The sequence below is a fragment of the Corythoichthys intestinalis genome, chromosome 8, assembly GCF_030265065.1.
Source record: "Corythoichthys intestinalis isolate RoL2023-P3 chromosome 8, ASM3026506v1, whole genome shotgun sequence".
Classification (NCBI taxonomy): domain Eukaryota; kingdom Metazoa; phylum Chordata; class Actinopteri; order Syngnathiformes; family Syngnathidae; genus Corythoichthys; species Corythoichthys intestinalis.
This window is the reverse complement of record NC_080402.1, coordinates 42,903,564-42,975,652: the sequence shown is the minus strand read 5'-3', so window position 1 is coordinate 42,975,652 and position 72,089 is coordinate 42,903,564. Positions and strand designations below refer to the sequence as shown.

Genomic DNA, 72,089 nt, shown 5'->3' with positions numbered 1-72,089 from the left:
ATGTTTCCATGTGCCACAAAACTGTTGCTTTCTACTGTATGCTTCAACTACCAGTAGCAGTCAGATGGCTGCTGTGAACACTGGCAACTGAATGAGGCTGAAGGAGGGAGGGCTAAACACTGGCAGAAATATGCTGGCCAGCACTCTGGATGTCATTCTAACAAAAGCTGATTTCGCCATTGGCCATGCAGTACGTGGGGCGAGATCAAACGGCTATGTCCCAAAAACGAGTATCTCTCAGTAAAGGAACAGGCCTGGTGATTGTCCTCACCCTAAACTGCCAAATGAATGAGTTCATTTTTATACATATAGTGCTGGCCAAAAGTATTGGAACCCCTGCAATTCTGTCAGATAGTGCTCAATTTCTCCCTGAAAATGATTGCAATTACAAATGCCTTGGTAGTAATATCTTCATTTATTTTGCTTACAATAAAAAAACACAAAAGAGAATGAAAAATAAATCAAATCATTATCATTTTACACAAAACTCCATAAATGGGCCGGACAAATGTATTGGCACCCACAGCCTAATACTTGGTAGCACAACCTTTAGACAAAATAACTGTGAATTACCGCTTCCGGTATCCATCAATGAGATTCTTACAATGCTCTGCTGGAATTTTAGACCATTCTTGTTTGTCCAACTGCTCCAGGTCTCTGAGATTTGAATGGTGTCTTCTCCAAACTGCTATTTGCAGATCTCTCCACAGGTGTTTTATGGGATTCAGGTCTGGACTTATTGCTGACCACTTTAGATGTCGCCAGTGCTTTCTCTCAAACCATTTTCTAGTGCTTTTTGAAGTGTGTTTTGGGTCATTGTCCTGCTGGAAGACCCATGACCTCTGAGGGAGGCCCTAGCTTTTTCACGCTGCAATATATGTTGGTTGTCTTCAAGCGTCATAATCCCATGCACACGATCAAGCAGTCCAGTGCCAGAGGAAGCAAAGCAACCCCAAAACATCAAGGTACCTCCACCATTTTTGACTGTGGGGATTAGTGGTGTGAGAAATTTCCAATTCTTAGATTATTTGCGATTCGGCCGTGGAATTTTCGAGAAAGTTTCACAAACATCCAAGTTCCGATAATTGAAATATTTCAAGTAAGGCGGAACTAAAACACAGTAAGCACGGTCTTCGGGACGCAATGAGGAACGGACCGAAATTAAACGTCATGCTTGTCTTTTCCGCGGGTAATGACAATGCTCAAATCACGCCTCTGGCTCAACTCATGCCACTTAAAAAAAAACAAAAAAAACCCAATAATACCTAATTGCTGCCGACAGCCACTACAAACTACATCCACATAATGCTACGGTAGATCTCACATGTTTAAAGAACTAGATGCGTAATTACAGACTCGGCGGCGTTAGCAGCTCATGTATAGAAAACTAGATGCAAAATGGCAGACTTGCCGGCGTGAGTAAACAGCCGCCATCTTAAAGCAGTAGACTCCCTGGAAGGCTGTTGTAGCGAACCTTCCAAGCGAACCTAATTTACTTTTTATCTAAAATACTCCTAAATCGGCAAAATCTTGACTTGAATCTATCTTTAGAAACAGTTTTAAACTTTCACATGTTGAAAGCAGACAGAAGGGAAATTATCGAAAAACAGGAGCAATTTTAACAACTTTAACGGTTGATTCACGACATTAACTTAATTGAATATAGTTTGAAGCTGCTGATACAGAATAGGGACTTAAGTATTTATTTACGGTTTTGAACTGTTAACTTGATACTGAAATAGTCGTTTATTAAGACTGCAAATATTTTTGAACAATTTTTGTAACTAATGTACGAAACAATAAAAGCAGATAATAGCTGGGGAGTAGGAGGGGGGTTGTACATCATTAACCGATTTATAATCGAATCGTAGCCTCTGGATCGTAATTGTAATCAAATCGAATCGTTAGGTGATCAAAGATTCCCATCTCTAGTGGGGACCGTGTTCTTTTCTTTGAAAGCCTAGTTTTTTTCCCTGTAAACTTTATGTGGATGCCTTTTCCCCTAAAGCTCTACTTTTGTCTCATCTGACCAGAGAACATTCTTCCAAAACGTGTTTAGCTTCCTCAAGTAAGTGTTGGCAAACTCCAGCCTGTCTTTTTTTATGTCTCTGGGTCAGAAGTGGGGTCTACCTGTGTGTCCTGCCATAGAGTCCTTTTTTATTCAGATCCCGACGGATAGTACGGGTTGACACTGTTGTACCCTCGGACTGCAGGACAGCTTGAACTTATTTCGATGTTAGTCGAGGTTCTTTATCCACTATCCCCCCAATCATTCGTTGAAATCTCTCCTCGATTTTTCTTTTCCATCCACATCTAGGGAGGTTAGTCACAGTGCCATGGGCTTTACACTCATTGATGACACTGCGCACGGTAGACACAGGAACATTCAGGTCTTTGGAGATGGACTTGTAGCCTTGAGATTGCCAATGCTTCCTCAAAATTTTGCTTCTCAAGTCTTCAGACAGTTCTTTTGTCTTCTTTCTTTTCCCCATGCTCAATGTGGTACACACAAGGACACAAGACAGAGGTTGAGTCAACTTTAATCCATTTTAACTGACCTCAAGTGTGATTTAGTTATTGCCACCACCGGTTATGTGCCACAGGAAAGTAACAGGTCCTGTTAATTACATAAATTTGAGAAGCATCACATGATTTTTCAAAGGGTGCCAATACTTTTGTCCGGCCCATTTTTGGAGTTTTGTGTAAAATGATAATGATTTAATTTTTTTCCCATTCGCTTTTGTGTTTTTTCATTTCAAGTGAAATAATTGAAGTCATTATTACCAAAGCATTTGTAATTAAAATCATTTTCTGGGAGAAATTGAGCATGAATTATCTGACAGAATTGGAGGAGTGCCAATAATTTTGACCAGCACTCAAAGGCACACTTGTTTATAAGGCACATAAGTGCATAAACATCCTACATTTGGCATTTGTCTTTATTTTTTAATACAGTAATTTTTTGTTGATTAACCAATTAATTTATTGTTTTAATGTTTCAATCATGGATGGATTTGATAAATATTGAATGTGTGTCTTGAGCACTTTACTGGAGCAGTATAATACCATATAATTAGGTAGTTGCAGTTCCAACAGAATAGGGTTTGCGGTCATTAAGCACGGACAGATTTTATGCATAAGGTGCAATGGATTATCAGGTGCATTGTCAATACTGGGGAAAATAAAGTTTTCAAGTGTGTCCTTACAGTCTGCTATTATCGGGTAGCCGATATTAGTATTTTGAAATTATATTGCATAATATCGACATCGGTTTTTCATTATCGGTTTGGGGCAAGTATGCATGTTGCCTTCAAAGTGAATGTAAATGCCTTCTGCCTTTGTACAAGGGCTGGTCACAACTTAGCAAAGCAGTTATGATTATTGACCGTTTGATGTCTCCAAACTAAGATGCTTGGTTTTAGCTATGTGAGCAGACCATTTGTATTCATGTTGCAAAAATGTATTGAACAACAAATGATTGAAAAATAATGAATACCTTAAGTCCACGGCCGCATATTTTGGTATCGGTCCGATATCGGTATATAATCTTTGGAGATGGACAATATCGGGATATCAGTTATCGGTTAAAAGGTCATTATCAGACAACTCTAGTAATCATAATAAGTAGAAATGTTGATCAGGTCCGATCACGTCATTTTCAAAGTATCGGAATCGGCAAAAAAATATCGGCCATGTCTTTTTTTCATATATATATATATATATATATATATTTTTTTTTAATCAAATCGTTTTCTAATTGTATTTAACGTTACAGACATAATATGTTTCACTCTTCCAGAGTCTTTAATTTAGGCTTAAGGTAGGGTTATAAAATTTATCCTAATGACGGTGGTAATTAATTTTTTTTTAAATGTATCACGTTAAAATATTTAACGCAATTAATGCATGCGCTGCACGACCCACTCACGCATTGTCGCGCTCAATCTCTAATGGCGCCGTTTTACCTATATAGAGAGATAAAAGGCAGTGTAAAATGAGTAGAGTGAATTATGGCAGCCTTTGGAGCCTTTTTTAAATTGGCTAAAACCTTACAATCCCTCTCCCTATGATTAGAAATATCATGGGAAGCAATGTGGGGAAGCAAGGTAGCAATTGATCTTTATCTTAACCCCTTATGTTATTTGCCAACGCAGAGAAGATATATCAATTGGTAGCACTACGCACAGTCATGGTTCCACTTCCCATCATGCATTTGGGCATGACTACAGTATCATTTACTGAAAGCTCAACAAATACACTAGATGGCAATATTTAGTCACAATATACAAAGTCACAAGTCTTTATATCCGTGGATCCCTCTCACAGAAAGAATGTTAATAATGTAAATGCCATCTTGAGGATTTATTGTCATAATAAACAAATACAGTACTTATGTACTGTATGTTGAATGTATATATTCGTCCGAGTTTTATTCATTTTTTTCTTAATGCATTGCCAAAATGTATATGATCGGGAAAAATTATCGGGAATGATTGGAATTGAATCGGGAGCAAAAAAAAGCAATCGGATCGGGAAATATCAGGATCGGCAGATAAACTAAAACGATCGGGATCGGATCGGGAGCAAAAAAACATGATCGGAACAACCCTAATAATAAGGATAACCAGAATGAGTATCTTGAAAGCACTCTAAGAAAGTGAGAGAATGTCAAATCATTTATTCTATCATTGCTTTTAACAAGTTTTTCACATGCTTTGATCTAAGAGGGATGAAAGCTATAGAGGTCCTGCAGTCACACAGAAGAGGGACAGGACTGCCTAAAACACCACTTACTCTTTCTATGCAATTCTTTCAATTCCTGTCTTGTATCAAAAATGTCCTTCCTATATCTTTTATGAGGGTTTTGGTTCTATTTACGCTTTTCCTAACAAGCTTGTTAATTGTGTGCTGTTTTATTTCCCCCCAATACGACCAGTTCATCAGCTTGACATGATGTCAACTGTTCTAGCCCAAATTTGGCAACTGCAGAAATAACTCTCATCTTAACAAAATTTCACTTTAAAAGGGAAACTGTTCTGAATGTTTTACTTTGCAGTTTTTGAGCTTCTCTTCTGTAGCTTTAATCTGTCAGGTGTGACGGGATTTCGTGGAGGGCATAAGGACAGGAAAACAAGAAAGGTAGGGTTGCTGTGAACTCAAAATGTTTCTATACACAAAAACTATAAATTTACAACAACAAAAAAATCAAAAGTGCAAACAAATTCAAAGAAGTAAACCCAAATCATAAGAAAATTACTACATCAGTGGGAACATGTTGGGGCAGTAGGAGACACGGAGACAGCATGACATGAACAGATAACCGAGAAGGACAGCACATAAACCGTGAACAAATACACACAAAAAGACAAGACAACGAAGCACACCTGTGAAAGAACAAAATTGATTGGCTGACAAAAGAGAAAAGTTAAACGAAGGTAGGACGTACTGAAGTCCTGACTCAAAAGTTCACAACTTAGAAGCTTCTGTACTTGGTAATGAGAGGAACAAAAATACAGTACAGGGGAGCATTCAAGCCCTCACATCAATTTTAACAGCCACACCCATTCTCTTGTTACAATAGGAAACCCATTGGAGAAAAACTCAATGACTGATATATAATTGGGTGTCATAAAAGGCACAGTTGCACAAACCTTTCTGCAGAGCTGAGTGTGAGGTAGCTATGGCAACAGGCACCAGTAACTGATGACCAAAAAATTTGAACCCCCCCTGCAAAAAAAACAACAAAAACATTGCTACTGTTAAATATTAGAGGCAAAATTAGACAAACATAAACATAGTTTAAATCTGTAACTAAGGGGCATTCTACAACGATTACCATTTTTAAAGAATCTTCCTTCAAAAAATTTGTATGATTGTTTATTGAGAATTCCAAACCTTCAGATATGTGACTTGTTTGTTTCATGGGGCAGCAAGATATCATGAATAATGCAGCAACAGTGGTCTCGTCCTGGAAGAGGACAATGTGTGTACGCGTGCGCGTGCATGTGTGCAGTGTAACAGCAGACGGAGCACAGGGGAGAAACCCAGCATGAATCAAAGCTGGGCTGTGAAGGTTAGTGGCAGATGGAGAGGCGATGTTGACCATGATAGATTCGAATATTGACCTGTTTCAGTTAGTCATCATTCTCTCCTTCACAGGCTAGAAAACACCATTACTGCACTGTGATAAACTGTCAAAAAGATGTACTGTACTTAAATTATTCTATAGACAAATGCAGACTTTAAAAGTTTTTTTGTATATGTGTTGTAAAAATTCCCTAATCTTTATTCGTGGTTAATCAGATTACATTTACAGCTACATGCAACAAGATGTATCTGCCGATACGAAGGGTAATCAGCATACTGCATCATTTTGATAAATAAAATTAGCAAATACATTCATCACCTAACAGTTGTCACTGTACATTACTGGATAAAATTCTATATATATTCACGAGTGTTAATTTAACTGAAAAAGAGTTAAAATCAACACTTTCTTATATAATTCTCACGGATTCTGAGTTAAAGTTACACTTTGGAAAGTTAATATTTCAACTCTGTGTTGAATACCTGACACTGTCAGTGTTGTTTAACAACAAATTGAAGTGTACTTTTAACACTAAATTTTCTATTTAAAAAAAATATATATATCTGTATTTTTTCACACTGAGTGTTGTTTTTTAATATGTATTGTGTTGTTTTATGAAACAGTAAAGTGCATTTTTAATAGTAAATTGTGTTGTTTTCTTATAATAGAGATTTAATTTTAAAAATTCAGTACGATGTTGTTAAGATTCTGGATGAGCGGGGGACCCAAATTCAGAAAGTGGGGCAAACTGGCAGTTGAACCCAACTGTGGCGCTGGTGAGAGGTAACAGAGGGATTTTGCATCCCTAAAGTAGGCATGGAAGTAAGCCCTAACCCAAGTTTTGCTCGCTTTTTATTCAACCGAACACACCCCACCTATTTACAGACAAAACTATTTACAGTCATGGTAACACTTTATCCACAAGTCTTTGTGCCTGCGAACAAACCAATAACAGTGTCACGATGCTACAGTGAATGCACCAATAGATGCCAAATTGCCATACCATTGGATGATGATTGTCTGCAATTTGTCCCTGGTTCACCTATCTGTCAAATCCTGTAATCAGGATGTTGACTCACCCAAACAGACTACAGCCCTTTTCACACACATATCCAGGGATATTCCCGTGTCATAATTGCGTCATTGCTTTCACGCATGTAGAGATGTCCCGAGAAAGACGTGGGTTGGACACATTCACAGACTTGTCCCGTGTTGCCACTGGCGCTGTCTGTGCGGGGATGGTTTGCTAGCCCGATTTTATAACCCGGACATTACGTCATTTTTGGTCGGAATCGGCTGTTACAATGTCAAATCGTGTTTTCCGGAGGGAGCATTCCAGATGTCGTAACTGTAGCCAATTCAAGCTCATCAAGACTGTATTTAAGTCCAGGCGATCAAGAGAAGGGTGGAAGGAAGAATTCCGCTGGCTTGGGAAGGAAGAATCCCACCGGCTTTATTTTGTTGTCTTAATGGCTCTCTGCCTACCGCTTAGGTTTGTATTTTATTGATCCCCGTCGACCTACTGTCACGGACCCATTGTGTTTTTCCCCATTTTCCGCGATCGCGTGTATTTTTGTATTTATTAAACCACTGAACACATCCCGCTGTTTTTTTCTGCTTTGAAGTACAACCTTGTTTCCGCAGTAGCGGACCCTAACATCGGCAACAAAATTAACCACACATTTCAAAAGATGGACGATGGATTCTCTTCCTCGGTTCTACTGTCACGGACGCATTGTGTAATTCCCCCTTTTCTGTCGCGTGTATTTTTGTATTTAATAAACCATTGAACGCATCCCTTCGTTGTTTTGTGCTTTGAAGTACAACCTTGTTCCCGCAGTAGCGGACCCTAACATCGGTAACAAAATAAACCACACATTTCCAAAGATGGACGATGGACTTTCTTCCTTGGCTCTACGATCGCGTAGCAATTTAATTTAGTTATGTTTTCAGTTTAATTTAGCTATTTTCAGCTTGCTATTTTGATCATTGCAATGTTTGTTTACCGCTTTTCGTCTTACTGCGAAGAGGGAGGAAGTGACGATTGGCCCGCCATGGTATTTACGTCATCAGTCATCGTGCTGTGACCCGGGAATTTAATGCCTGCTTTCACGCACACCACTTCCCGGGAAATTCCCGGACATTATACTAAGACACGCCCCTTGACATGTTCGCGTCATCTCCTTGTCAGTTGACCTGGGAAATTGTTTTCACATACAACTGCTGCACGATTAAATCACGCGATATTCCTGGTGTTTCAGAGTGTGTGAAAGGGGCTTACGAAGAGTAGGAGAGGGGTCCGCAGAGGTCCTAACAGTTGTTTTCTGACACATGCACTTAAAATGAGTGTGGTTGATTAACTTTGCTAGGAGTATATTTAACTCTGCCAGGGATGTTTGTGTTCAACTCACTTAATTGGCAGCACGCCGAGAGCGATATTAACACTGTTAGTGTTAGAACAACACCCAAATCAACACCAATCAACTCGAAATAATTTACACCCAAAAAAAATCAACTCTAGAGATTTTGCGGTGTACAGGCAATTCGGACTGTTCAATCAGCCTACCATGCATGTGTTTTGGATGTGGGAGGAAGCCAGAGTACCCGGAGAGAACCCACATACAGTTGTGGTCAAAAGTTTACATACACTTGTGAAGAACATAATGTCATGGATCTCTTGAGTTTCCAGTTTTTTCTACAACTCTGATTTTTCTCTGATAGAGTGATTGGAACAGATACTTCTTTATCACAAAAACATTCATGAAGTTTGGTTCTTTTATGATTTTATTATGGGTGAACAGAAAAAAGTGATCAAATCTGCTGGGTCAAAAATATACATACAGCAGCGCTAATATTTGGTAACATGTCCCTTGGCCATTTTCACTTCAATTAGGCGCTTTTGGTAGCCATCCACAAGCTTCTGGCAAGCTTCTGGTTGAATCTTTGACCACTCCTCTTGACAGAATTGGTGCAGTTCAGTTAAATTTGATGGCTTTCTGACATGGACTTGTTTCTTCAGCATTGTCCACAAGTTCTCAATGGGGTTTAAATCAGGACTTTGGGAAGGCCATTCGAAAACCTTAATTGTAGCCTGATTTAGCCATTCCATTACCACTTTTGATGTGTGTTTGGGGTCATTGTCCTGTTGGAACACCAGACTGCGCCCAAGACCCAATCTTCGGGCTGATGACTTTAGGTTATCTTGAAGAATTTGAAGGTAATCCTCCTTCTTCATTATCCCATTTACTCTCTGTAAAGCACCAGTTCCATTGGCAGCAAAACAGCCCCACAGCATAATACTACCACCACCGTGCTTGACGGTAGGCATGGTGTACTGGGGGTTAAAGGCCTCACCTTTTCTCCTCCAAACATATTGCTGGGCATTGTGGCCAAACAGCTCGATTTTTGTTTCGTCTGACCATAGAACCTTCCTCCAGTTCTTATCTTTATCCATGTGATCAGCAGCAAACTTCAGTCGAGCCTTAAGGTGCCGCTTTTGGAGCAAGGGCTTCCTTCTTTCACGGCAGCCTCTCAGTCCATGGAGATGCAAAACACGCTTGACTGTGGACACTGACACCTGTGTTCCAGCAGCTTCTAATTCTTGGCAGATCTGCTTTTTGGTGATTCTCGGTTGAATCTTCACCCTCCTGACCAATTTTCTCTCAGCAGCAGGTGATAGCTTGCATTTTCTTCCTGACAGTGCCATGCGTTTTATACATACAAACAATTGTTTGCACTTTTGCTCTTGGGACCTGCAGCTGCTTTGAAATGGCTCCAAGTTACTTTCCTGACTTGTTCAAGTCAATGATTCGCTTTTTCAGATCCATGCTGAGCTCCTTTGACTTTCCCATTGTAGCGTTTGTGGGCGTTTGCATCCAATGAGCCCTATTTAAATGACCTCAGAGAAGTCACCAGCGCACCACTCATAATCACTCACAAGAAGTTAAGAGGCCATGCTATGAAGCTCATTTCACTGACACAACTTTCTAAATCACCAAAATTGCTAATTCGTGTTGCTGTATGTATATTTTTGACCCAGCAGATTTGATCACTTATTCTGTTAACCCATAATAAAGTCATAAAAGAACCAAACTTCATGAATGTTTTTTGTGACAAAGAAGTATCTGTTCCAATCACTCTATCAGAGAAAAATCAGAGTTGTAGAAACTGGAAACTCAAGAGAGCCATGACATTATGTTCTTCACAAGTGTATGTAAACTTTTGACCACAACTGTAAGTACAAGGGGAACATGCAGACTTCACACAGGGAGGGTGGAGCTGGGATCAAACTAACAATCTCAGAACTGTGAAGCGGACGTGCTAACCACTCTACTAACGGTATCGCATAACAATCATAGAGGTTACGTAATTAGAAAGTGAAATTTCTTGGGTTTTATGATGGAGACTTTTATTTGGACTGTCAATGAGGGTCCCCTTTAGAGTAAGTATAGTGGAGGGTTGTGAAAAGCATTCTTACTGGCTTCATTTGTCATCCCAGTGCTAAAAGTAAAGCCCAAGCAACCAAATTAACCACCAAAGCTTGGGGTGGTTTATTCTCTGCTGCTGCACGGAACAACTGTTATGTTCCAGTGGAGTTTCACAAGTTGCTAGAGGTAAAAGACAACACACGACAACTACATCACACCATCTGTTTCATCTGTCTGGATCCCCTCTGTGGAAACATAATGTTATTGCATTCTCAAAACACCAGTTGCAGTGTTCACTCTGAAGTGTATGTGACTGCTTGTGGGTTTTACCACACAACAATACACTTTTGAGAATTTTCTCACCATCTGTAATTTAATGCTGTTGGACTGTGACAGAAAATGAACGCATACAGAGTACAGCCTTTATCATTCATTGGCCCTAATAACATGCCAAATTAAATGATACCTTTTATTCTATTTATCTTAAAAGGAGGATTTTTAACACCAAAATAAAATGCTTGTAATACCAAACAGTTGACTACCATCTGCAATTTTATGTATTTTCTTTTATATTTATGTATTTTAATTAATTTTAGGCATTTTAGCTAGAAGTTGGTGCAAACGACGGGGTCACAAAAAATTATTTGGTTGGCCGGATCTGGACCCTGGGCCTTAAATTTGACACCATGCACAAAAGCATTATCAAGCTGCTTCAGGGAAATCCCCCAATGTCTCATTTTTTAACAATGGGAAATCGTGTATGGTGTCCAGAGCCCTACAAAATCAGGCAGTAAGAGATGCATTTCTTTAAGAGAGGGTAGTGTTTCTGCTTCATTAATTTAGGAGCGGCATATACAGTGGGGCAAATAAGTATTTGGTCAACTACTAAAAGTTCTCCCACTTGAAAATTTTAGAGAGGCCTGTAATTGTAAACCTTAAGCATGAGAGACAGAATGTGGGAAAAAAACAGAATATAACGTTGTGGCACGGTGGCTGAGTGGTAAGCACGTCTGCCTCACAGTTCTGAGATCAAGGGTTCAATCCCGGGCTTCGGCCTTCCTGTGTGGAGTTTGCATGTTCTCCCCGTGCCTGCGTGGGTTTCCTCCGGGAACTCCGGTTTCCTCCCACATCCCAAAAACATGCATGGTAGGCTGATTGAACACCCTAAATTGTCCATAGGTGTGAGTGTGTGCGTGAATGGTTGTGTGTCTCCTTGTGCCCTGCGATTGGCTGGCAACCAATTCAGGGTGTCCCCTGCCTACTGCCCGAAGTTAGCTGGGATAGGCTCCAGCACCTCCGCGACCCTCGTGAGGAATAAGCGGCATGGAAAATGAATGAATGAATGATTTTTAAATAATTTATTTGCAAATCATGGTGGAAAATAAGTCTTTGGTTTATACCAAAAGTTCATCTCAATACTTTGTTATGTACTCTTTGCTGGCAATAACGGAGGCCAAACGTTTTCTGTAACTCTTCACAAGCGTTTCACACACTGTTGCTGGTAATTTGGCCCATTCCTCCATGCAGATCTCGTCTAGAGCAGTGATGTTTTGGGGCTGGGATGCTTGAGAAGACAACATTCAAAACTACAGTGGTAACTTGACATACGATCGATTCGATACACGAGCTTTTTGTCATCTGACGTAAAATTTGACTCGCCATTTGTTTCTATATTCAACGACATGCTCGAAATACGACGACATGCACCGCAGATGGACGGACGGTGGATTTTCTTGTGAGAGAAATCGACACAGGTTTAAAAAAGGTTGGTACAGATCTGGAAACAAGGAAAAAAGTGACGCTTACCATTGAAATTAAGATGCAAATGATTGAAAAATATGAGCATGGTTTGCGCATCTGTGAACTGGCTCAACAATACGGCTGTAGAATGTCTGCAACTGCCACGGTCCTCCTCCGACCTCCGTTTGCCAGTCTTTATAAGTTAAAGTGACAATTATTATTGTGGTAACATCGCCAAAGAAATCGCCAGCTTCGTCAGGTTTTTATTATTTATTTCAGAACTTGTCTAACACAACCCGCCTACTGTCCGCCACAGTTGAGGGTGTTCTCAACAAAACATTAAAAAGTTAAGTAAACTCTCAACCGCACCGCTCCCTCTCTCTGTCACGTCAGTGACGCGGTGCTTTCGGGTACAGCACGCAAAACATGTCCGCCACATTAAAACCCGATTTGTTACATTATTACAGAAATTATTATTATTATTAGTTTATTTTTCCAGTTTTTTATTAATAATTCATTTGTTTTGCTATGTGTAAATGCCATTTGTAATTGTACCAGCAGCATTTATTTAGGATTTAGTGTAAGTTTTTGGGCTTTGGAACGCAGAAATGGAATTATAATGTATTCTTGTGGGAAAATGCTGCTTGACATACGAACATTTTGACTTACAAACACGACCCTGAAACAAAATAACTTCTTATGTAGAGGTACCACTGTATTTTAAATGTGTTGTTAGTATAGATATATTTTTTTCTTGAGGAAAGTAATGCGGTGATGAAGGCAAGGCAACTGAAAAACAACTCTGCTTATGGTGGACGCCAGGAAACAGTGGGAAAAAACAGGAGCCGGTCTGCAAGTGCAGATGAATAGGCCTTGGTGTATAGTCAACAGCAACACTTGTCTTTATCCATAACGGAGGAATTTCTAAATAACAATGTATTCTTTTTTAAATTACCAAATTACTTATCAATTGAAGGAACATTGTTGAATCACAGAGTATCTTCAAAAAGAGGCCTGTGTAGCAAATACAAAATAATAAATTCTGTCTCGTGTGAAAGAGTCTCAGTGACAGTGAAGTGCACATGGAGTGCTGGAGACCATAGTGCCACTCTTTAAGCTAAATATACTGGACTGTCTCAGAAAATTAGAATACACAATATTCTAATTTTCTGAGACAGTCCTGTATATTGTTCTATGTAAAGGACGTCAGCCAAGGTCGGCCCCCCACATTTTTACCACGCCAAATCTGGTCCCCTTTGCAAAAAGTTTGGACACCCCTGCTTTAAATGGTGGATTAATGTACAGGACTGTCTCAGAAAATTAGAATATTGTGTATTCTAATTTTCTGAGACAGTCCAGTAGACTTATCAGATTAGATCAATTCTTAAAATGAGGGTTACAAAGAGTAAACTTATAAATAATACATTGATTAGAGATTTGCTGTCAGAACACAACCCAGGGAAACTATCTTTAGCAGGCCAATGACTGTTAAATGTTAACCACTTTGTAATGAGCATTTCTTTCATTACTTGTCACCCTATGTGTCAAAAATCACTGCCTTCTAAAAGGAATAAAGTCCTAGTGAATTCTTTAAAAAATTGTCTCTAGGTTGCTTTTTTCAGGCTATTTTTTTTAGATCCTAATGGAGACATTTTAGATCAGATCAGGCTCGGTCAGTTCATGCAAAAGCTTAGTTAGGACAGCACTAACCTGGATTTTGGCCGCTGCAAAGCATTTATGTAAAGAACATCATAAACACAACACACAGTAACATACTGTAAACAAGGAAATGGGGCCGAAATTATGAAGCTGCTGCTTATTTTATTGTACCTGTGCATGGATGCGCTTGAAAAATTACATAGGTAAACATGGTTATCAACAGCTGTCTTTTTCCAGAGGAATTGCCAGAGAGTTTTGACCGCCACATAAGCTCTGCTTCAACCTGACGAAAAATTTGAGGAAGTGGAGTTATTGAATATGCCAGCTACTCTGAGATTTATTGAGTAGATTGTGCTTATGCAGGTCCTTTTATACAAAATGTTTACTCTTGTTGAGAACACTAGCAAAGGGTTTATTCTGTAATGACTGCTTTGAGGTGATTCACTGGCAAATACAGATTTTTTTTATTTGGTATTTTTTAGAGGGCACTCGCTTACTTACAGTATGCCGTCTATGTTCATGTAAAATTTGATAAGGAAATTCTAATGGGGCTGTTATACTTCTGCTTCAAGGTTATGCCGTACGTACGGCATCGATGGCGTACTCTGCTTGGACCCTATGCCGTGGCCTGACGTGCGCCTCCCAAAAATCATGACAATTTGTCCCAGCGACGCGTTGCAACACAAAATGTCATTTCCATGATTGTTATTTTCCTGTCAACATAGATACCAGCAACAATCTCGCCATTTTTCAAACTGTTATCTTAACAAAAAAGAAATGGACCAGGTGGAGAAACACTACGAGGACTGCCAAATGGCAAACAATTCCTGTGAGAAATCGCTGAAAACACTGGGCTGGAGCTCGCAGAGAGTATGAAAAAGTGGAAGAAACTTGACAAATATGTTCGTCTCCGAAAAAACACAAACCAAGGAGTGCAATGTGAAGCCCCGCGAGACCACACAAAGATAAGGATACACCTCGCTAGTGACTACAGCGGTGCGTCACTTCTACGCAGAGCTTCAAATGCTCATCAATGGCGTAGGGTCAACACTAGGGGTGCAACGGTACAGGCTGCCCACGGTACGGTCCGTGCCTCGGTTTTTGGGCCACGGTTCCAATTCGGTTTTCGGTACGTAATTTGTGCATTAGGAGGGCATTTATTTTCCCCTCAGAATTCTTTTTATTTTGCTTGTCAGCAAAAATTGCATTTTGCAACAACAGTTTTAACACTAGAGACAAGTTTCCTGAGCGAAATATGAGCGGCGCCATCTTGGACAATGTCTTCCTCGGACTTCCGCTTTAGAAAAAACCTCATGAGTTGCGGTTGAAGTTAGCAGTGTGTTGACGACATTAAAACTGTGAAATCAACTCAGAGCAACCCACGGGGTCTTCATAAATGGATTCAGCACAACTTAGATGAGACGTAGATGAGATTGGATGATTGTTCTTATCACTTGGTTGATCATTCGTGGACAAAATTATAACAACCTGTCAGCTTGTGTTGATGTGAGATATAGATTGAAACGCCGGCCACTTGCGTGACTAAAATGAGGTAAAATTACAAATTATAGTACATTTGCTGAATGCAGAAGGGCTGACACGGATTTTGTTGTTACAAGGAAACAAGGAAAGGTATGTAGATATCATGTAAACAAAAATCATCATTCTTCATGTCATTCTTTTTTATTGTAGACATTAATCACAATAAAACATTTGGACAACATGATTCCATTTTGTGTTTTATTTAAAACGATTGGTGCATGTGCAAAACAGGTCAATAAATCACAACTTATAAAATTATTAGAAAACTATTAACGAAAGTTGAGCATACGAGGAATGTGTTAACAGACAGCAGAGCTTAAAGAGCATACGACAGGAGAAAAAAAGTCTTAAATAGCATTATTATGTGAATTAGAATCATATTTTGAGACGATTTGACTATATATACAACAATTTAGCAAAGAGCAGATGACGAGAAATTAGTCTTTTAATCTGCCGGTTAGCCACACCTACCGTTATAGGGCTCGAGCGTCCCCAACAGGTGGATGACGTCAGCGGGAGACTGGGCTCATCGGTTTTACTATTCAGCCCATTGAGGGGGAATTATTCAGAACGAGGAAAACGTGACTAAGAGAGCCACAAAATGTCATTGTTTCAGTCTCTCTATTCCAATATTTTTACAGGATATTCTTTTAATCCAAGTATTTTCCCCAACAGCTAAATAAATGGCTTGAGAAGGACCAGTCAGCCCGTCGAGGGGGAACTATTCACAACGCGGAAAACAAGACGAAGAGAGCTGCAAAATGTCATTGTTTCTGTCTCTTTACTTAATAATTTTACAGGATATTCTTTTTATCTAAGTATTTTCCCCAATTGCTAAATAAATGGTTCTTGTGCTAAATGGAATATGAAATAATAAAAAGGTACTTATTCAGGACGACATGGCAATATTACTCCATAATGGTCAAAACTGTCCACTTCACCTTTTCTGTTGCACCTCCCGAACGATATTTTATGACACCTAAATCGGACATACGTCATTTCCCTTCCCCGGCTTCGGCGAATGTAAACAAACCAAGAGGCGTGACAGCTAGCCGACATGCTAACCCGAACCGTGTGATGTTTCAAAGTCTTTGAAGCGGAAAATCACACATAACTAGCACGGATTATTTGACATGACGACTGGGTTGTCGATTGTCTTCGCGGATCGGCAAACCGCCCGGGGGAGAGCAATATACAGTTCGTTCCCCGGAGGAGGGCGCCTGCAGCTGTTGTGCAGCTAACGTGCAGCTAATGTGCATGAGGAGAGCTTTTTACATGCCAATCAATGATCAAACGTAAGTAGTCCTTTATTTAAAGAAAGTTTGTAGTGTTTACTTTGTAATCGCTGTATTAATATTTGACATAATACAAAACAAGATGTTTACTCACTTCCTCGTAAGTCCAATGGTCCCACAGTAGTAGGGCTTGGCCAATACCCATGGTGAATGGGAACCTTTTGAAACTCCAAAAAGGCGCACATGCCTCTCCCTCATAATGCAAGATTTTTCTGCAGCCGTTTAGCTGCAGAACGTATTAATCCGCAAAATCAGCTGAATCCTTAGTTCTCATACGCAACAGTAGGCTGTATAGTGAAGAGTCCTTCTCCCGTACACGTCACAGCGCCCTCCTCCTCAATGCAAGACCGAAGCCAGAAGTCACTCATTTTCATGGCGCGGGATTAAAAAAACTAAATAAATATAGCGATCGCTTCCACACACATCCAAGCGGTCCATATCATTCAGGAGCATAAAATACCGCGTGTATTATGAAACAAACATGCTTTTTCGTGTCATATGCACTTTAAGGGAGCTTCTCCAAACTTTCACCCGACATCACAGAGACCCTTGGCGGCATCCAGACGGACTTCATCCCGCTGTCTTCGGTAATTCCAGCTCCAATAGCATATCTTAAAGTTGCTGCAGTGAAAAAGCTCGTTGTTGGATCTCAGGATCATGCTGACGATCCGCTTTGAGGCAAGCCACCGCCTCCAGTCCCAGCCTCTCGCCCCACCCCCGGATGTGATAGACTGCCGTAAGCTCGATATACTAGTATGTTCATCAACGTACAGTAAATGTTGCTGTGAGGCAGCTCAACTTTTATTCCCTTGCCTAACAGCGTTTTCCACCTGTAAAGAACAAACAAAAAACTTGTAACGCTTTTTTTTATGCGTGCCATCCAACACATACTGATTAGCAATAGGCTAGCAGCAGTAGTTGTTGTAAATAATATTAAAGGTCATAATTACATTCATCGTCGTAATATCAATAGAAAAGGCAACAAATATTTAATGCGCCAGATTTTTGGTTTCATATTTTTGGAGCACATACAGGTACCTTCCATGAGACAGGGGCAGCATGACTACACGAACGCCCAGGACCTGCGAGGGAGCCTGCAGTTTGGACGTCTCCCTCCGGTGATACCAGCACCCATGTTTTTTTGGTACGGAGCATTGAGGCACTGCCTTGGTTCTACATCCACCTTCATGTAGACAAAATTCCCATGTTCGTGTATGGGGAAACAGCCAACTTTGTGGCTGCGGAGGTACCGGAATGCCTCGGAGCTTCCTGCCGTAGAGTCAATCAAATACTATAATATTTTACTTGTGGTCACCCTCTGCCACTTCTTTATGTTGTCCAGCCTCTGTCATAAAATCAATAACGCCTGCACACCCGCACACAGACTTAATAAATTGGTTAGCAGTACTGCTACCAGCATATGAAGTAGCTTACACACTAGATGCTGCTCCTCATTTACGCACTAAAAGGTAGCAGCACTCTAAGCAACATTACCTCGTGTGACCCTTTATTTCCAATTTTCTAAAATGGCGACAATCAACAAAAAAAAAATTAAGTTGACTGCGACGGCCGACCGGAAATTGGACTATTTCTTCACTAAAATACGCAACAACCGTGTCTGCCTCATTTGCAGAAACAGTCGCTGTTTTTAAATAGTTCAATGTGAGGCGATATTACCAAACAAGACATGTTGGCAGGTGTCTTTTATACCGATAGTGAGTTAAAACAGGTGCCATTAATACAGGTAAAGAGTGGAGCCTCGTTAGACCTCGTTACAAGAAGTTAAACCTCTTTGACAGCCAGAAATCTTGCTTGTTTGTAGGTGACCAAATACTTATTTTTCATACTAATTTGGAAATAAATTCTTTAAAAATCATACAATGTGATTTTCTGTTTTTTTTTCCCCCACATTCTGTCTCTCATGGTTGAGGTTTACCAATGTTGACAATTACAGGCCTCTCTAATCTTTTCAAGTAGGAGAACTTGCACAAGTGGTGGTTGACTAAATACTTATTTGCCCCACTGTACATGTCCCATTACATACAATCTGCCAATACACTTGTTTTTTCACTGGTGTTACTTCGAGTTGCTTGGGTGTTCTCTGTTCAAAATGTGATACATCCTGCTGAAAATGCTTGTTAATGTTGCTGTTGTCTTCATTAACACATAGGACATATTTCAAAAAATGTTCGCAGACAGTATAATTCCTGTTGACTGTTTTCATTACCTTGTCGTTGTATTCTGGTGCTTGAAACTTTGGTCTGTCAACTCCACTGCTCGCGCTAGCCATTTTGTTTTTCCGCTTCTGTTCTGTGTAAGGAGGTGAGTAGGTGGAACCGCAACAGTCATTGGACATTGGCTCGTTAGGGAGGGCTTTTTGGCAGCAGGCTGCCTCCGCTTAAGGGGACTGGACAGGCACGCACACACACAATGGCAAATTTGTTACAGAACAAAATTTGTTGCAGAACTGAAAACCTGCGGTCTATAACGGCGAATGTCCTGCAGAGGGCAGACGAATGGTTCGGTAAAATGGCGAGAACCATTGCATCCTTAGTCAACACCGCAGCTACGCCGTTGGTCCAGACCAGAAGCATAAAACATGCATGAGACACTGATCATGTTTACTTTACATGAGAACTTTTGATGGCCAGGTGAGCGTTTCTTCAATTTGCTGAAAGCTTTCGTCCAATTGCGGATGGTGAAACAACAGCGAACGCCAGTTAACCTTGATTTGCTCAAAAAGATATGAATTTAAGCACTCATGGATCTTAGAATGAACCAATGGTGGTGTTGGAAAGCTATATGTTTTTAATCCACAAAATTGTCACCTACGTATATCAAACGTATCTACAGGAACACCCCTTTGCTCTGCTGGCAGGTCCAGTTTAGTGTTGAGCACTCGGCCAAATTTCCCCCCAAAAAGCATCAAGGTTTGCACTGACTGGAGATTTGACTCACACCAGAGGGTACCAGCTCAGCAAATCCTTGGGGTGGTGCAGACATCTGTCTCAAACTTGGTTGAGGTCATGAGAGAGGGGAGTGGTAAGAGAGAAATATTGAGAAGTGAGAGAGAAGCTTGAATAGAATTTTATGTGATTGTGAGTGTTGATTCCATAAAAAAATAATGCTGTTATATTAAATGGCAATAATGGTGACGATACAACTTTTTCATGACTTAATGGTTTTTAAAATGTAATTACAACTGATGTAGTGGCAGTGTTGTTGAATGTACTGTAGAGCTGCTGGAAGCAGGAATGCCTCCTGCACTAAAATTGACAGAAAAGAAAACAATGATGTAAAAAAAAAAAACAGGTTCAAATCGTGTCACTGTGAAATAATGCACATTTTTTATTCAACCTCTAAACAGGAGATCTATCTAGGGAAGGGTTGATTTAACAACACAAACATCTGGGTTCTATGAATAGTCCACGTTTGTGCTAAATGGGTATGCAAATTATCGATGTTATAGGTGCTCGATTTAATAGATGATAGGCAAATGAAAAGATAATTATTCAGGCTATTCATTCAGATTTGTTACCCAAACTGCACCAGACTTCTGTTTTCCCCAGTTACAAGACAAAGCATTCCCAGTGAATGGGGAAATCAATTTTTAGATGCTTTAGGCCAGAAATCTGCAGATGCACGATCAAGACCCTAGGGGCATTCATTAGGAGACGCCAAAGAAAGTTGGCTACACAAAACAAGTGCCCACCACAATGCCTTGCTCTGTAATGTCAAGAAAAGGAAACTCTTCAGGTTAACCAGGCATTCTATTAAAACACCTTGGGCAGTTTTATAGACCCTACTCACCTACGTCACAAAATGACGTGTCGCTGTATCGGGCCGCCATATTGTCCGTCATTTTTTAGCCCTATTCTCAATGGTTTCAATTAGTCGTGCAATTTATAGAGCAATTCATGGAAGCCCCGGTGTTATCTGACGCTGTAAACTTATTGGATGCGTTGCATAAAAGGCGTTATGTGGAAAAGCTTCAGTTTATCCATTCGCCAGATCCATATTTGATGCCTAAATCGATGTTTTTCGACCTGCTGTCTTGACCGTCTCTGCCTGACATCTGCTAACCTGATATTTACAGCTATCTTGTCCACACAAAATCAGCCTATTCTCACGAAAGTTTGAAAAACTTTAAGAGCTTGGAGGCTTATAAATACTTCAATGCTGGTTGGGTGAAACAGGTCCTCGTCCACGAAAATTCGGCAGGAATCTATCTTGTGCTCGGGAAGGTGAGTTATGAAATTATCAATTCATAATCTTTTGTTCTTGCTAACATCCACTGTCAAGTCTAATGTATTTCATGTCATTTGTCAATGGAGCTAGGGCTTTTAATGTTTATATGGTTTAACGATAGCACTCTCACTACATACATATATAATATGTAATAAATATGAAGTGTGATAGCACTACTCCAGATTGTCCCTAGTTGAATTTATTTTTTGGCTTTTGACCTCAGTAGTGAAATTGTAAATTAATTGTATGACAACTGTCTTATAATCCCCTTATAATTATATATTTTCAGGTAGTTCATTCACAACGTCTGAGTGTATGTTGTCGGCGATTAGCCTAGCAATGATCTTAATTGTGGTTGTCAGCCCAAAACCCTCTAAATATATATTAAATGCATCTTACCAGATATAAAATGACTACTACATAATCTGTGGTAATCGTTTGGAGCCCAGTTTTCTCGTGGAATTGCAGCAGCCCATCTCGCTCTCCTCTCCGGGTCTCTCGGAATCCGGTGGAACTTCAAGTCTCTCCGTCTATCTTCTCTTTTATTGCAAACGACGGCCACACACGCCTTCACCATTTTGATTATTAATGTTAACGAGCAGAAAAACACGCCATAATAGGAGGAATTTACGTAGCGGTAATGCATCAACAGTGACGAGTTGACGGACAATATGGCGCGGGGGCGTGGTTGTGACGTCACGTGAGTAGGGTCTATCGGCGGTGCAAGTGAGGAGATGGTCCAAACATTCTGGGTGGGGAAATACAGTGTATTAAATTTGAGATCCAGCGCATTTGACCTTACCCTGTTTGTTACTCAACTGGTCAAGCACAGTGACAATGCTACGGTCATGTACTGTAGTGTGTTTCCACACAGATGTCTCACCGCAAGATGTGGGTGCGCCAATTTAAAGGCTTTTTCACATTATACTTTGCAACACAAAGCACAGCATCGACAAACCCATGCATTGTGTAAGCAGTAAGGGGGCGGAACCCGGGCAAAAGAGTGTCGCTGGGCATTCTGGGCAGCACAACAACAGTAAATTTGCACGAAGGGGAGGGTCCCTAAATAGATATGTGTCTGAGTGTATGAGTCTGCTCTGTTTATTTGTCATCCAAGACTTGGGGTGCGTTCAGGTTCATGGCGATGAATATAGCCTACCTTTGTAAGAACGATGGAGTTGCCGTTTGATACATTCATAATGTGCAGGTCCTGCACCCATCCGCAGCAAAACTTTTCGTAGCTTTGTAGTGATTTGTAATTTCGGAATTGCTGATGAGTTTAGTAACATAAACCAAGCAATAAATATAGCAGAATGTCCATTTCGCGTAATTGTGGAAGCCCGTCGACATCTTTACTCCATTTGTCTTCGGCTTGCTCGTAAGGGTCAACATTGTTTACATCCTTAAGTTTGATCACATATCTGTTCTTCGCCTGAGTAACGAGTTTGTCTCTTTATCGAACTGGCAAGTAAAAGTTTAATGTCCCATGAGCCAGACCTGCTTCCAATATGGCTGCGTTGTTGTCAAATCTCCTGTGATCCCCCATTCTGTGACGTAAACGCTTGCGCCTTAGCGCACGTACTTCAGAGTTTATTTATATGTGAATTGTCTCTCCCTATGTTTGTATATGCGTATTTGTTGTTAATAAAGTTTGTTAAAAAAAAAAAAAAAAAACTTCAGAGGTGGTGTTTTCACACACAAACCGGAACAGCGTGTGCAGCAAACACACACACGCAAAACAGATGAAGAGGGATATGATGGCAGAGCATTCAGAGGAAAATATGTCCTTTACAAGGTGGAGATATAAACATTATTTCAAGCTGGTCGAAATTAAAGGAAAGAACGTGCATGTAAAGTGTAATTTATGTCCCGTGGCAAAGCTTTTGTCGACATCTGTGGTAAGCAATTCAAATCTGTGTATTTTTGTTGCACTTCAAGTGTAGGATAAATCTGTTGCTGGTGAGGTGCAATAAATATTACACGGTTCTATAACACAACTACCTGTCTGTTCTTCTCTATTCAACTGACTCGAATACTGCTCAGAAAATTTCAAATTCTTTGACATACAACAACTTTTTAAAGTAACGGAAATAGTTACTTTCCCTGGTAAGTAGATACTTTTACTATAGAGTAATTCAGTAACTCACTTTTTGGAAGAAGTAGTGAGTAACTATAACTAATTCCTTTTTTTAAAGTAACATGCCCAACACTGCTTGGAAGATATATGCTCGGATAGTAGCTTAACCCATGCTCATACATACCGGCATCCCAGCTGTTGGGCGTGCGTGTGTGAACGCGTGTGTTTTTCTGTCTTACCTGTGAAGAAGTAGACGCCGCATCCTTTTTGACTGAATATTCCAGCCAGAATCTGTCCTCAAGTGGTTTTGACTAAGCATAGCACATGGCTGTCTCTAAGGTGCATCACATGATGTGTTCGAAAAATAATTTTGACCCATTCTAAAAAATTTTTTTTTTGTTTAGATCATTCATTTTTGTTGTTTTATTGCTTTACAACTTTTATAGACAACATTTTACGGGCAAAGGCTTAATTTGAAATTCATATACTTATGTCAATTAAATTCCATGACATTTTCGGCCACCAGGGGGGGTAATCACCACGTATGGAGCCAATCCCAGCTAACTATGGGCAGCAGGCAGGGTACAGCTTGAATCAGTTGCCAGCCAATCACAGGGCACAAGGACACGAACAACCATTCGCGCACACACGACTTCCTAGGGACAATTTAGTCTGATCAGCCAATCATGAATGTTTTTGGGATGTGGGAGGGAACAGAAGTACCCAGAAAAAAAACCATGCAGGCACGGGGAGAACATGCAAACTCAGGAAGGCCAGAGCCCGGGATTCAACCCTTGATCTCAGAACTGTGAGGCGGATTCATGGTACTCACTGAGCTTTGTACAAGTGGTGAAGGATCAGAAAAATTTGCAAGAAAGGCATGGCTGCATTTGGATGTGCACATACCACCCATCTCGCTTAAATATGCTCATCACCTTTCCCATTTATCAGTGGATGTGTGTGACCACCTCTATTAATTGCTTGGTTAAACTTCAAAGCACAGAACGGTAAGTTTGACAAATGGCCTGTCTGTTCCTTCTGACTGGGGGCAGTCAATCTAATGCAGTGCTCTGTGGTTCCCTTCAAAATAAAAGTAATAGGACTGAAATATCACTGTGTCTTACAGCCTCAAGGGAAGGGAAATTGTAGCGCTTGATTGGATACATTTCAATCTGTGTTGCTCTTTTCTCACAGCATACAGTATAACCAAGTTTGAATTGCTGTTCCTCAGAGGCATCACCTCAGCAAATTAATCCAGAATGCAGAATTAGAGAATTGGATTCATAAAAGAACATTTTGTAAGTAACTCACAACCAATGGTGTGCACGGACAATTTGGGGGCAGTTGCTCTGAGGGAAAAAAGGGGTACTTTTTTCTGCATATATACACAAGTTTCCGAGGTACTTCCGCTTTACTTCCTTATGTCTGCTAGCAACTTCCGTTTTAGAATTTCTCCATCCAAAACAACAGTTGAGCTGGAGTAACATTACTCATCAACATCTCTTAAAAAAGACAATTTGGAAATACCGCATCCATCTGCCATCATCACGACAGGGGAGGACAAAATTTTCATGAAGGCAGATGTGGTACCAAGCTTGTGTCACCACAAAAAACGGGTGTTTTTATAGCCATGTTGCCGCAGTGTTATGGAAGGTATATTCTTCTAATCCCTGTATTTTCCATGTGTCCGGTGCGCAGAAAATACTAAAGCTAAAATCTTGCGCATGAAACGACTTGTTGCTTTTGATATTGTTATTACAATGATGATTGTAATTATGATAATCTTTAATATTATTTACTACTACTACCGTGGCTGCAACACATGCTATCTGCTGCTAGCCTGTTGCTAATCAGTACCTGTAAATTCAAGTGTTACAAGATTTTTGTTCGTTTGGTTACAGGTGAAAAACCCTGCTAGGCAAGGGAAGATAAGTTGATGTGCCTCACAGCAAAACTTACTGTACGTTGATGGACATATATCGAGGCTATGTCGTTCTACCGAGGGGCGGCTAAGAGGCTGGGGCTGGAGGCGGTGGCTTGCCTCGCGGCGGACCGTCAGCTCGATCCCGAGATTCAACTATTAGCTTTTTAACTGCAGCAACTTTAAGATAGGCTATTGGAGCTGGAATTACCGAGGACAGCGGGAGAAAGCCCGCCTGGAGGCCAAAATGTCGGGTGAAAGTTTGGCGAGGCTCCGGACCTCTGCTGTCTGATATCACATTCTCGTATGCTATTTTTCCAATAATTTTGTAAATTTTGATTTATTGACCTGTTTTATACATGCACCAATCGTTTCAAATAAAACAAGAAATGGAATTATATTGTCTAAATGTTTTATTGCAATCATTATTTGCAATAAAAAAACAATGACATACTATTTTTGTTTATGTGTACATACCTTGCAGTATTTCCTTGTGACAACAAAATCCGGGTCAGCCCTTCTGCATTCGGCAAATGTAATATAATTTGTAATTTCACCTCATTTTGGTCACTTAAGTGGCTGGCGAATCAATCTACTCCTCATGTCAACACAGTCTGACAGGTTGTTATAATTTTGTCCACGAATGATCAACGAAGTGATAAGAATTATCATACAATCTCATCTACGTCACATCTACGTCGTGCTGAATCCATTTTTGGCGATTCTGTGAGGCCCTCTGGCTTGATTTCGCAGTTTTAATGTCGTCAACACACTGCTTACTTCAACCACAATTCATGTTGTTCTTTCTTAACCGGAGATTCGGAGCAGAAATAATCTAAGATGGAGCCACCCATATTTCACTGCCAGTCACTTATAGACTACCCTGTTAAAACAATGTGAATTAATAAAAGAAAGAAAAAACATTGCAGATGTATTACATAATCAGATATTCACTGTATATATTCAAACAAATAGAAATCTATTCTAACCTAGCAAGGGTCAACAAAACATTGTAACAGTCGAAATAAAATACAAACAGTGCAAATGAGAATTATTCCGGCTTTAAAGGCGCAATCTCCTTGCCACCATGTTTTGAAGCCCCCGATCATCCTTATCTCACCATGGTTTATCTCGACAATATGACCAACAAAATGAATAAGCCTGCTTGGTGACATTACAACATGGCACACACATTACACAACTAATTTTATGTTTGCCATTTAGCAAATAAATTATACATATAGTCTGCTTTAAACGTGTTGTCATAACAGTGTATATACGTGCACATACTACAAATGAGGGAGCCTACAGTTTTCTTGAAGAATATTATTCACGTTCTACAACACACACTCAGTCTTACTTCCTCCAGGTGAGTTTCAAATTGTATACTGTAATGTCTGTAACTATGTGTGGCACCGTTAAGAGACGCATTCCTGACTCATCTCCTTCCTCACCCTCAGTCGGGGGTATATTTTTTGTGTGTGTTTATTTTTATTTTTATTAGTTTTTGTTAAGCAGCAACATTCTCCTGAAGTAGCAATACTAGTATTAAACATACAAACACATGACTAAATATTGAGCTATACTATATAGTTTTATTTATTTATTTCTATCGACATTGGTTGTGTGCTGGTCGCCATATCTATTAATTGATTCATGGCGAGCGGCTAACGTAGCTTGGTTGACAGGTGGGACTGGGCACTCGGCTAATTTCGATAGTTGCACATCACAAGAAAAGAAGTTAAACACCTGAGGTTTAGGGGGCACACACATACTCTCAAGATTTTATTCATTATGTGTTGCTTCTGCGTAGGGGCTGCAGGCGCGGGCGTGTGTCAAGTTCAAATACGAATCCTTACGCAGACATTTATAATATTACCCAAAATAAGGAGAGAAGGCACTCAATTTGTTTGAAAATCTTGCAACGAGAAAGAGGGGGAAACTATCCAGCTTCCGCTATCATTCTAACTAGCTTTTTATTTGGGATGGCCCTAGCAACAGACAGGTTTCTTGCCCTAAAAAGGAAAAAGAGGAAGCAAGCTGGGGACACCTCATGTCTTTATTTGCCTATGTGTGTGCATGTAGGTGGAATTATATACTGTACATATGTGTCAGTAGGGATGGGAATTGATAGGATTTTTACGATTCCGATTCCATTATCGATATTGCTTAACGATTCAATTCTTTATCGATTCTTTTACCGATTCTAATTTCGGGAAAAAGAAGAACAAACATTTTGATCGGCATCGAGTTTCTTTAATCAGAAGTCACAACCTTACAAACTCACAGCGAGGTCATAAGAGGCCCAAAGCCTCAATGTTAACTGTGGCAATAAGTGACAAATGCACAAGAATGTGTAACATTTTACTGAAACATGTCTCTAATAGAAATAAAAAATATTGGTAAACGTATATTGGCATATAGGTCGTTGTTCTGCCTTTGGCAATATGTGTTAAAGCAGGGGTCCCCAAACTTTTTCCTTTGAGGGCCACATAACTTTTCCCTTCTCTGATGAGAGGCCGGGGTCAGTTTGTAACAGAAAAAGTGTGACGATTGCAGGAGTGCGTAAATGTAAAAAAAATTATCGTTTTTCAGAAAAGCCACAGTCAAATAACCCTCTGTGGATTTTTCACGGAACAAAAGTAAATAAAATAATATAATATAATATAATATAATAATAATAAATAATAATAGCACTATTAATTAAATAGATAATAACCAAATAACCCTCTCTGAGTTATTCACTGAAAAAGGCCAGGAAATAAATAACACTACTGAGGGAGAAAAAAAACAAAACAAAAAATCCAAAATGCTCTCCAGAATTGTTCAGTGGGCCAGACCAAATATGGAGCCGCGGGCCGTAGTTTGGGGACCCCTGTTTTTATTTACCAGTATATTGAAATGCATGCCTTTTAGTTATGGTGCTTTCACGCTCAAGTGGAGGCGCCCTTGCGCTTCATCACGCGAAGAAGAATGCGCTCGCGTGAAGAAGAGCGCGCTTACACGCGAAGAAGAAGAAATGCCGCATCCAAGCGAGTGAGTGAGTTAGTGAGAAAGGGAAACACTGCCACCAGGCTACGTTCTTTGTTAATGTTTGTAAAATATCTACAGAGGCAACGCCTGTATGTATCATCTTCTGTGTTGTTGTTGTGTGTTTCCACTCGCGATCAGACACTTAAATCCAGTTGTGTAGTGGTTTAAACGATGTGCTAATGCTAGCGAACGCATGCTAACTGTTTGTTATTACTGTGTTAGAAGCTAATCATCGCTGATTTACGTTGATGCAAACCTGTTTGTTATTGGGGGCAAAATTGATTTGTTTCATTCTATTTTTAGTTTCAAGTGATGGTTGAATAAAGTCAGCAAATTATACCAACGTCTTCTGCATCGTCATTTGAGAGTTTAGCTAGTTGTATAGCCAGGACTGAGCCTTAGCGTCTCGGTGAGGACAGTGCAGTCTATTCCCTCCCGATGCAGTTATCTCCATCTTGCAATGACTGCAAGTCGCTTTGTTGTAATTTTTCCTCGTGAAGTGAAAACACACTTGCAAGCGTTCGAACCTACGTGCTGTCATTGTTATTTGTTATGTTTACGGCGGCAATGCTCGTGCTAAACTATCGTAACCTTTCATTTTCACCCTTTTTCCTGGTGAAGTGTAGCCAAACTTTGGAGCGAGTGGTTCTGGCGCCATGCTAGTTTGATGCGCCTGGACAACAAGACACGTCAGGACGCAATATGCGTCTTTGGGGATCGTTAAGGGGATCGTTAAGGCTTTTTCATTGTGATGTCGAGGCCAATTCCGGTTCGGAATTGGAATCGGATTTCGATTCCCATCCCTATGTGTCAGCACATTTCAGCAAAGCAAGGTGGCCTCTTCTGACCTTGACCAGGCAATACAAAACATTCTTTCTTTGTGAACAATAATAATAACCAAAGCATTTCTTCATTGCGGGCAGCAATAAGCAAAAGCATTTCATCATTGCGGGCAGCAATTGATAAAACCAAATATATAATAACAGCTTAATAACTATCTCCTCAAATACATTTCATGGAGCTATATAATTTTGTAAGTAATAAAATGCAAGAATATGATTCCTTAAATGTATTGAAGTTGACCTGTGGAACATAGGCCGGTTTAAACCGGTCAGAACGACAAGGCAGTATTATCAAGCGCTAAACATGTCAAAAATGTCTCTTGCTGCAATCGATCATGGAACATCCTATTATAGCAATCAATACTTTATTATGAGCCTTCACTGGTAAAAGAAAATATTTAATAACCATTTAATAATTATCTTATCATTTCCCTCCTTTTTATTCAATATTTGTGACAAAAACACCATCAGAAAGAATCTCCCAAACTTTATTCAAACGAATCATTTAATTTGTCGGCACATATTCTCAGGCGAGGGTGGTGGCGGCAGGAAAAACACTATTGATATTGAAGACATCACCATCATTATCATGGAATTCGTTGGAGCTATGGCAGCGGAGATAAAAATGGTGAAGTATGGCAACAATGCAGGAAGTGCAGCAACAACCACATAATCCCTGAGCCATGAGAAATATAGATACAGAGTCCACCACAGTAAACACAAGAGACCTGTACTTCCCGAAAGTCGCTTCCCACCAATCAGACATGGCAGGGGTGGACACGCCAGAATGATTTCTCATCTTACGATTCAGGGAACCGAGGGCTCCGACGGCCTGGCCAACGGTCTCCTCGAAAGAAGTGACGTCAGGCACAAAGGTGCAAGACGCCCCCTTTTTTTGGCAGCTATTGTACGTGCAGTACAATTAATGTGGCGCCTATGAAAGTTTGTTTCAGCACTCCGCATTCACGTTGACAAATGATGGAAGTTACGCATCTCCTAGGAGGGTGTGTATTTGTGTGTTTGGAGGACAGAGGGCGCTCTCACAGTGATTCTGGCTACAGCGCTTGGGAGGGCACATGCATTACAAACATAATAATAATCATGACTTACTAACCTTAATAAGGGCCCTTGCTCGGTTAAGAGGGCAAGGGCCAGTGCCTGAGTACCACCTGACATCTATTTGTGCATGCCACTCCTCACAACCATTTCAATGAGCTCTGCTGAGGAAACTGCACATCGCACACGACCAAAGGAGGGATGTTAGAGAAGATGCAGTAAGAATTAAGTGTTTACTCTAAACCAAACAGTTCAGACGGTCATCAGAAGTGCCATTTTTACACCTCAAAATACAATGAGGGTTCAAAGCTGTCCAAAGCTCAAAACCCGGCTGTCATAATGAGAGACATTTGTATGTGATGACTCATCCAAGTGAAGCGAAAAGTCAAGGCTTTCAGTCAGAATGTCAAATGCTCACAAAGGGTTATGTTGGCTGGTCAGTTACTCCTCTTCCAACTATTACTACTGCCTACAACATTAAAAGCAAAAGTAGAAATATCATTATTTGAAACAGCTCTATAAGGATAAATCCATTAGGGTATGTATACATACAGTTATATTGGAAATAATAGTGTTATACATGAATGACCATATTATTCCTGGTACTTATGAGCGGTATATTGAATTTTTTAATTTTAGGAGTTATTTTGTGCTGAACGAATTGACCATGGAGCAGAAGTGGACTTAGGATTTTAGGGATCAGGGCCCTATAACCCGGAGGGTGCGGATCCCGATTTTTATTTTTTCAGTTTTTTTTTTTTTTTTCATTTTTAGTGCCTCCCGCAAAAAAACTCAGATTTTTTTGTACTTCAACCTACCACCAATTCAAAGCCGAGAAAAGAACAGGTCACGCTTTCTATGTGGAGGGCACTTTTCTCATGCTCACGGATGGTATCCAAAGCCCTTTTTCCAATTTAAAAAAACAGAGCTACTGAGGAGTGTGTCTTTGTCATCATCTGCCCGTGCAGATGGGCAGCTAAACATCGTATGTATCTTCGCTTTACCAGTGTGGCCGGAACAAATAGCATCTTGTCCGAGATGCGCTTCATTTGGCTCAAATACGGGACGTCCCGGGTAATATGGGATGGTTGGCACTTGGCGACCTGAAAGCCAGCTAGCAAAAAAAAAATCAAAGCTTCAAAACCATAAACACCTGTTGTTGCTGGGGGTGGTGAAACTGCCCATTTCTTTAAAAATCTTCTAACATCCATTAATTTAGTATAGTACAGTACATATACTATAATATACTAGTACACTCAAAAAATGACTCCGGTAGGTTGTCAAGTTTACTAAAAGACAATGTGCATTTTCAGCAAGAACACATCATGTTTCCAAGGTGAGCATGATTAAATCATTCAGTCCATACATAAACATGAACAATGAATGAGTAGCTAGATTAGATCATGTTGATGCAACATAATGTTAACGTGCCTTTCCAACCAATTGCAATAGTCTCGTCATTTCTCGCGAGATTTAAAAGTAGGGTTGCCAACTCCCTGAAAAAATAAGTGACACCTCATTGGTAGAGCCAGCCGGCCGAATAACCGTCACCATTTAATTATTATTTTGTTTGTGAAAAGTGCTTTTTTTTAATTAGATGGGGCTTTGCAAGGCACAGGCCCAGCTAGTAAAATTCATCAACTTTATTTTTCTTTCTTTCTTTCATAATCTTATTATCCACATTTTTTCGGCGCACTGGAGACTCCAAACCGTTTGACCGACCGACACTGTTTAAATATCAAAATGACCGAAATTCCATTCATGTTTAGTGGCAAGCATTTTTCCTTCATTTTCAATGACAGGAAAACATAGGTGGCATTACAGCCCATTGACATTGAACTGGCGCCGAAGTAAGTCAATACCACTTACAGCTATGTACGTCCATGCCATTGACTATCATGAATGTCGCTACTATTGATGCCAATGTACTGGATTCCATTGAGGCATATATAAATTGATGCCATTGACGGCCATTTACGTTAAAATTAGGGCTGTCAAACGATTAAAATTTTTAATCGAGTTAATCACAGCTTCGAAATTCATTAATCGCAATTCAAACCATCTCTAAAATATGCCATATTTTTCTGTAAATTATTGTTGGAATGGAAAGATAAGACAAGATGGATATATACATTCAACATACTGTACATAAGTACTGTATTTGTTTGTTATAACAATAAATCCACAAGATGGCATTAACATTATTAACATTCTTTCTGTGAGAGGATCCACGGATAGTTTCTTAAAGGATAAATGTGAGTTTATATATTGTGACTAAATATTGCCATCTAGTGTATTTGTTGAGCTTTCAGTAAATGATACTGTAGTGACTTAACTGTTCTGCCCAAATGCATGATGGGAAGTGGGACAACCATGACTGTGTGTGGTGGCTGCAAATGCTATATCTTCTCTGCATTGTGTACAACGTAGGGTGTTAAGAAAAACATCAACTCCTGTCATTCTTCCCCACGTCGCTCGCTTCAGTACTTATAATTGTTGTGTAAAAGATGTCAAAGCTTTTGGCAATTAAAAGCACGGTCCAAATGAATGCCTGTATCCACTCTATTCAATTGTCACTGCCTCTTAGCTCTGTATATACGTAAAACGGTGCCATTGTATTCTGTGTGCGGCAATGCGTGAGTGGGTTATTCTGTGCATGCGTTAAATATTTTAACGTGATTAATTTAAAAAATTAATTACCGCCCATTAACACGATAAATTTGACAGCCCTAGTTGTGCCTTATGTTTGCTCAACATGTGTGCTTTATGTTAAAAGAACACAATTGATAAATACTGAAGGAAAGCAATTTAATCAGGTGCAAATTACGTATTTCTTTAATGTCGGTTCAACATGTTTTTTGGGGTGAACATGAGTGCCTTATGTTGGCTTAACAAGAGTGTGTTATGTTCGCTCAACATGAGGGCCTAATGTTGGCTAGACATGTGTGCTTCATGTTAAAAGGACACAATTGCTAAATGCTGAAGGAAAGCAATATTATCAGGTCTAAATTCTTTCCATAATTTTTTCATGTCAGTTCAACACCCCATGTTTTTGAGTGATATACTTTAGCATTGCTGGAAGTACTGCAAGAGCCACAATGGTGTGGCAATGTAACGCTCGTATTGGTTACTGACGGAAACCACTCCTATTGGTGCCTTTACAGCAACAGGGTGCCGTGTTCCTAGTGACATTACCATCATTATAAATACTTGTCAAATGAATGTGAATATTCTGCTATTAAAGGTCTACAAAAGTGAGTCTGATTCTTGTGCTAACTAAATCTCTTAGTTAACTCTTGCAAGTGCCACAATATAAATGCGTTTTTATCATTTGTGACAGAGGCGCTTGTAGACGCTGTCAGCGACGAGAGGCAAGCACTTCCTCTTTTGGAAAGGAAGGATTACCGGCACATGCTGCCACTCTGGGGAATTTCAGGACTGCACATTATACTCAGACCAGCTCAGAACAAAGAGTGTGGCTCGTGAGATCCGGGGCTTTTGAAAAAACATCCGGGGCTTCAGCCCAAGTTGCCAGACCCTAGATACACCAATGCCAAGGAGTAAACATTGCTTGCGTAGTAATCATTTTAATGTGTTACGTTAACACTCTGTGTAGCTATTCAGCTTGTTGTTCTTATTATAAATATCAACTTAGTCCAGAAAATATGTTCTTGGTTTTTGATTAAATTATTTACCCCCCAAAATACAATGTACAGTATAGTCTGGTGCAATTTCTCAACAATCATGTGGCTCTTTTTATCCTTTTGTTGTAAGTTTAAATCAGTTTTTCACTACCAGATGGATGCCCAATCAATTTGAGGGAGAACATTTATTTATTCATTTACTGCCACCCCTCCCAGTTAAAATCTATATATTGCATTCAATGGCAATGAATGAGTCAATATGGAGAGACAATCTCTTCATGTTCTGAACATCTTTTTTAAGGTTAATGTGTGATTAAGTAGAATTATGCTGCCAGGAGGATTTGCTATATAGATCTGCATGGATGGATGTTGCACAACATCTCATCGCTCATGTCATGCTGACATCAACGAGTTAAGACAGAATTAACATCCAAGTAGGGTACTCCATTTTGCCTCCATTGCTCGTCATCAACACAATCCATCACATTATTAATGATCAATTACCGTGTATATATCTTTGCTTTATCATTCACAGTTCAATTTGCTTTGGTGATATCATAATAGGAAAAAAATGCTCATTTGAAGATACCATAATTAGTTCTCCTAGGAATCAAAATGTTGATTGGAGATAGAGAAAAAGTTATTTTCCCTACGGGCATTAAAAAACATCCTAAAATGACCAGTTTCAAGCAAATAAATGCAATAAAGATGTTAGAATTTTCTTACAAAATTATTTGCAATACAAAAACACTGCCAAACATCGTGGTTATATAAAGTAAATTAATAAACCTCAATATTGTTATTGTCACACTTTATTCATAAAATGCAAAACAATGGGTTTGAGGCAGAAGTCTTCTTGAAGGAAAATTAAACAAAGTGCAACCGATACACTTGAACTGGATATTGTAGACATATGTACGTATGTGGGCCTACGGCAGGAAAAAAAAAAACTTGCAAAGCATTGCATTAAATGAAACAAAACTAACTACTAAGTATAAATTATACACTTGTTATAATTGTTCTAAACATTACTGCTGAATGTCTCAAAACATTTTGAACATTCAGTCAGGCAACTGAATGCATGTAATTTTTTTTCTTGTTTTGACACAACAAGAAACATGTTTTGGTTATGATTTCTTTCAGAAGCAAAGTGATTTCGATGAAAGGCTTACACCAGAAGTAAGCAAACATTTGTGTCTGACTGGACAATGTCAGCACTACAACGATCTCTAGTGGATGATTATTTTTTAGCCATAAGATGGTCAAAAAGAGAGATCTACCAAAGTGTGTCTACTGTTGAAAGTCCACTTCCATTGGTATTTGCAATTTGCCAGACACATCCCGGCCGCGAGCAGCTGAGATGAAAATTACTGGTATATTGAAATGAATATTCTGCACCTCGCCCTGTAATCTGTAGCCAGTTTTGATTTCTGTGAAAGACACTGAAATCTGCGGTAAATAGGCGGAAATAGGGGTGAACCCTGTACCATGCAAAAAAGACAAACAAACATCATTTTAAAATAAGTAAATACCTGTAAATAAAAGCACTAACATTTGTGTCCTCACCATGGCTGCAATGTATGAGAGTGCTTTTGTACCTGCCCCTAGTCACCTCATCCTCATCATCCCGCCTGCAAAATTTTTTGTTGGCTCGTAAGCATTTCTTAATGGTGTAGTATCCCTGCTTTAATATTTCTGCTGCCTTTACATTTTAAAAGATGTACTTTTCCTTATCTGCTAAATAGATTGATTAAATGGGCGCTTTGTTACCAAAACTATAGTGGTATAAAAAAGTATCTGAACGCTTTGGAATTGTTCACATTTCTGCATAAAATCACCATCAAATGTGATCTGATCTTTGTCAAAATCCCACAGATGAAAAAAACAGTGTCTGATTGAACTAAAACCACCCATTCATAGGTTTTCATAATTTAATCAGGATAGCATGCAAACAATGACAGAAGAGGGAAAAATAAGTAACTGAACCATCACATTTAGTATTTTGTGCCCCCACCCCCTTTTTGTCAACAATAACTTCAACCAGACGCTTCCTGTAGCTGCAGATCAGTCTGGCACATCGATCAGGACTAATCTTGGCCCATTCTTCTCTACAAAACTGCTGTAGTTCAGTCAGATTACTGGGATGTCTGGCATGAATCGCTGTTTTTAGGTCATGCCACAGCATCTCAATGGAGTCTGGACTTTGACTTGGCCACTCCAGAACATGTATTTGTTCTTCTGAAACCATTCTGAAGTTGATTTACTTCTGTATTTTGGATCATTGTCTTGTTGCAGCATCCTTCCTCTTTTTAGCGTCAACTGTCTGAAAGACGGCCTAAGGTTTTCCTGCAAAACAGCCTGATAAACTTTTGAATTCATTCTTCCATTAATGATTGCAAGTTGTCCAGGCCCTGAAGCAGCAAAACAGCCCAAAATCATGATGCTCCCTCCACCATGCTTCACTGTGGGCATGAGGTGTTGATGTTGGTGAGCTGTTCCATTTTTCTTCCACACATTACATTGTGTGTTACTCCCAAACAATTCAACTTTGGTTTCATCAGTCCACAAAATATTTTGCCAAAACTTCTATGGAGTGTCCAAGTGCGTTTTTCCAAACACGAGCAACCATGTTTTTTTTAGACAGCAGTGGCTTCCTTCATGGAGTCCTCCTATGAGCACCATTCTTGACCACAGTTTTAAATAGTTATATATATATATATATATATATATATATATATATATATATATATATATATATATATATATATATATATATATATATATATATATAGTTAACGTGTGCACAGAGATGTTGGACTGCGCCAGTGATTTCTGTAAGTCTTTAGCAGACACTCTAGGGTTCTTTTTTACCTCTCTGAGTATTCTGCGCTGAACTCTTGGCGTCATCTTTGGTGGACGGCCACTCCTTGGGAGAGAAGCAACAGTGGCAAACTCTCTCCATTTGTAGAACACTTCTCTGACTGTCGATTGATGAACATCCAGACTTTCAGAAATGGATTTGTATCATTTCCCAACTTTATATAAATAAACAATCCTTGATCGCAGGTTTTCAGACAGCTCTTTTGACCGAGCCATGATGCACTTCAGACAATGTTTCTCATCAAGACATTTCTTAACAGGCGTGTGTGTTTTATAGTTGGCAGGGAAGCTTTAAACCACTTTAAACATCAGTGATTGGACACAGACCTGACTTAAATTATTCATTCATTCATTCATTCATTTTCCATGCCGCTTCTTCCTCACGAGGGTCGCGGAGGTGCTGGAGCCTATCCCAGCGAACTATTATTCGGTAAAAATCGGTTTCAATTGCTCTTTAAGTCTCCTTAGGCAGTGGGTTCACTTACTTTTTTTCCTGGCTTCTGTCATTGTTTGCATGCTATCCTCATTAAAATATGAAAACCTATAAATGTTTGAGTGGTTTTAGAGCAGACACAGTTTTTTTCATCTGTGTGATTTTGACAAAGATCAGATCACATTTGATGGTGATTTTATGCTGAAATATGAGAAACCAAAAGGTTCGGATACTTTTTAATACCACTGTAGCTTTACAGACATAATTACTAGGGTTGTTTCGATCATTTTTTGCTCCCGATCCGATCCCAATCGTTTTAATTTGAGTATCTGCCGATCCCGATATTTCCCGATCCGATTGCTTTTTTTTTTGCTCCCGATTAAATTCCAATCATTTCCGATAATTTTTCCCGATCATATACATTTTGGCAATGCATTAAGGAAAAAATGAATAAAACTCAGACGAATATATACATTCAACATACAGTACATAAGTACTGTATTAGTTTATTATGACAATAAATCCTCAAGATGGCATTTACATTATTAACATTCTTTCTGTGAGAGGGATCCACGGATAGAAAGACTTGTAATTCTTAAAGGATAAATGTGACTTTGTATATTGTGACTAAATATTGCCATCCAGTGTATTTGTTGAGGTTTCAGTAAATGATACTGTAGCCATTTAACTGTTCTGCCCAAATGCATGATGGGAAGTGCAACCATGACTGTCCGTAGTGGTACCAATTGATATATCTTCTCTGCATTGGGAAATAACATAGGGTGTTACGGAAAAGATCAATTACTACCTTTCTTCCCCACATTGCTTCCCACGATATTTCAAATCGTAGGGAGAGGGATTGTAAGGCTTTCGCCAATTAAAAAAAGGCTCCAAAGGCTGCCAAAATCCACTCTACTCATTTTACGCTGCCTTTTAGCTCTATATATAGGTAAAACGGCGCCATTACAAATTGAACGCGACAATGCGTGAGTGGGTCGTGCAGCGCATGCGTTAATTGCGTTAAATATTTCAATGTGAATTTTTTTTTTTTTTTAATTAATTGCCGCCGTTAACGGGATAAATTTGATAACCCTACCTTAAGCCTAAACTAAAGACTCTGGATGAGTGTAACATATTATGTCTGTAACGTTAAATACAATTAGAAAACGATTTAGTTAAAAAATATATGTATATATACAGTATATTAAAAAAAGGCATGTCCGATATTTTTTTGCCGATTCCAATACTTTGAAAATGACGTGATCGGATCCGATCGATCGGGACATCTCTAATAATTACGCCGAGTTTTGATTTTTGTGACATTTGTTTTTGTAAAGCTATAAATGTTCTGCATTATATTAAAAAGTATCTAGTTCTAAAATATTTACTTCATATAACGTAACCAAGTTACTTATTTTAGATTTACTGCAATACTATAAGCTGCAACCACAATAATAAACATATTATGGACTTCATCGGTATGCATGGGTACCTACTGTATCACCAGCACCCTGATATTGTCAGATCAGTGTTGGAAGTAATTGTTCCAGTGTCGTTTGCAAGGGACTGTATTGTATTTGCATTCCCCTCGCAGATTAATGAACACAAATTTTATCGACTATCACTTGACATCACAAACTATGATAAACTTCCATTTTAATATTCTAGATGACACTGACATGCAGAGAACAGTATAATCTTGTCAAAGTGCAGTTCTGAGCCATTAGCCTTTTCAAATCCAATCAAGAAAGTGAGCGGGACCTTGGAAAGGGGAAAGCTTCAGGTGGAGCAAAATATAAGAATGATTTAATCATACGTGTTGCCATGTCAACCAGTGAAAAAAAAAGCAAGGGAGTCGCTTTCCCACAGAATAAAATTAGGTTTTTACTCTACTACCATCTAATGGTAGGTATTTACTCACACATGTACGGTGGTATTTAGTCAAGCACTAACTGTGCAAGTTCTCCCACTTGAAAATATTAGAGAGGCCTGTAATTGTCAACATGGATAAACCTCAACCATGAGAGACAGAATGTGGAAAAAAAAAAACAGAAAATCACATTGTTTGATTTTTAAAGAATTTTTTTGCGCATCATGGTGGAAAATAAGTATTTGGTCAATACCAAAAGTACATCTCAATACTTTGTTATGTACCCTTTGTTGGCAATAAAGAAGGCCAAACATTTTCTGTAACTCTTCACAAGCTTTTCACACACTGTTGCTGGTATTTTGGCCCTTTCCTTCATGCAGATCTCTTCTAGAGCAGTGATGTTTTGGGGCTGTCGTTGGGCAACAACTCCCTCCACAGATTTTCTATGGGGTTGATCTGGAGACTGGCTAGGCCACTCCAGGACCTTGAAATGCTTCTTACGAAGCCACTCCTTTGTTGCCCTGGCTGTGTGTTTGGGATCATTGTCTTGCTGAAATACCCAGCCACGTCTCATCTTCAATGCCCTTGCTGATGGAAGGAGATTTTCTCTCAAAATCTCTCGATACATGGCCCCATTCATTCTTTCCTTTACACAGATCAGTCGTCCTGGTCCCTTTGCAAAAAAACAGCCCCAAAGCATGATGTTTCCACCCCCATCCTTCCCAGTGTTGAAATTCACCTCCCCAGACAAGCCGCAAGGAAACAGCGACAGCTGAACAAAGTGCTGCTCTGCCGATGCTGCCTCCACTCGCGCCAACCGGGAAGGCGGAACTTTGCACGTTCTCTTCTTCTTTTAACCCTTTGTACTGACTCCATGTTTCAAAAGTTTGAAGAAGACCCACCGAAACCGACAGGTTGACAATTTATTCGTTGACAATGGTCAAAAACAAGGCAAAAACAGACGGCGGAGGGAACAATGCTGAATCCAAAGCAAGGCTACATAGCAAATGTTTCCGAGCAGCAAATCTGTCTTATCTCAGTGTCCAGTGTTTTTTAAGTCTGTGGGCCGGCCGAAGGTGTGTCCGGGCGTTGCTTTGGGATCATCCCTCTCTGGCCGGTTTCGGGCTGTTTAGGTCCGTGCGTGGATGGGATGTGCTTGCCACAGCGACCGACGCTGGTCTTGACGTCACAAGCGCCTGCTATCAACTTTGTTATCCAGGCTGGCACTACTTGTTTTAGGACAAAGCTCGCTGGTCTTTGTCCTTGTTCGTTTGTCGGGAGGACTGATTGCCAGAGTTGGTGCGTCAATCTTGCTCGTGGCGCACACGTTTGGACTTCTGTGATAAGATGGCGTTGTGTATCTATTCTGTTTCTTTAAACTATGGTGTGCTATTTATATTACATTAGGTGTGTTAGAGTAGTGCAGTCCTACAGTGAATATGAGAAATGATACTATTCCCTGATTGATGATATTACGTGTGTTCGAGTAATGCAAACAGTTAGACGATGCCTACGAGAAACAGCACCATTTTTCCTTTCCCCCCTCATGAGCGCCGATAAGGTGATTCACTTTACTGTGTTCAAGGCCACTGAGTGAAGTCTGCCTAAACTATAGTTAAATGAATGTGTTATACTAATGCAAACAATCATATGGTGTGTGCGAGAACGGTACCTTTCCCCTTTAATATGGTGTTCTTCAGATGCAATTCAGTATTCTTTCTCCTCCAAAGACGAGAACCTGTGTTTCTACCAAAAAGTTCTATTTTGGTCTCATCTGATCATAACACATTCTCCCAGTCCTCTTCTGGATCATCCAAATGCTCTCTAGCGAACCGCAGACGGGCCTGGACGTGTACTTTCTTCAGCAGGAGGACACGTCTGGCAGTGCAGGATTTGAGTCCCTGGCGGCGCGTTGTGTTACTGATAGTAGCCTTTGTTACTGTGGTCCCAGCTCTCTGTAGGTCATTCACTAGGATCCCCCCGTGTGGTTCTGGGATTTTTGCTCCCCGTTCTTGTTATCATTTTGACGCCACGGGGTGAGATCTTGCATGGAGCCCCAGATCGAGGGAGATTATCAGTGGTCTTGTATGTCTTCCATTTTCTAATAATTGCTCCCACAGTTGATTTCTTTACATCAAGCGTTTTACCTATTGCAAATTCAGTCTTCCCAGCCTGGTTCAGGTCTACATTTTTGTCTCTGGTGTCCTTCGACAGCTCTTTGGTCTTGGCCATAGTGGAGTTTGGAGTGTGACTGACTGAGGTTGTGGATATGTGTCTTTATACCGATAATGAGTTAAAACAGGTGTCATTAATACAGGTAACGAGTGGAGCCTCGTTAGACCTTGTTAGAAGAAGCTAGACCTCTTTGACAGCCAGAAATCTTGCTTGTTTGTAGGTGACCAAATACTTATTTTCCACTCTAATTTGGAAATAATTTTTTAAAAAATCAAACAATGTGATTTTCTGTTTTTCTTCCACATTTTGTCTCTCATGGTTGAGGTTTACCCATGTTGATAATTACAGGCCTGTCTAATCTTTTCAAGTAGGAGGCCTTGCATAATTGGTGGTTGACTAAATACTTATTTGCCCCACTGTACATGTACATACATACACACACTTTATGTGTTCCAGAATATTTTGCTCATAAAGGTAGGATTTTGGTTTGCTGAAGGTGTATGCAAATAGCTTTTTTCACCTTTGTATATAAGTGTTTTAAAGCAATTTAGTGAAATAAGTGAGTAGCCGTTTAAACAACAAAACTGCCCTTTCCTTGGATCCTAAAGGACAAAGCTGGCATGCATATGTTACGGCCACCTGAAACCAATCTCACAAGAGGAAACATTTGAGCAAGTTTAGAGAAGCATGAAGGCTAATTATCAAATAGTTGTGGGGATAGGAGCACGGGCAGAGTATCGATTTGTGCCATCTGCTTTGAAGTAAGGCAAGAACACAAAGACAATCAGGCTTTTTTGTCGTGATTTTGCCCCTTCTAGACCAATGATGTTAAATGCCAGCGTATTCAATGTCTGTTTATGTGCTTTGGGACTGAATTTGTCCAAAATCGTATTAACAGGTCCAATTGGTAACCCCCAAAAGTATTGGAACAGCAAGTTCAATTTTTTGTTGTTGTTGTTGCATAGACAGGTTTCTTGAGTGAAACATGGGTGACGCCATCTTTTATAATTTTTGCTCCGAACTTCCAGTTTAGACAGAACAACATGCAGTGCGGTTGAAGTACGCAGTGTGTTGACAAAGTTAAAACTGCAAAATCAAACCAGAGGAACCCACAGAATCCCCTAAAAAGGATTCAGCACGATGTAGATGAGACTCCGAGACTTTCTTTGCTGTGCGTGAACTCCTGTAGAACTCCTATATATATGGTTGGAAGTAGAATGTTTTGAACAGCGTCCAGCTTCAAAGCGCCAGTGTGGATCTACCTCGCCATAAGCCTTAAATCGAAACCAGCTGCAGACAATAAGTTAAGGATGTGCTCTAAACCTTAGGCTCTAACTAAAAGATTGTATGTTTGTTCTGAGCACCTTCTTGATAACCTGTGACAACCTTTGCAGCCTGTGTTGACGTGAGGAGTAGATTGATACACCGCCCACTTGAGTGACCAAAATGAGGATAAATTACAGATAATATTACAATTGCCGAATGCAGAAGGGCTGACATGGATTTTGTTGTTACAAGAAAGTACTATAAGGTATGTACATATAAACAAAATTAGTATGTCATTATATTTTTATAGTCAGGGGTGCACATCTTTTTTTTGCCCAGGTTCTCAGAGGAGGACCTGGAGATTTGGTCCTCATTGAGCTTGAAAGCCAACCCGCCTGATGCGATAAAATTATGACAAGCTTTACTTAGAGCCAATTACCTTTAATTAATTATATTAACAATTAATGCTTGATTATCAACTGGCACAATAAAATTATCATTACTTTGAAGTGAAATGTAAAGAAATAAACATAAAAGCACTAACTCAAAATAAAGGCCATTATGCGGCTCCCACATGAACTCAAAGCCTTTGTAAAAGTGGGATGTCCTCCTCATAAGAGCTCATTGAACGTGCATGTTTAGCTTTGTGAAATGCGAGCAAAAACACGTTTGTCGGTGTATGCCGCTGTTCTTCATTAACTTTATTCCGCCACTTGTCCATAGGGATCCTGTCTGACATCGATAGTTTGCTTAATTGCCACATGAATTGTTTTTTTCGCGCTTTTCAAAGTTTGGATGCCTGAAATTCTTTGACCCTACATAAAATGTGCTGCTCTTATCAGCGACATTGGGATTCTCACGGCAAATTTTGTACCACATTTCCGTGTGAGCATCATTTGCTTCTAGCCATGGTACCTCCTGCAGCCACTTTTCAGTAAAAGTCCTTTTTTCGGTAGCTCCGGTGACGTCTCTGTCGTCTTTCTGTCTTTTGATGGGGGTGGAGGAACACGGAAACAATTACTCAGTGTGGCCTGCCTCTTTGACATTTTGAGAAGTGATTTTCTCATGTCCGCCGCAAATACAGTGGTCAGCCATCGGTACGCAAAAGCGTATGGAAGCCGTTGAGGGCCAGCGCGTTTGTTTACGTCCAGTTCGCATGCGCGCATGCAGACCACTTATATGCACCCCTGTTTATAGTAGATATTAATCGCAATAAAACATTTGGACAACAGGATTCCATTTCTTGTTTTATTTAAAACGATCGGTGCATGTGCAAAACAGGTGACGCATAAGTCGAGCCTTCCATCATCAAAGTAGAACGCACATCGTCTCAATTTATGTCCATCAACATAAGTGTTGTTGTGAGGCACATCAAGTTGTCTTCCCTCTTGCCTAACAGCATTTTCCGCCTGTAAACAAATCAACAAAAAACTTGCAATACTTGCATTTACGCGTTTACATAATTGTGCCATCCTACACTAACTGATTAGCCGCAGGCTAGCAGCAGATAGTATATGTTGCAGCCACAGTTGTTGTAGTAAATGATAATAAACATCCTCATAATTACAATCATTATTGTAATATCAAAGACAACAAGTCGTTTCATACGCTTTAGTATTTTTTGAGCACCAGACACATAAAAATGTAGGTATGAGAAGAACTTCCCTTCCATAAAACTAGTGGCAACATGGCTACATAAACACCCGGTCTTTGTGGTGGCACGGGCTTGGTTCCACATCTGCCTTAATGAACGTGTTGTCCTCCCATGTCGTGATGATGGCAGATGCGATATTTCCAAATTGTCTTTTTTGAGGGATTTTGATGAGTAATGTTACTCCAGCTCCACTGTTGTTTTGGATGGAGAAAATGTCAAACGGAAGTCGCGAGCAGAAATTCAGAAGTAAAGCAGAATTACCTCAGAAACCTGTCTATACTGAAAACATTTAGGTTTTCGGACATAACGATGAATATGACACAAAAGTTAAGAATTTTAAACAACTTAAGAAACATGAGTAGCAACATGAGGAGGACAAAATACAATACGCAAAATACACAACATTCTCCATTTTTATGGGCAAAACCCAAGTATATATGACTAATTATGTGATAACTCATATGTAAACAATATTGCCATTGCAATAGCCTGTTCCTAAGTCCCGAGCAATGACGGAGTCTCTGAAATACTCCCATTTTAGTACAGTTGGCATTTTAAAATGTACGCTAACAGCAATTATGTCTACTTCCTGGAAATATTGGCTTTTATTGACATTTTTCTCAATCATCACAAATTACAAAAATGAAATTCTCTGTTTTTTCAAATTGTTAAACAAGATACTTTTCACTGGGATGCACTTGATCAAGGTGTTATCTTGCACTTTTGCTTCCACTGGGAATCTGTAGGTCAATAGCACCAGTGGTGGTCATTGTGAACCCAGGCGGCGACTGATCTGGTATGGCAGTCTTCGGTTGAATGCTAATCAAAGTTAGATGATGGAGGTATTTACTGAAGCAGCCCTCTGCAGTTATCTGAGCTAGCAACCTGACCAGTGTACTGGCCTGTGCTCCTGTCAGGTTGTTTTTTGTTTATTTGTTTGTTTATTTGTTGTTGTTTTTTTCTCTTCTCTCCAAAATTGTTGATTTTTTTTCTTTCACTGCATTACATACAGCACATTAAGACATATCACTGTACTTTGTATATCTATAATCAGTGACAGACTAAAATTCAACCTACATAAATTAGTATGATCCTTCGTTTTTTGTTGTTGTTTTTTTAATTGTGGCTCCATCAAAATTAGATAGGCCCAACCAATATGATCACGCTTTGGTACTATGCTACATGAAAAGTAATACTTTAGCGCCATCTTGTGCTTATATATGCTATTTTGAATTTGGAGAGAGCTAGAGGTTTCATATTCTTTACAAAAGTAAGGTGTGATGCCGTCTGTAATGTAGAGTGGTTAAGATTCCACACTTTTAAATATGCAAATTTACTTCAGACAGCAATGGAAATGCAACTAGAAAAAAATGTTGTTTATATATTAGTGACTTTATGGTACAGCAGCTGTACATCATGTTATGCCCGAATTCATATGTGTACTCTGAAGTACATTTATATGATAGGGACTTTATGATATACATCATGTTAAGCTCGAATTCAGATGTAGACTGCCATAAGGAACCCCGAAATATAATGTTGTTATATACTGTGGGACAACATATGCAACAGATGCACCTGCCATTTGTGTATTTGCAATATTTCATCCTCCAACAAAGCATACAAAGCATGCACCAGGTTACTTATGAAGTTCAGATTGTTCCCTTCTTCTCCTCCAAAGGTTGCTGAAAAAATGTTTTCTATACAATTATACAATGTCACCCTGCTCTAATTACCTGTCAATGCCTGGATGATATCTCTCTCTCTCTCTCTCTCTCTCTCTCTCTCTCTCTCTCTCTCTCTCTCTCTCTCTCTCTCTCTCTCTCTCTCTCTCTCTCTCTCTCTCTCTCTCTCTCTCTCTCTCTCTCTCTCTCTCTCTCTCTCTCTCTCTCTCTCTCTCTCTCTCTCTCTCTCTCTCTCTCTCTCTCTCTCTCTCTCTCTCTCTCTCTCTCTCTCACGTACTCTCCTCTACTTGTAGTGGTTTTCTCCAGGGACTCTGGTGTCAGCCGACCTGTTTAAAAACACGATTTTTGGGCTAATTGAGGGTCCTGAAGATGTACAATAGTGAATGTCACTGGCTGTTTTTCTATATCAGCCGTGTAATTGACCAATATAGGATGTACCCTTTCAGCTGTTATACACCTCACTTCTGATGAGATGAGGACAGACAGCGTATGGATGGATGGATATGGATTACATGCATTTTCTGAAAGTAGGCCAAGGCATAGCATGCAGAGTGGACAGGAAGTGACTATTTATCGATCTTTATATTTTGTGTTTTTATTTATTTATTTTCAAAGACTTGCATTATTCCTTCATTTATTGGTCAAATGCTGAATTGCTCGATCGTTATTCAAATTTAGAGCTTCCTCTGCACCTGGGCTATGGTGCAGAATATGTGAAACTGGACATAACAGCACACATCATCTTGAAGTCCCTAGCAATCCTTCAAGAATCATCAAATTTATTTTGAATAATTAGTCCTTATAGGACATATAATGCAAATAATTAGCAATTGTCTTAATGGATGGTCCATGACATTGTTCTGTTTATTGTCATTATCATGGGAAGTGCTGGGGAAAATGGTGATGATGTTGCTGCAAAGCAAGGGTTACTCACTGTTGCACTTTATCAATACATCTCAGACAATGCGATGATTTAAAAGACAAAATATGTATTGTTCAAAATGATACTGTGTTAGCTGATGTGCCTCATGAGAATTCTTAGGTCATGGGCATTAATGTCGCTTTTCCTGATTCATTAACCTTTTGATAATATTATGAACCTTAGATGATGAAATGATCTAAATGTCTTGCAATTGTACATTGAGAAACATTTTTGAATGGTTGGACTCCATTTGCTCAAACAATAGTAAAGCTCTCACTTTCCTTACTTGTCTGCAACTGAGTCTTTTTGGATGCTACTTTTATACCAAGTCATCACACTCATTTGTTTCCAGTTAACATGCTCACCTATTGAATAATCTCCAAAAATATTTTTGAGCATTCCACAATTTGTCTTTTATTGCTTTTATTACACAAGGCCTATTGAAGTATAAGACTGCACTGCTACAGTTCATTATGAGAATTGTTGAAATATGCCTAATGCATAAGGGTACATCATAGTTCAGAAATAATATGACCTCTTTAATGACTAATAGTAGACCTTCTCTACATTTGCACATGCATCTGGACAACAACCACTGCAGTCATTCACATAGAGCTCCTGGAAATAGGCCGTGTGTGTGTATGACTTGGAGAGTGGATGCAGAAGTGGATGAAGGGCGGAGCTTCAAGAAACATTGCGTGACAAGACTGAAGAAAACAGGGTTCTCTGGCTAACACACACAACTACAGTATAGTACAGTGACTAATGTGCGCATGTCCAAATACTGTTTATTCTTTCATGGATCTTCAGGTTGACTTCACAGCCATGCCCCTCTTCACTTTCAGGTCAACTGTCCCTCTTATCATTTCTTGTATCTCAAATCTGAAATCCTGTCGTCTAAATATATTTTTTTATTTTGTTCTTTCTTTTAATAAGATGAGCAGTTATTTCACTTTTAACTTGTTTTGTCTGGATTATTACTAAAAGGGTAATACAGGTAAAAATGTAAAAGGAGGCAAAATGCAAAGTTTTAACCAAATCCGAATGTCTTTTGGCTTACATATCCTTTAATATGTCGCAAAATAAAAAATATTAATTTTAATACTAAATTTGAGCATATTCGTTCTTGCAATGAATATAATCTATATTGTGATTATGAGATATTAATATATATATAAAGTGCTATTTCACATAAAGCCACATAACCCGTACTTTCAAATGAAGCGGACTTAAATCCGCGTTTTAAGTTTCACTTTTGTTTAGTTTAAAGTCAATTTAAACACTTCTTGAGGAAAAACTATGGAAAGTAAATGATGAATACAAATCACGCTGTATTTTACTTTTTCCAGATACTACAACAAATAAAATTGAAGGATTTTGCTGTTCACCATCTTTTCGACCCTTTGTGCCTTTAACCCGTTCTTAAACCCGTAAATTAAAACTATTTTAAATAAGTATTATACATTCATACATTTCACAATACAGAAAAGTATGTAGTTCGATTTATTTCAAGTAATCAATAACGCCCAAAATGCGATATTTTTTTCTTCAAATATATGATTTTTTTCGTCAACTAATTAACACGTTTAGAGGGTTTTTGCAGCTTTGATTGCAGCGAATTTTGTTCGTTATATTTTTGTCTTCAGAGTTTGCAACATGTTGTTTGAAATATGTCACATTGAAAATAATCAACTTGTAGTGTAGTACTTTCTGTAGTTTTTATTATGTTCATTTAAATTGTTAGAATGTTTCAGTGCGTTTTGTTTGGGGGTACAAAAAATGGGCTGAGGGCATGAAACTGAGCCAATTTATCTGTCTATAATCACCTGATCGATTACAACTGATACAATTTCAAGAATATCTGTTAAATTTCCTTGAACATTTATATATTTCCTTTTCAGGAAAAAAAGAATAATATAAATATATATGTTTAAAATGCCAGCAGTTAAAAAGTCACTGTGGGGGGTAAACAAATGGGTGAATAAAGCGTCATACACAGAAAATAACATTTAAAATGTCCTATAAAAATCCGTGCAAGTGAATTTATTCATAAACAAAATAAACTTGCAGTTGCCTCATCTACAGGAGTCGCGTCCGCATAAATAATCCATTTTAATAGCGCTGATCTTCATCACAGGGTTTACAAAGTATAAGAAACACATCACAACAATAAACAATTCTCTCTCGTACTGTGTGTATTGTATAATAAAGTGTACATAATGTATTAAAAATCACTTTTATGAAAAAATTATATTTCTGGTATTTTTAGTTCCATGCGCGGCTGCATGCATGCATGCGTGTGAATGCGTCTTGCAGGCAAAAATCCAGGTGGTGCCAAATGTCAGGCATCAGGGGGTATACAACATGTATGCTTTCAATTTCCTATTTTTAAGCATTACATGATTGAAATAAAACAGCATATAGTAGAAAATGGGTTATTTTGGCATTCTATGCGCCTTGGTAGCAGGGGCGGGGGGAGAAAGGGAAGAAAAGTGTAGTTTTCGGAGTGTTTGCACTGAGCTGACGAGCAGGTCGTGACAGGGGTTAACGTGCCGTGAAGGGGTTAAACAAACGGACATTCCCCTCACAAATCCTCCACGCTCATGTGGCCTTATAAGAGGAGCAATTCTACTGAGTTTAACCTGGCACGAACTCCTCTCATAAACCATTTATACACTTATTGGTTAATGATTGCTGTACATCCTGCCATGATAAGCTGATTTGAGTGGTAAACAAGATCTTTTGCTCACTTTCGCTGACACTTTTTGGGTTCAATTTACCAACCCCCCTAGTGTGCTGCACCCAAATGTATTATACTGTATTGATTTTCAGGTATTTTTACAAGTTTGCCAGCTTTGCATTATCACTCGGAAAATTTGGCACAAAGAATGATGACTAATATCCACTAGTGGCCATTGATGACAACCCATCTACTCACACATTTACTGTAGTACTTTTAGAAGGGGAGGAGCCTGAATTCTGATGTCTATTTCATCAATTAAAAAAAAAAAAAAAAAAACTGCAACGACAGCATTCAGTATAAAGTGGTATCATGAGACTGCTGAGAATACAGTATGTTAAAGGGTATTCTTATACCTCTTGAGATCCAAGTTTAACCATAGAAGGAAAACATTTGGTCCCATGCTGGTGTTAAGTTATTTTACTTCTCAATACAAATATGAAAGAGCTGAGTTTAAATCTCAAAACAGTGGAGCGGGTGTAAAAATCCGTAAACCCTCTTAAGTCCTTTGATTTGTGAGTTGAAAATCTCCTCCAAGCATTCTTGCTTTGTGAGCCTTTCGCTGATATGGAGTTAAAACTGTCCTGCTAAGGTCTGGTATTTGTAGGCTATAGAAGCTGTTGACTTGCACTGAGGGGAAAGAGCACGGCAGAGATTATGGGCAATTAAAGCCCACTTTATGCCGGTCTGCTGGCGTCACAAAGTCTGGCTGAGAACGCTCACCTCCACTAATACTATCAATGAGAACAAACTCTGCGGCATCAACTTATTATGTACAGTGAATTATTAATACCAGAGCAAGCACATTCCGGCTCAGCTAGCTTGATAAAGGGGCACAAACAAGATTTGGTTACCTACTGAAGAATATATGAGTACATGCTTTGTTAAGACAGATGGAAATGCTTCACCTTACTATTCAGGTTACATCCAGAAAAAATGGTCATCGCTAAAGTACTGTGTGTGTAGTCAATGTGTTCCAAATGTACGATTGGTACAAAAAAGGAATGCGTTGTTCTATATTGAAACAAGACTTTGACCCATTAACATGAGTATAGTTTGCTTCATGACCAATGTTCAGGTGTAGGAATCCCTGCAGAGACACTCCAAAACAAAGGCGTGTCCTGCAGCTATACAATCTGCAAAACATGCTAGACATATGCTGCTAAAACCGCTAATGTGGAATGAATTTTGAGATTAAAAAAAAAAACTCCCACAAAAACGTGGATGCTAAACTGTCATTGTAGATGATGTGTGCAAATCTAAAGAGACTTGTACTGCATTTTCATGTTTATATGACACCACAGTGTTGGCATAGAAAAAAATATGTCATGTTGGCCGGAGAGCCAAAAGGAAATAATTGCGAATGTGTATTCATGTTTCAGCTATGCTTTAGCTGCTGGTACAATACAACAGAAGCAAAAACATTATTCACCAATGAAAAACATGTAAACCAATACGTAATTGCATGAAAACCAGTCAGATGCATTAATGTGATGAATATCACCATACAGACATTCGCCTACTGCACACATGTTAAAATTAATGGTGACTTGATCTTTTTAAGTTAACATTTTACTGTCTAGTTGGCAAGATTGTGTTACCATGTGCACGTATTCAAAAAGATGAGTAATTGACACTACTTCGGCAAACACGAGCTTTCATTTTTATCACTGCTGTGAATATATATATTTGGGTTCTGAATTGTATTTGATCAATTATATTTATATACAGAATGCATGCTTATACAGAGGCTGTGTTAATTAATGCCTGGAGTTATTAACTGATTAGGGGAGGCAGTTGAATATTTTTTAGGTGCATTTATATCAGAGCCACCAAAGAAAAAAACTAATCTTTTTGTCTTTTTCGTGTAAATCTTGATTCTGAACAGATTCAAGTGTGTCTCAATACCAAGCAGAACCTATCATTTTCTGTGACTTGTCCATTAACCCTTTAACACCTGGGCCTATTTTGTCCAAATTTATATTTTTTATATTTCAAAGAAAAAAATGTACACGGTGGCCTGGTTGGACCCCTTTTTTCAGGACACCATAACCTTCATGTCCAAACTGTTGTTTCTTCACTGACCAATCATAATCAACATTTTGGACCCAAAACGACAAAACAAAATCCCAATATATATATATATATATATATATATATATATATATATATATATATATATATATATATATATATATATATATATATGGCAGAAAACACAGACGAGAGTGAAAAAGCAGTTTCTGCTCTTGCACTCCTCTTTAAAAGAAACTGCTGTATTTTAAGCCAAAACAGCTGTTGTGTTTGATAGTACAATATGTCTATATGCTGCCATAACAGATTCGTGGTGCATTAAGCCCCCAAACTATTTTTAATTTGTCCGTTTTACCCTGAAAACCCCCGTTTACAGACGTCGCCCAACCGCTTTTGTTTCAACCCAGCCATAAAGCGAAGGTAATTCATTATATTTATTATTCAAAATGTCTGTCATTTTTAGCTCAGAACCATTAATTGATGTCTAATATTTAGCTAAAAAAAAAAAAAAAACAACTTCAAAAATTATTCACTCGCATATTTTAAACTTTTAAACAAATGACGTCACAATGAAAAAAATATCTACCTCATAACTACCGCTTAATTGTATTTTTTTTGTTACTGTCATTTTCTTCGATATGTTAGATAATAAATAATCGATCCAAACAAAGAAAAGTTGAAAAAAAAAGTTTGAAAGGGTAAAAATATGAAAAAGAACGTCTCGACCACTCCTTGATGTCTGCGATTTCTGCATCGCGACCATTGTTATATTACCATGTTTCACCCATAAAACTCCCAAAAAATCCAGCTGTGGCCATTCGCAGCTGTGTCTTGACACTCAAATTTTTTTGTCAAGAATCAACAACAAGTGGGACACAATCGTGAAGTGGAACAACATTTATTGGACAATTTAAACTTTTTTAACAAATAAAAAACTGAAAAGTGGGGCGTGCAATATTATTCGGCCCCTTTACTTTCAGTGCAGCAAACTCACTCCAGAAGTTCAGTGAGGATCTCTGAATGATCCAATGTTGTCCTAAATGATCGATGATGATAAATAGAATCCACCTGTGTGTAATCAAGTCTCCGTATAAATGCACCTGCTCTGTGATAGTCTCAGGGTTCTGTTTAAAGTGCAGAGAGCATTATGAAAACCAAGGAACACACCAGGCAGGTCCGAGATACTGTTGTGGAGAAGTTTAAAGCCAGACTTGGATACAAAAAGATTTCCCAAGCTTTAAACATCTCAAGGAGCACTGTGCAAGCCATCATATTGAAATGGAAGGAGCATCAGACCACTGCAAATCTACCAAGACCCGGCCGTCCTTCCAAACTTTCTTCTCAAACAAGGAGAAAACTGATCAGAGATGCAGCCAAGAGGCCCATGATCACTCTGGATGAACTGCAGAGATCTACAGCTGAGGTGGGAGAGTCTGTCCATAGGACAACAATCAGTCGTACACTGCACAAATCTGGCCTTTATGGAAGAGTGGCAAGAAGAAAGCCATTTCTCAAAGATATCCATAAAAAGTCTCGTTTAAAGTTTGCCACAAGCCACCTGGGAGACACACCAAACATGTGGAAGAAGGTGCTCTGGTCAGATGAAACCAAAATTGAACTTTTTGGCCACAATGCAAAACGATATATTTGGCGTAAAAGCAAGACAGCTCATCACCCTGAACACACCATCCCCACTGTCAAACATGGTAGTGGCAGCATCATGGTTTGGGCCTGCTTTTCTTCAGCAGGGACAGGGAAGATGGTTAAAATTGACGGGAAGATTGATGCAGCCAAATACAGGAACATTCTGGAAGAAAACCTGTTGGTATCTGCACAAGACCTGAGACTGGGACGGAGATTTATCTTCCAATAGGACAATGATCCAAAACATAAAGCCAAATCTACAATGGAATGGTTCAAAAATAAACGTATCCAGGTGTTAGAATGGCCAAGTCAAAGTCCAGACCTGAATCCAATCGAGAATCTGTGGAAAGAGCTGAAGACTGCTGTTCACAAACACTCTCTATCCAACCTCACTGAGCTCGAGCTGTTTTGCAAGGAAGAATGGGCAAGAATGTCAGTCTCTCAATGTGCAAAACTGATAGAAACATACCCAAGCGACTTGCAGCTGTAATTGGAGCAAAAGGTGGCGCTACAAAGTATTAACGCAAGGGGGCCGAATAATATTGCACGCCCCACTTTTCAGTTTTTTATTTGTTAAAAAAGTTTAAATTATCAATGAATTTTGTTCCACTTCACGATTGTGTCCCACTTGTTGTTGATTCTTGACAAAAAAAATTAAAATTTTATATCTATATGTTTGAAGCCTGAAATGTGGCGAAAGGTTGCAAGGTTCAAGGGGGCCGAATACTTTTGCAAGGCACTGTACATATATATATATATATATATCATCTAACATAAAAAGGGTTTACATAGAATCAAGCTTCCTGAACACACATCTATACGCAAATTGGAAAGATTGATAGTGAAACAAAATCAAAATATAACACTGAAAAAAAGTCTTTTCAAAAATACTGACAAAAAACTAGTTCAGTTCTTTTTTTTTAAGGCATGACACTCAGTTTCCCCTTGAACAGGACACAGGGCTACGTCACACAGCCCACTCTTCCGCCGTTTGCGCACTGCTGTCACTTCTCACTCGCCAGCTCATCCGAGGAAAACAACAACAAATCTGGCCTATCCTCTTCCTCAAGTTAATGAAATAATGCATTAGTTTGCACTAAATTTAGTTTTCGATTCATTCCTTATGTTTCAGAGTCGCTCGCTCAATCCTACCTTGCCTCCCTCTCGTTAGGTAGAGTCTCTTTTGGCAATATATTACAAATGTTCACATTACGTTTGTCCTTCGTGACCTCACAACGGCTCCTGGGATGTGTCGTTTTTCGTGGTGCTTTCGGTTTTGTTAAAGGACACAATATTATGGAAATATGGACATAGACACATGGTCCAGTCAGTGTTTAAATGTTTAATGGCAATAAAAACTAAGAATGTCATGATAGAAGAGGAAAAAAACATATATTAGTTGAATTTAAATATACAGTGTGGGTCATTTTTTGGAGTAGTATTATTTTATCAGAGACAAAGAACAAACACTGCACATTCTATTGTAGTAACAACAGTAAATAGAGAACAACAGGCTAAATATATATCTGTTAATGTAGCATACAACAGGCTAAATAGAACTCACTTAATGGAGCATATGAAGAGGAATTCAGAGAATAGCTATATAGGACAGTAAATGGGAAAAGTCACGGTATTGGCGACGTGGGTGATGAAGCAAAAAAAAAACAGAATCTTCATTAAAAAAAGTGTGACATCTGAAGCTAGGATCCTTATATCATAAGTAATGATAGTTAACACAAGGATGTGGGCGTGGCAGGCGGCAACCCACCGACAGTTGCGCAAGTCCGAGCAGGTTTTATCGAGACTACAGAGTCCGAGCTTTGGGTACTAGGACCAGCCAGCAATGTCCTCAGCCACACTCATAAGGGGTAACTTTAATTTGTTAGTCCTACTTGAAAATGTCATGCCCACACAGTCCTCAATGGAAATTCAACTTGATTTTTTTCCCCTTTTTTTTTGTTCCCTTAAAGTCAACATCTTACCAAACTCTCGATCTCACTCCAAATCACTATCAAATTGATTAAAGTCCATCTTATAAGTTATGAACCACTCTTCCAACTCTGGAAGTATCCTACAGCACCCTTCTCATGGCTGCTTTAGACCAGAACAAAAAAAAACAACAAAAAACGGAAAATAAATACGGTATGTTTTCAAAATCAATTGATTCAAATGCAGCATGGATCACATTGGCCAGTTCGTCAATCTTCAGTGTATTCCTTGATAACGTCATATGGTCACGCGTGTTACGTGGACTCCATGGTGGGTTTATACTGGACCAAGCAAGTGAATGGAGTCCTTTGGCAGCCTTTCTATTTGTTGAAAAATAATAGAATAGCTAAATACCCATGTAAACAGTCTTGGTGTTTGGCACAAATTTATGGTGTATTGCACTTTGTTTGCCATCCATTGCCGCTGAACAAAGTGCTGTTTTCTTGTTTGTTGTTGTTGGTTTTCAAGTGCCATGCATTGACCAGCAGAAGTTGTAGGAAAAGGTTTGGGGCACAGTAGAAAAAAGGTTGATTTTTCTCAAGTGATCCAATGCAATGCTGCTACTTGTCAAACAAGTTAGCTGAGGTCAATGCAGTGGAGTGAATGTGAGTGTTTTCATGTAAAGAGCTGTGAAAGGCCCATGAGGAGATTCATCCTCCTGTCTGTCTCACTGCCTCCAGTGGAATTAAGTGGGTCAAACTGTCTCCACTTCCATTGACTGTACGAGTCAAAGAGCACCAGAGCCGAGAGCCATTACAATCACACTCGATTGACTAATGGCTGGTATAAAAGAGTAATTAGACATGTGAGTAAAGGAAATCTGCAACCCCAAAGAGGACAAAATGGAAATAGTCTCGGCAGTCAACCTCACTAAAGTTGTCAACAAAATTCAATGTACTTTTCAAGGAGTTTTTAACTCACTTTTGATGTAAAAGAGGATTGGTGTAGTTTTCTCTTAGCAGATGGTAATCCACTGTGTCCAACACAGGAGACGGCAAAGACTGGTGACCAAAACAAGAGAAACACGCTCAATTTGCTCTGGCCGTCTCCCAGAGCATATACTCATGATATGATTCTGTGTGATGAAACATGGAGCGCAGTTGAGAGGCGCTGTCGCGAGCTGTGGCGGCATGGAGGGGTCGTGACTGCGGTGTGGGCCAGCAGGCCATGAAAAGCAAAGGGCACGCCAGGCTGGATGAGGATCATAAGAAGAAGAGAAAATGAGAGGAGGGAGCAAAGTGAGAGGAGCCTCTGTGTCTGTAGGGCCCCCCTGTGAACGTCGGCACTGGCCAGGGAGCAACATCACTCACATGGCCCAATGTACACAAAGAAGACTATGATCTAATGTGGGCTTTCAACACAGACAAGCACATGTAACAGTAGAACACACACCTTACCCTACAAATATTGTATGATTTTAAAAACAGGTATGAAACCTTTTCCTGAATTGTGTGCCCCGTAATTTATTGCATTGTTTTCAGGAGTAAAGTAAAGTGCGAGGTCGATTTAAAGAAAGGGGTTAAAACAAGACAAGGGGTCTACATCAAGTCTCCTTTCCGATGTTTTGGTCGTGCAGGGAAAGACAGGTGGAAAACTCAGTAGTTCAGCAGAGGGCTCATGTTACCGATGTCTGCGCCGCGTGCTAGTTTGAAGAGCAACATTACCGCTGATCCTCTGTCAAAGGGTAGGTCTAACCTGAGGGACGGAGGGGGAGAAGGGAAAGAGCCTGAAGTTAAAGGTCACAGCCGCTGACTCCATTGAGGAAAATAAAAAGCTCAAATGTCTTGCCATTTGCACTAAAAGGGTAAAGACGCCCGTCAGCGCTTATTTCATTCTTTCAGATGATCAAACGGTGAAACACTTATCTAATGAAGGCTACTCTTATGAAAATGTTTTGTTTAAAAACTGTACTTATGAAGTCATATCAACTGGTTGAATTTCTAGGCATCAGCTTTTTAAAAAAAAAAAAAAAAAGGTACATTTAAAATACAATAACAGTATTTAATTATGAAACAAAACAAGTCTGCTTTAGTTTTTATAAGAATGCTTAACTGAAACACTGGATACAAGCTTACACCTACAAGTACACGTACAGCCATCTGACCAACTCTGTGAAGTACAGTATTTTTTTTAAACATATTGCAATCTGCAGTCTTGTAATAGTCCAAGTTTGCTATAGCATCCACCTCATAAATACAATGAATTATCCTATATCTTAATATTTGGCTTCTTCAGTTATGAAGTGCAATGCAAGAGACTCGTGCTGAGTTTTGATGGATAATGTGAGAGTGGCTTTAATTTTTTTTTTTTATGTGATTGTAATTATAGTGTAACTACACTGTATCCTATGGGGAAAGGTATTTTCATTTACTGATCTATCAGATAGAAATATTGCAATTTTTGCGAAGGCTAAAAAAGTTAATAGAGTCGCTAAATAGGATTTCATTCGATTGTGCTATAACAACATGTAAAGTCACATGTACACTTGTTTGCAAGGGTATTTTGGCCTCAGGTATCAAACACAAATCATTTTATGTGTCCTGCATGTGAAAGCTATATGTGAAAGGGTTTATGGAGTGTTAATTATTTACAATCTTCCAAGTGTTACACTTGTGTTCATTTCCTAAAAAGACACAAAATATGTCGCTCATTCCTAAAAAGAAAAATAAACAAATATTATTTTATGTTTTCATAAAATGTCATGTTCCCAAATTTGCTCTGGGCTTTGTTTTTTTCTCTCTCTCGCTCTCTCTACTGCACCTAATGCTAAAACACAATCTAAAACAAATGCACTAAAAGTATAACACACTAATAATTATATAAAAATAATAATAATGATAAATTATTATTATTATTATTATTATTATCAGCAATTAAACGTATTCGTGCGTTCATGAAACTTGGTCCTTGTGAAAAAACATTTGACGACCAATAACTGAGATTCTTCTTAATCCCATGATCAAATAATCTGGATAAGATAACAGTGGGATGGATGTGACCCTTGTGCATTTTTATTCGCACTCTAATTGACCCAAATAACGACATAACACAGCCTGCGGGAGTTTAAGGGACGGACTGTTACAGTAGCAACAGTGACTGGTGCAACAAGACTGTAACTCGCCTTTCCTCGGAAAAGCCCATTTGCTCCTGTGCTCGTCCAATCACTGGATGGCCCCCAGTGCTCACCGAGTGTGACTGGACGTCTCACTGTACTGTACAGCGCTTCCGTCGCCCGTCCCCGCATTAAGTCCCCGTCCCAGCACAGCGCCACAGCAGGGATGCGCCACATGACTGCCTGGAATTTTTGGACCTTTTTAAAACGCTAAATGGAGACGGATTTAGTTTGATGTTTTGGGAGGAGCGGCGAAAATCGGTAAACATGCAGAAGAAGCTGAAGGACACCCATACTCCTATATTGTCATCACCCAGAGCGTCGTCTTTTTTCATCGAAAATCTCCTGGCCTCCAGGCAGCACGAAAGGGATTCTCCTTGCGAAAGCAGCCGGAGGGGCGCTTCGGACGACGACGGCCGGGTGTCGTACTTGCCGCGCGGCGTCATGTGCGCTCCAGCTCCCGGTGGCAGCAGCCCAGCCACGTCCCTATTGAGCACAGAGCCGCTGGTAAACTGGTACGCCGGGAACAGTGGCTTGCTCTTCAGAGCTTTGGGTGCTCCAGGCAGTAAGTATGGATCAAATATCATCCGCAAAGAAAATGAGCAACTTTTCTGCGTTTAGTTAGCTTTGTTTTAATCACCATATGAGTTGTGCAATATGATTTACTTAAAAAATGTTATTGTCTGCTCTTTGAATTAAGCCGAATTGTAAACGACAGTTATTTAAGGTCAGCCTTTGACGTATTGCTTCTAATATTACGAAATCAATGCATCACTCCTTTTTTTCTTGCATCAAAAATAAGTGATCGACAATTGCACCAAACGTCGAGGTATTTTATAATGGAATGCGCTCTTACAGAGTAGCCTATATGCCCACATTTCGTGACTAATACTTGCTTTATTGAACTCACATTGATGTGACAGCGATGGCTGTTGAAATGTGTGCACTTTGATCTCCTCGCATGCAGGTCCATCTCTTAACACAAGGTCCGAGGACAACTGCTGCTCCGTGTCGACCAGTGACAGAAGTTCCCCCGCCGTATCAGAACCCATTACAGACGACAGTTACGAGTCCGACAGGAAATTAAGCGACGGCAACCTCCTCGATGACAACGATGAGGCTCAGAGTGGCTTCGACACATCATCTGACCCAAACCCGACCCGGAAGAAGAAAACTCGGACTGTGTTCAGCCGAAGCCAGGTTTTCCAATTGGAGTCCACCTTCGACGTGAAACGGTACCTGAGCAGCTCGGAGAGGGCGGGCCTGGCCGCGGCTCTGCACCTAACAGAGACCCAAGTCAAAATCTGGTTCCAAAACCGGAGGAATAAATGGAAGAGACAGCTGGCGGCGGATCTCGAGGCTGTCCATATCCCCAATCAGAGCCAGCGGGTTGTCAGAGTCCCCATTTTGTATCACGACGGACCTGCAGCCAGTTCTGCACTGGCTTTCAACTTAAATGGACATGAGGTCTTCTCCAACTCCATCGCATACCCCCTGTCTTCCTTGGCCCACTCCATGAGCATACTGAGGTCACAAATGAGCGGCCTAGTGTAAAGACATATCAAACTATATATGATACGCAGTGCAATAACCCACATTGTCGCAACCAATCGCTCAAAGCATCCAAAGGAAACTGTGTATGCCACAAAGTGAAGTCATGTTTTGTGTATTAACTTCAAGTGAGTGTTTGTTTGCCATACTTGTCAGTATATAATAATCTATATCAACCGAGTGCAAAGTACTCTTTTTGAAACGCAACTATTTTTCGCCAAACTTTTATATTTAAGAAAACACACACAAACCCACGTTTTCAATTTTATCTTTTTTTCACTCAATAAATTGATACAAATACAGACTCGTTTGTATATGTTCACTGGCAAAATATAGGCCAATTATTATAACAGTGGAAGGGCAGCCATTTGTTATTCTTTCTGCTATAATGCATTGTTGCGTTGTTTTAGAAGTCTGAGGTTCTGATCATTATTAGGCTCAAACTAAAAGGAAAATAAATATAAATCATTTTGAAGAAAATAATCTTTATTTCAAGCTGCACTTTATTGACTATCTAGATTGAATGGTATAAACAATGAAATCAGGCATATAAGCAAAAAGAGCTAGAAGAATTAAATATGCAGCAACATATAACTCAATTTTATAATACAACATATAACTCAATTTTATAATACAGATGAACTTTAATGAAAGCAGATCTTGTAAAATGGAAAAATGTACACCTGTGTAAAATATATCTATTTTAAAGTATGAATTGTCTATTTGTTATAGGATAATATTGCCGTTTTAGATAAACACAAACAGATAAACATTTCACTGAGTTAATTGTGTTTTGCGTATACAGTACTTTTTTTTATACATACAGTACAGTTATACAGTACTTCACTTTTAAAAAGAGCATATGAGTGCGTAAAGCAACATGACAGGGACAGAATCTTTAAATATATATATATATATATATATATATATGTAAGATCTGTGCAAATTAGTTTGTTTTTTTTCCCAATGAAATCTGTGGAGAATCTTAGGTTGGAGCTGTTCAAAACAACTTATGTAATCGTATGGCCAACATCTAGATAGAAGGTCAATTAAGAATTATGTGCAAATGAGCGGCAAAGTGTAAAAATGACATGTTAAAACAGCAGGTCTTGATGGAGAATATGTAGTTTGAGTGAAGAGGAATGTGTTCAAGGGAGCTGAGCTACAACGCGTTCGTTCGCACCGCATCCCTGCCCTGCGATTGGTCCACAGCGTCTGACGAATTGGGCCAATCAGCGAGGACTTTGCGCGCCCCATCCAACGCGTGAGCGCCGAGGTTACACACTGTGCCTCTCCAGCCAAGCAGTGTGCTCAGTGGATGCTGCTATGGTGTGTGCACCATCGACACCTCAGTGGTGACTGCGTGTGTTTATCGAAGAGGAGAAGTAAACAAAGGGGGTGTTTACGCATTGGAGAATATGAGTAAAGTGGACGCACCATGCCGTCCCAGCGCCTCTCTCAAGTTTACCATTGACAACATCCTCAACCTGAAAACAAGCGGGCGCGCCAGTGACAGCTGTCACCCCGACAGAGATCACGATGTCTCGTCCACTGCGACGTGTAAAGGCCGCATCCCGCAGAGCCGCTTGGAGGAGCCCGGAGCCCAGCACAGACGCAAATCAGACGAAAGTGGTAAGAGCTATCGGGATGATTTCATTCACATCCATGCAATTAATGCACGAAACGCGGCTAAGGTAACGCGAATGTTGGCTTATTGCAGACTTTACGCAAGAGAATGGCCGGGCGAGCGTTTCGGCCATGGATGACACTCGGTCCGCGGAGGCGCGCTTCGAAAGCGGGGACAGCAGCTGCGACGACTGTAGCTCTACCACCACCACGACCGCGGAGCCTCTCAAAGCGGACAGTCCCGCCAAGAAGAGTAAATTGATTACGAAAAAGAAAACGCGCACCATTTTTTCCAAGAGACAGATCTTCCAGTTGGAGTCTACGTTCGACATGAAGCGTTATCTGAGCAGCGCAGAGCGCGCCTGTCTCGCCAGCTCCCTGCAGCTGACCGAAACCCAGGTGAAAATATGGTTTCAGAACCGCAGGAATAAGTTGAAACGGCAAATCTCCAGTGAAATCGACGGACCGGTAAGCGACTTCCCAGAGACGGTGAAGCCCGTGGTGGTGAGTCAGCTCCCGGCCTTGTACAAGGAGAGCAGCCTGCTGGGGAGATGCCTGATGCCCATGCCGTTGCCCGTCGTGTACCCGGGTACGAACACGCCTTACCTCTGTTTCTCGAACACCAGCAAGTACTTCAGCCTCTATGACGGGGACGTATGACGCTGCCACCAAGCCTGCACGTGCAAACAGACACTTTTTTTTAGTGCCAACTGGAGCATTTATGGCGTTAAGCCGACAGTTCAAAAGGCCGGCTGGACGCTGTGTCTTTAACGTTTAAAGGATGGATGCAAGTAGTAGGAACATATCACATTCAAATGAACTGCTTTTGGTATTATTTATTTATTAGCCGGGCTTTGTGTATAGGCCTAACACATCACACCAGGAAAGAAATAGCAGGCCAAGCGAACGGTAGCCTGGCCATGCATGGCCTACATCATTAGCATCTTATTGTTTACATAATAGTCCATTATCATTGTTATCATCATTATTATTATTCTCAACAGTAGCCTATGCCACCAAAGAAATTAATATACCTTGCATGCATTTCCAATATCATAACGATTTTTGGATTACAGAAATTATATGTATTTAAATGAATGTCATTAACATTTTGTTCACGCATGTCTATTTGTTTTTCTTAAGTATCTTACACTTACGTTATACTACATTTGCCTTTATAGGCTCATTATGACATTTACAGCAACTGTAATTAAAACCCCTTTATTCAAGAAATCTTTTACAACTGATTCACTATTTTCAGAGGATTTGTCTTCTTTAGCTCGGCAACATTTGCTCTTAGGGATTTTTCATAACATCTAAAAAGATACGAGAACTGAATATTTCAGAATTAAAAACAAAACAAAAAGTTGATGAGTGCGTGAGTGTGTATGAGAATATATACACAGTATATGTATACAGTTTGTGTGTGTGTGGTGTGTGTTTGTGTATTGCGCATGCACCTAATTAAATTCAAATATTTATTTCTATAAAAAATTTTTTTTATCAACTTCAATTTTAACTTCTGAAATAACATTGGACCTTTGAATTTCATTTAACATATAATAGTTAGAAAAGTGGACCAAAGTTATTACAACTCAAAATTTTGAGGAAATGATGGCTTTAAAAAATATACATATAATAAAATAAAATCATACTATAAAAAAAATATCAATATAAAAAAATATTATTACTATTATTATTGATTTATTGAAAGTACCTCAGTTCTCAAAAGATTTTATTTTTTGTTAATATGAAAAACTTTGTCCATCAATTAAATTAACTTGCAAAATATTAAAAACAACAACAATAATAATTATCATATTACTGCAGGCAGCTGGTGTGAAGGAACTTCCTCAGTCTGTCTTTAACCTGCTTTCTCTGTTGTTGTAGCATATTCAATCATCCAGGTAATCTTCGGAGACATATAGCCTCACCCCTAACATAATATAAATGTGTGATGTGCCAGAAGCTAACCTCTGACCCCTAATGAGGAGGCCATTCTGTTGGGAAACCATGTAAAGCTTATTTCCCCAAGCAGTAGCTTTAGAACATGATCAGCTGTAATTAATTATTTCTTAGCCAACAAAGTATGTAAGCATACATTAACAGTAAAAGATATAATTCAAGTTTCTTGGCTGGCAAAATGCACATAGCTTTCAGTATTAAACCTACTTATACCACAATACTCAGATATTTTATTTGAAAAATAATAATAATTACTTGAAATTACTGTTAAAGGTTGTTGTACGTATTTCTCAATGACTTCCTCCCTTTAGATGGAAGTCAGTTGACCCCATCAGTCGAATCTACTGACCTCCAGTGCACTTTGCCACTCCACATGAGTCACACAAGCTTGCTCCACTCTATTCAGATGAATATGAAATCAATAGGTAAGAAGCTTGCAACTACTTGAAATTGTATAATCATCCTATCATTACAATCAAAAAAAAATCTTGCTGCATTTTATAGAGATAAATCCCATATAGTGTGTAAATCAATCATATGTGTATTGTTGAACAACTATACCTAATTTGAAGTGACTGGGGAAATTTCAGACAGTTTGACTAAAATATACTGTATAGCACTAAAGTAGGCATATTAGTCTAACTTGGTAGAATGCTTATCCAAAAACGAATCTACAGTAAAACTCTTCGAGTGGGGAAAAATGCGTACTTGTGTGAGGGTGAGTATTAAGTGGAAAAAAGGAGGTCGGTTATGTCCGGCAGGCTGTCTCCAGTTTAAGAGCTGAAATGCTCACTACCCACAATTCTTTAAAGCTCTCCACTCAGACAGCAATATGGCAGAAAAAAACATTCAGTTTTAAGCGAGGGAATTCTGTCAACATATTCATATTTAGGTGGCTATCAAACTTTACATTGTGATTATCTATTTTAGTACACCAAGCTTTAATGACTGTGCTCAAACAAAAACATAAAATGCAATAGGTGTAAATTGCTTCATTGGTTGAGGCACATTTTTTCAATGTTTGGTCAGTGCATCCTTTTAATCACAGTTTGTTCTAAAAAAGTAAGGTTAGAGTCCCAATTCTCTATGTACTACACATAGTTATGATTGAATGAGAGAGCAAAAAGTACAAAAAGGAGGGGGAGTTCAGTCAGAACCGTTTGATGAGTGTGTGTTTGTGTTGGAAATAATACGATCACGTTTGTATTTCTGCACGGGTCTGCGCCTCTGTAAAGCTGAGGTCTGGCTTCTCAGAGGCAAGGAAGTGCTGTTCCTAATGGTTGCAGAGTGTAGCCAAGAGTGACCAGTTGTGTGTGAGAGCGTGTTTGTACTGTATGTGTGCGCGCGCACATTATGTCTGTGTAAAGGTTTCTGGCAGCCTCTTTCTGCATGACTAAATGGGGGCCCCCCTTTCTTAGCCAGAGCATTTCTTTAACCTCTGTTGACCTCTTCTAGTCATCTGACAAAGGTCGTCGCCTAAGACGAATAGAGAGACTGTCCCTGAATGTGTCTGAGAGACAATAATATTCTTAACGGAACTCCTAATTCTGTCTAACGAAACGAAACGAAAACAAACCAAGCCAAACCCTTCGTATAGACTCCACAACAATGGCAAGTGTTGTTGCAACACTGCATAAACATGGCGGACATGCTGCAGGGAAAACATTTGGTTCAACTTTTTATGTCGAACACAATTCTTTCCAGTACGCTGGTTGAACCTCATATTTAGTAACACATTTGTTAAACGCAGCTGAAGCATATCAACCAGTTACGATATTTGAGTGGGAAATAACATAGAGGGTGCCTCAGAAGTTCTAAATTCGGAAACAAAACGTTCAGTGATATTGGTCAAGTTCAAAACTATTTATCTGTGAGGTCAGCATTCCTCGTACTTTACTGAGCTAAGGTTGATAAGATATTTGACGCTAGAAAAATCTCACACCACAATAACCAACAAAATATGGTAAAAACTATATATTCTGGGGGAAAAAATGATAATTTAGACTCAATTTAAATTTTATGAAAAATCACTCTGTGTATTCCATAACTTAATGGAATGTATGAATGGCAACAAGTTGGTACCTTCAGCCATCTAGTCTCCCTGTCCTGTCACTGGCTTAGCTTAACACAGATGAACAAAAATATAGTTTTAGGAAATCACACATGATTTAAATACCAAATTGGTGAAATTGAAAAGTTTTCCATGGTATAGTTCTTTTATCATCTTTTTATCATTATTCAAATATGACAAACCTCATTATCTCTTACTATACACTAGGGCTGCAACGGTACACAAAAATCTCGGTTCGGTACATACCTCGGTTTTGAGGTCACGGTTTGGTTCATTTTCGGTCCAGTAAGAAAACAAAATGCAAAATATAAAATAGCTAGTTGTTTATTACACACTTTTGTGCTTTCAACAATAGGAACATTAGCCTATACAAAGCTAGAATTCTGCTCAAAAAGTAGCGGGTATTTAAAGATAATCCAACAACAATTTGCCTTTCAAACCCCGCGTATTGGTCAGCTTTCTTTCTGAAAGAAAGAAGAAAAAAGAAGTCCTGTGCTAAAGAGAAAAGCAAACCCAATGATAAAGATTATAACATGTATTTTACAAATGAAATGCCTCAATGAAACATTTATGAACGGTTTTGAGCCGCTTCTGGGACACATCTAACACGCGGCCGCACTGCGACTGGTGTGCATTGGCTGATTGACTCTAACGCCAGCGTTTCACTGCGTTCTCGCAGCAGCCACGTTGTCGCGCCGTTGGTGTTTCTGGGTTATACTGTCCTACCGTGTTGGTCCTCATTATAGTAGAGAAGACGGAGTAAATATAATCTACACAAAGAAACTGTAACCCGATCGACTCACAGCCTCAAAAAATAAGGGTTGTATTACATCAGAAACTTGTTCGGTACGCGTCCGTTCCGAACCGAGCACCACGTACCGAAACGGTTCAATACTATTACATGTACCGTTACACCCTTACTATACACTAATGTGCTGCAGCATGTTGGTGTAAATCACTGCAAATGTGAAATGAATTCATTTGTTACAAGAAAATGCTTCCAATTGCAAAATCATTAATAACTATACCGGCAATGTTTTACCAAAAGTGTCATAAAAGCGCAAAATGTTAACCACTAAATAAAAATACTATTTAAACCTAAAAATAAGTAAAACCAATGAGCCTTTAACCCACCTGACACATACTATTGTTGTGTTATAGAGGCAGGAGAAAAATCTAAGCAATAAGATCAATTACTGATGTTGTTTTATGAATTTTATGAATCTATTTTATAAGGGGGGGGGGGGGCGAACACTCTGTTATTTCTGACCCAACACACATTAAAACACACACACATTAAAAGAAACTCTCCTTTTGCAATTTTCTTTGATGTAGTATTTTTATTATGACAAAATATTTTTCACTACAGGGTTCACTAAACATGTTCAAACTTGAAAGCTATTTCTGGGTGCTGATTAATGTGAAGAGCCACTATTAATGGACACTTCCAAACATTTGCTTGCAAAATATTACTATCATCAACAATGACTTAACATTGTAGAAAACAGTTCAATATCAACATGCAACACCTTTTTCGCTACATCTCTTCAAGTGTTTTCATTTTCAAACAATCACGTCTACAACATTTGTGATATTTATTGTTTTGTAGAGACAGAATTATTATTGTCCACTATAACCCAGCATAAGTTGGATGGTGTTGTGCGTAGTCAAACTTTGGCTCCTGTTCCAAACTCTGACTCGCTCATCCAATGGGAAATCTTAGGTGTGAAAAAGGCCGGCTGAAGAGAGCTTTTCGGATTTCGGTATAATTACGAATATAAACTTTGGACAAGTTCGTCAAAACAACCATGTCAATTTTAACACTTAACCTGCATGGATGATTTGTGTGTTTTTTTTTTTTTTTTTTTTTTTTTTTTTTTTTTTTTTTTTAGTTTTTGTTGCACTCGGTTAATAGTCCCTTCCCCAAACCTGGAAGTGTGACGTAACTTCCAGAAGGGAACAGAAGACATGGCGGACGTTATCCACAGAGAGCATAGCAGCAGCAGCAGCAGCAGCAGCAGCAGCAGCAGCGATATCGGTGCTATTTCCACCGAAAGTACCCAGATAGCAAACCGACATTGAATAAATGTTGATTGTCCATCAAAATCATCAGTATGGTTGACATTTAAATTTTCAACAATAAACAATGTTGAATCAACATTGCAAACACTGTTAATACCTGACAGTGACGTTGAAACAACATTGTTCTGTGCAGGGCCGGAGTGGAACTCATTTTCGGCCCTGGAATTTCATGCCTCAGACCGGCCCACTCATTTAAAATTATGTCATTATGCATAGATGTGTTAAGTTCAGTGTTCTCTAAAGCCGTGTACTGTAATTCTGTGTATTCCAATTCAGTGCAGGTAATGGTTGTTTAACAAGGTGGCTTTATTTTAACAAGTGCAACAAAACATATTTTGAACAAATTTAAAAATGGATTTTAAAAAAAACTATATTAAATGATACATTTGGAAAATAAATTAGGCCTGTCAAACGATTAAAATTTTTGATCGAGTTAATTACAGCTTGAAAATTAATCGTAATTAATCGCAATTCAAACCATCTATAAAATATGCCATAGTTTTCTGTAAATTATTGTTGGTATGGAAAGATAAGACACAAGATGGATATATACATTCAACATAAGGTACATAAGGACTGTATTTGTTTATTATAACAATAAATCAACAAGATGGCATTAACATTATTAACATTCTGTTAAAGCGATCCATGGATAGAAAGACTTGTAGTTCTTAAAAGATAAATGTTAGTACAAGTTATAGAAATTTTATATTAAAACCCCTCTTAATGTTTTCGTTTAATTAAAATTTGTAAAATTTTCAATCAAAAAATAAACTAGTAGCCCGCCATTGTTGATGTCAATAATTACTTACACAATGCTCATGGGTGCTGAAGCCTATAAAATCAGTCGCACCCAAGCGCCAGCGGAGGGCGGCAAAACTCCATAAAACACAATTAACAAGTGGGCATGTAATTGTACTGTCATTTAAATCTGTCTGAGCAGGGCATGTGCGTTAATTGCGTCAAATATTTTAACGTGATTCATTAAAAAAATTAATTACCGCCCGTTAACGCATTAATTTTGACAGCCCTAAAATAAATGAATAAATAAGACCTTTTCTGCAACATCAAATATTAACAAAATGAGTGTTTACAGATAAAACAAACATAGCAACATAACAATATGAAAAATAAAGAATACGTATTGCACATTGTAACAACTTCTAATGATACTATTATCCATTTTCCATTTCCACTTTAAAAACGCCACGTAATTGAATATATTCATTCTAATGTTCACTCGCTGAACGACATGGCAATCCTACCTTCCAGCTCTGCACCTGTGGTGTGTTCATTATGGCTAATGCTTGCTGCTACATATCCCTTGTGAGGTGCTACAAGAAGCCAAAGTTTCCACAATTACATATTGTCGTATCACACGGTGCAAGTTGCATTTTTTTCGCCATCCGGCCTTACCACTTTCGTTGTAATCCTCTGTAGTTTGAGGCCGCAAGGTCGTTGCATGAAAAAAATTAGCTATTTTCGCGCATTTTGCCGATTCTTTCACGAGTGCTTTTCTCTTTTTAATTCTTAATTTTCAGCGCCACCCTTGCTCTTTTTATCCATCCGAGCACTGAGATAGCAGCTAATTTGGCTCAATACAGACTACAATTAGGGGGCGGAGCTGCATGCTGTATTTTTCGTCTGCACACGTGAGGATGAGTCTGGGGAAAAAAATAAGTTTTTTTTTTTTTTTTTTTAAGACTGCCCACAGGGACAGCGGTAACAGAATGTAAGTTATACTCAGTGACACTGTCATAAATAAATACCAAACAAAAAATGATAACAGTGTAATTTTTTTTTTTTTTTTTTAAATAAAACCCGGACCGGCCCATCTGGCCAGCCGGCCCTTCTGGAATCGTCCAGAAGCTCCCGATTAGTCACTCCGGGCCTGGTTCTGTGGTGTGTCAGGCAACGGTTGGGTTACCATTGTTTTATAGTTGATGAAATAATGTTGACAAATAGTTTATTTTTGATTGACCGGGAAATATGATTGAAAAGTCATTGAATTATGGATGAGCGGGAGTTATGGTGAACAAATAGATGTGTTCGTGGTTGAGTGGGAAGACAGAGTATCACCTCAAATGAACGCCACTCATTTAAGGATAGCCATATTTAAACGTAAGCCTGTTGCTTTTCTTCAGAGCCTTATCAGCAATGATGTTTTACGGTAGAATAAACCGCGCTTGTCATCAATGTTGTACATAAAACGGTTTGCCTGTCACAACGTGACAAAGTTGCCGAAATTGTAAGAAACAGTTCACTTGCTGTGAATGGCATACAAGCGAAGACCTACTTAAACTGTTATCTACTTAGAACTTAATTCAGGCAAACATATTTTTTTTTTCCAATTAACGCGCTTAAATCACAAGATATGACCAATTGAGCCTTGTCTAAATTTATTTATTTAACACCAAGACAGTGAGGTCATTTTTTCCATCAAAGTTATCTAACTAGCTAGCTCCGTCCCCATATGTAGCCCTAATTTGGTTTGAGATTGGTTGAGAAACTCACTTCACCACAAAATACTGAAGCATGTTAAACTAACCCATGATAACCGCTTGAATTCCTTGATATGTATTAACTGTGAATGCAGTTATGTTTGTATTTTTCAAATTCAGAGAAGGGGCAGACAGGGAGGGACGCGTCACAGTATAGATTTGCTGCTGTTGTGCAGAAGTGGCTGTGTTATGCCCCAGATTGCGTTGGTGCAAAAATTCTCAGCAAAATAAAGCAGGACCTCTAAATATGGGCGTATTTGAAAGCATTAATAGCATCATGGTTGAAAATGAAGGAAAACATAACATTGATTCAGCACTGTTCCAGTCTTATTAATAATCGAAATTGCGTTTAGGCTTTGTTAGAATTTCAACTTGAAACAACATTAATCGAGGGTGCAAAAGTGATGAGAAATCAAAATCGGGTGTCAGCGTTTATTCAGCAATATAAAATCGACAGCAGAATGTTGATTCAACATAATTTCAAGGTCTGTCTGCTATCTGGGTAGCCATTCAGGATCGCTCTTGTGTGACGCTAACGATGGCAAGATGATCTCAGGAAAGATGATCTACAGTTAATCCCTACATGTTTGAACATGAGGCGTCAGATGACGAAGATTTACTCGGCACAGCAGACGTTGGTGATGATGCCAATTGACAGCTCGACACTTCACAAACGTAAGAGTGGTAAGCCTATGTCCAGCATCGTGATTTTTCTATTAGCCTTTCTTTCACCAGTCATTCTGTGATGTAATTAGCTGTAACTGCAAAAACAGACGAACAGTTGTGGCAACCCAAAGCCCAAAATCATAACCAACCAATTTAAGTGATGACCAACTGATCAAGTTCAATCCAAATTGCAAACAGAATTGCATCAAATTTTTGAATTAGAAAGGCCAGTACGGGTCTACTTACGTATTTGAAAGTGAGGGAATACTTACATATTTGAAAAACTAAGGTTGTATTCTCATAGGCTTTAAAAGCTGTCGTCGTGGAAATGTTGAAAACAAAGAAGCGATCGAGGAACTGGGGAGATGTTCTTCCATGCACTTGACTCTCACAAAAGGTGTCCAAATACTTGCAGAAGAAGGGTTTTTGGGCCACTCGAGTCTCGAGCCTTCGTGTGAGCAATTCATTGCTACACATTAAGATGGCATGATAAATCTCATGAGTAAAACCAAGAAAATGTTTGCAATATATAGCGAGGATAGCGTGGTGCTATACGTTCGTGTTGGAGTGCTGGCGAGGCCACCTGAAGGTTACGTCCTCAGGTACCGGTCGGCAGCGGGGCGCGTCCCTTGTTGCTAAGGTGTTGCTATGGCTGTCACTCAAAAACTACGCGGTCAATTAATTTGTTTTTGTAGTATGAGTTTTGATACAGCGAATGATGGATCAATACAATTCAAGCGAGTAAAATGCACAAGAATTGAACTCTTCAGCTGCCCTTTAAATATGTGATTGACAGTCACTGGTGGTGCATAGATATAGTAAGACTGATAAAAAATTATGATGAATAAAGAACCATAACCTGTGGGATACAGCGCCTTAAAACATCATTAAGCCTTCCTAAAATAGTGAGTTTGTATTGTCGCCATGTGGATTCAATGGTTTTAGGTCCGTAAACGCTGAAGACTAGCCATTGAACAGCTAGTAGTAAGTGGCATAGCTACAGTCTCTTGGGGTTCTAAGCAAGCAACCCCTGAACATTTTTGCAGGTGCACGGGTGGGTTGGCACCCCTGAACCTGGCAAAAGTTTTGGTTTTACACACATACAATAAATGCACAATAAATAATTGAACAATGTATAACAATGCAGATCAACATAAAAATAAAGCTGACAAACTACTGATATAAAACATTTGAATAGAAAAAGTTTATTAGTACAGTATATCACAAAAGTGAGTACACCCCTCGCATTTCTGCAGAAATTTAAGTATATCTTTTCATGGGACAACACTGACAAAATGATACTTTGACACAATGAAAAGTAGTCTGTGTGCAGATTATATAATAGAGTCCATTTATTTTCCCCTCGAAATAACTCAAAATATAGCCATTAATATCCAAACCCCTGGCAACAAAAGTGAGTACACCGCATGGGAACTACGTACATCCCTAAATGTCCAAATTGAGTACTGCTTGTCATTTTCCCTCCAAAATGTCATGTGACTCATTACAGGACTGCTGTCAGCATTGCTGGCGTCCTACTTCGACATATTTACGTAAAAAAACTGATAACTGCCTGGTTTTTTTGCTTTTAACCAAGAATCGAGACTGTTTTACGTCCATATCTATAAGGAATTCAGAGATTTAACAATTT

The 72,089-nt window shown here is 39.2% G+C and overlaps 2 protein-coding genes across 2 annotated transcripts; both read left to right on the top strand.

Annotated features, from left to right (window-relative positions):
* Positions 1 to 58,003: 58,003 nt before the first annotated feature.
* On the top strand, positions 58,004 to 60,237 carry hmx1 (H6 family homeobox 1). The gene is made up of 2 exons (XM_057843725.1): positions 58,004 to 58,541; positions 58,944 to 60,237. Exons 1-2 carry the CDS (start codon positions 58,211 to 58,213, stop codon positions 59,528 to 59,530), a joined length of 918 nt encoding a protein of 305 aa, XP_057699708.1. The 5' UTR covers positions 58,004 to 58,210; the 3' UTR covers positions 59,531 to 60,237.
* Positions 60,238 to 60,606: 369 nt separating this feature from the next.
* hmx4 (H6 family homeobox 4) lies at positions 60,607 to 62,380 on the top strand. Its single transcript, XM_057843726.1, has 2 exons — positions 60,607 to 61,159; positions 61,248 to 62,380. Exons 1-2 carry the CDS (start codon positions 60,946 to 60,948, stop codon positions 61,811 to 61,813), a joined length of 780 nt encoding a protein of 259 aa, XP_057699709.1. The 5' UTR covers positions 60,607 to 60,945; the 3' UTR covers positions 61,814 to 62,380.
* Positions 62,381 to 72,089: the final 9,709 nt, after the last annotated feature.

Excerpts from the sequence above, each read along its gene's own strand:
- hmx4 (XM_057843726.1), top strand. The coding sequence starts at position 60,946 with ATGAGTAAAGTGGACGCACCATGCCGTCCCAGCGCCTCTCTCAAGTTT. Across the intron at positions 61,160-61,247 it reads ACGCAAATCAGACGAAAGTG|ACTTTACGCAAGAGAATGGC; the intron begins GTAAGAGCTATC and ends GGCTTATTGCAG.
- hmx1 (XM_057843725.1), top strand. The coding sequence starts at position 58,211 with ATGTTTTGGGAGGAGCGGCGAAAATCGGTAAACATGCAGAAGAAGCTG. Across the intron at positions 58,542-58,943 it reads AGCTTTGGGTGCTCCAGGCA|GTCCATCTCTTAACACAAGG; the intron begins GTAAGTATGGAT and ends CCTCGCATGCAG.